The sequence below is a fragment of the Pezoporus flaviventris genome, unplaced genomic scaffold (assembly GCF_033815535.1).
Source record: "Pezoporus flaviventris isolate CSIRO_AGI_PZ_B2104156 unplaced genomic scaffold, CSIRO_AGI_Pfla_v1 ptg000079l, whole genome shotgun sequence".
Lineage (NCBI taxonomy): Eukaryota > Metazoa > Chordata > Aves > Psittaciformes > Psittacidae > Pezoporus > Pezoporus flaviventris.
This window is the reverse complement of record NW_026892627.1, coordinates 5,139,419-5,211,158: the sequence shown is the minus strand read 5'-3', so window position 1 is coordinate 5,211,158 and position 71,740 is coordinate 5,139,419. Positions and strand designations below refer to the sequence as shown.

The 71,740-nt window shown below is 46.1% G+C and overlaps 1 protein-coding gene across 2 annotated transcripts; it reads left to right on the top strand.

Moving 5' to 3' along the window:
• The first annotated feature begins 34,373 nt into the window (after positions 1 to 34,373).
• Positions 34,374 to 68,039, top strand: XIRP1 (xin actin binding repeat containing 1). 2 transcript variants are annotated; one of them, XM_061474571.1, is made up of 8 exons: positions 34,374 to 34,490; positions 35,846 to 35,985; positions 37,262 to 37,316; positions 38,718 to 39,128; positions 39,503 to 39,584; positions 56,284 to 56,444; positions 57,973 to 58,026; positions 59,647 to 68,039. In XM_061474571.1, exons 2-8 carry the CDS (start codon positions 35,858 to 35,860, stop codon positions 67,270 to 67,272), a joined length of 8,517 nt encoding a protein of 2,838 aa, XP_061330555.1. In that variant the 5' UTR covers positions 34,374 to 34,490; positions 35,846 to 35,857; the 3' UTR covers positions 67,273 to 68,039. The 2 variants fall into 2 exon arrangements, with proteins under 2 accessions (XP_061330555.1, XP_061330556.1); XM_061474572.1 differs by lacking the exons at positions 34,374 to 34,490; positions 35,846 to 35,985; positions 37,262 to 37,316; ... (1 more) ...; positions 39,503 to 39,584; positions 56,284 to 56,444 and having other exon boundaries at positions 57,973 to 59,507.
• The last annotated feature ends 3,701 nt before the right edge of the window (positions 68,040 to 71,740 follow it).

The following is a 71,740-nucleotide window of genomic DNA, read 5'->3' as shown; positions in this document are numbered from 1 at the left end:
ATGACATGAATAGTTCCCCCGAAACCAGGCTGACCTCCCACCGCAGGCTGGGGATCCCCCGGTGTTCGTTGTTACACATCGAAGCCCGACGGGGAAGCGCAGCCCTGTGGTTGACAGGTTTTAATGAAGACCTTTGATGTTCAAAGGAAGCGATGGCTGTTTGGTAAGGTTGGTTGAGTTAGAAGAAAGAGGCATGCTGAAGCCAGCCAAGCTAAGCCCGTTATGCTAGCGGGGCCCCATCTGGAGCATTTAACTGCTGTCTGGTTTAAGACAGGCAGGTCGAAGGTAGGCACATACAAGGGGGGGTTAGTTTCACACTGAATGCCTCCTGCCTCTCCAAGTTACCATTCCCCATCATTCACCTGGTTATCAGCACCATTGTCTGCAGTCCAAAGCCTGAAGTCCACCCTCATTCCTTGTACACGGGTGCTGAACTCACACTTGTTTTACAGCAGAAATGGAAATGTCAATATTTAAACAGGGAGGCCCTTATGAAATAAGATCTATCTTTAAGAAGTACCTGGGAACTGTCATTAATGACCCCAAAGCTTCAACCTCTCAGCTGGGCTTATTGGCATGATGAGAGAAACCCTTACCCTTCTGCAGTCCTAAAATATGAATCTGGCCAGCAAAATGGATAAACACCACCCATCCCAGTGGCTGAGCATCCCTCATAAGGGTGTTTGGGTCAGTGTCCATGCTCCCACAGATATTTAAGTCTCTCATGCAAACTGGAGCAGCTTCAGTGGGAAAATAACTTTGTTTTGCCCAGCTGTCCAGGAGTTTTCCTGGAGATAGGAAGAGGAATATATTCTTTAAACAACAGGGAATTTTGCCTTTGTGAAAGGAGATGGAGAGCGAGCCCATTCAGAAGTCTGAATTAGTCAATGCAGAAACAGCCAGTTGGATATTTCAGAAATTTGGCATTTTGTCTGCCATAGATATTTTTTTAACAACAGCAATCAAAGAAAGATAACAAAAGACACAACAGCATGTTTTGTCCAGCTCTGGTGGTGACATACTTCATACTTCTCACCTTTGCTACCAATCACATCCCAATGTTCTTCCTGAATGTTTAGGGTTTGGAGTTTTTACCTGTGATATAAAGGCAGCTGACTGGGGCTGTGAGGAGAGCCCTGATAGAAGACCAGCTTGGTTTTAACACAAGGGCCCAAGATGCAGGCACTGCACACCACCAGAACAGGTTCTTCTCAGAAACAGTAACATTTGTAAATAGACATTTTTTCAGCCATGGAGGAGCTGAGACAAGTTTGAGCAGGACACCAAGCGTGACCTGGTTAAGCCAGTGATTGTAGATTTTAATTTCCATAGCAGGAAGGAGAGAGGGCAGATGAAGGTTTCTGAGGTGCTGACCTTTGTTGTTTCCTAAAAGGCGATGCTGAGATTTTCTGCCCAAGTCCACCACATGAGCAGAGTTACTCCCCACCCAACTACCCTTACCAGATCCCTCATTTGAAATAGTACAAGAGAGGCTCAGCCCCAGAAGACAGCAAAGGACCTTGACTTTCCCTTTAAAACTGTGTCATCCTCCAGTGAGCAATTAGTTTTCTCATGCGGAATGAGATTAAAATATCCCCATTACACCTGGCATGATTCATGCAGGATTAGCGAACCCGTTTCCATGTGGACCTGTTCTGCCTGTTGCTGGTTATGGAGGATGGTGGTCATTGCTCACCCCAGCCTTGCAGGGGAAGCAGGCTGGGTTCTCTGAGTCAAAACATATGGTCCAGAGATTGCATGTTGGGGAATGACTTGGACATCACAGCCACTACTGCTGTACTGGTCACACACCCACAGCTCCAGAGATAGGGCCAAATGCTCCTCTTCTGCCACCAGCCTTATGGGATGGAGGCATTGATGACAATTTGGCCTGTAATTTGTTTTGGGAAGTCACATGAAGGTAACCCTACATTAAAACTATCTCCAAGACCTTTCGGGAGGTTTCATTACAGCTTTGGGAGATGGTTTGTTCTAGTTCCCTAGGAGAATGGGGCTTGTGTGACCATAGTGTCTGTCTGTGCACATCTTCATCCTGACTTTTCCAAAAACTTACAAACCTATAAAACAATTTTAGCCATTTGCCTACAAGTTGTCAAAGACATGAAATTGATAACAGCTTGTGAATGAAGGTGGGCAGGGAGAGGAGTGAGGCACCATCTCTGTACCTGCAGAACAAGCAAACAGCAGAGAAGCCTCCTGGGTGAGAGACACAAATGCTCTGGAGACGTTTCAATCAGAGCTGATACCTCGTAAGATACACAATACTCCCTCCACAAGGCAATGTGGCTTGCTTGCTAAAAAAGAGAGAACCTGTCTTGATGCTCATGGTACTTTCGGTCTGAGTCCTGCATACCAGTCCCACAAGCTAGTGGAGGATCTCTGCCCTCCTTGCTGCACATGCTGGTGGCCAAATGATTCATGTCACAAGAGGGGAAATGCAAGAGCAAAGCATAAATTAATCACCCTCCGTTGCAGGTCATTTAATTCATTCTCCCTTCAGGAGGCAAGCATTTTTGCACACTCTAATTAGATAGTTCATCCTAATGGCAGATATATGATTCTTTTTTTCTTCCTTCATTACAACTTTCAGCAAAATAGCATGAAAACTGATGGATAATTTAAAAAAATAAAGGAAAAGAACTGATGCTATCCTGGAACAAGCCCCATGTACCATATGGCTGAGAGAGGACAGTTGCAAAAGCCCGCAAAGCACTCGTTACATGCGTTGTCTACACCGAAGTGCTTGCTCTGCTCTCTGCTTCCTCTGTCCTACTTCACAGACTTTGGGGTATAATTATAGAATAACTGAAGCTGGTTTAAAAAAGATGGTCTTTTTCCATGGAAAAACAAAAAAATGAATTAAAAAAACAAACAGCAACAACAAAATAGCACTTTTCTTGGCAACATGTTCATTTTTTTCTTTTCATTTTTTTATAAAATGAGAAGAGGAAAATTGTTCCATCTTCTTCCCCATCCTGCCCACCTGTTTTTGGAAGAAAGCAGGGAGGAAAGAGAAGGGGAAAACCCTGTCTTTTTAAGCTTGTTGTTTTCAAAAGTACTAAAACGTTTCTACCAAAGTTGACATTTTCTAAGGACATTCTCATTTTACCTGTAAAGCCCTTTTGACTTCAGGAAAGTACAACTGCTTCTCAGAACAAAAAGATGAAGAATAATAAAACAAGTCTCTTCATTAACTTTCCTCCCCAAAGCTATTGCAAGGTGGCACTGAAAACTCAGCCACTTTTGGGTGAGGAGACACGGAGCCTTCACATGTAGGTTGTGCAGTCCAGGAAGTGAGGAGTATTTTCCCTATGGATAAGATTTGCTCGTACAAAAACACCATGGTGAGACTTTGTGTTGGGGCTGGCAAGGCTCACTCTCTACAGTTTCAGCCACAAGAATTATGCTGGATAAAGCACATGGGGATTTTGAGCAGAGTCAGGGTCCCTTTGGTTTCTTGCATCTCAGTGCATGAAACACATGGGCTGCAGAGGCTGCAGGACCTCTCCTGCCCTTCAGCTGGGAAACAGCAGTGTCCATGCCTCAACTCACCACCACCAAACCCTATGCTGAGAACCCCCATTACCTCCGTCCAAGTGTGGGTTGGAATCTCAAGAGCCTTGCATTGAAAAAGAGGGGTTTTGCAAGTGTTTCACTCAGAAGCTCCCACACTTTGAAGCACAATCTCACTGGCAGCACCCTCCGTCCATCTGCCCTGAGTCCTCCCTTGCCCATGATAGATTATTTTCATTAATATTTCCCTGCTGTGGCTACCACTGTGGCTGCTGTGCCAGTGTCACAGCATGAGCTGCTCTCACAGGGGTAGAGGGCAGGTGATAAAACATTGGTGGTCAGGCCATATAAAAGCGTTGGGGCTGCCCAGTGCTGTTGTGTGCATGCTTGTGCTGGACCAAAGTCAGCCTTTCTGCAGAGGAGTCTCAGATGGGAGAGGGATGTGTTATTCTGCTTCAGCTCCAACTCCATCCTGCCTCCCTCCTTCCCTGGCTGACCCCATGCCTCTTCTTCACCACGGGGATGGGTTTGCAAATCCTCTGTGCAAGGTTAACACCCTGCTGTCTATACATGCCTTGCATTTTTAATGTCATTCTGCCCTACGCAGAGGATGCACTGCTGACTGTGTCCCCCTTGGAGGGATCGTTCTTCTCTGAGGCACAAAGCATTTTCCAGCATTTGTGTGGGCTTATTCTCAAGCATTTACATCACCAATTCATCCCAGTCCAAATTATCCTCTTAGAAGAACCAAGTAAGTCAAAACATTGTATCAAACCTACTTTATTTTTTTTCTTTTTTCCCAGGGACTGCCAAGTAAAACCTACATTTATTCAGGAAAAGATTTTGGCTGAAACATTTGGAAGTCAAAACAACCTTATCAAGAAAGTCCAGAGAATGTAGCTGAGTGTTTAGGAAATAAGGCAGAGCCTGTGAGGCCACAAAAGCCCCCTGAGCCAAACCGATGCATCACAGAAATGCAGCAGTGAAAAACCCAGCCTCTTTTACACCACCTTCTTAAATTGCTTAGCACCCATGTCTGACATTTCACACCTGAGCTTCAGCCCTCCAGTTTAACCAGAGGTAAAAGCCTCTCAGTGGTATTATGGCTCCTAAACAGCTAATTATCTTGAGCAGGTATCAAAGGGCTCTGCTGAGACAGGAGCTGGCACCAGGCCCAAAGGGATGACAAACCACTGTGCTTTGATTGAGACCACTGTGCTTTGACTGAGACCTCTGCAAGAGCCCCAACCTCCCAGGGGACAGGCTCCCACAAAGCCATCTCTTCACAGATGGGCGTCTTGCAGCTGACATGTCTTGTGTCACTGATACTGCTGCAAACAGGCTGCCTGCAGCAAAACCAGGAGCTCCAGAAATGCCAACACAATGGCAGGAATCCCATAGCTTGAAGCAAAGCCATAGGGGAAGGCACAATGTCCATCTGAAGGTGTCTGCATGCAACTGTGCTCACTGAAGGAGTGATCCATGCTCAGTAAATATGCTCATTGGCATTGCATTGTCCTTGCAGCTTTCTGACAGAGAGCCATCCCAAAACTTAAAAGGCTTAAGCTCTTCCTTGGGAAACTTTGGGTCCTGAACTGCAAAAAGCAGCATCGGTTCATGTGAACACTCAGATTTTTCCATTTCTCTGCTACATCACTGTCTTGGCAGCATAGCAAAGAGCCCCTGAATCCCCCTGGAAAAGCAAAAAGGGAGACAGGGGAGTAGAGAAAAGGATGGTGGTAGGGCAGGAGGGTCTGAGGTTTTTCCACGATCCAGTAAATTCTTATTCCCTATGACCTCGTTAGGAAGCTGGAAGCTGCTGTTTAGTCAGAGCTGTCACAGTGGTGCTGGCAAGAGATGGATGAGCTGCGGTGCAGCTCTGCATAAGGCATCAGGGAGACAGGCCATTTTAAGGAGCAGCAGTGGTGGGAAAGGGCAGCAGCAGAGGGCTGAGCACCAGGCTGTGGGGAAGGCATAGCTGTATACAAGAGATACATGCAAGGGGCTCCTCAAATAGCTCAGGAGTATATTCAGGCTGCGCGGACAAAGAACGGTTGTGAGGGACATGGACCTACCCTTGATGCCCTAGGAGCTTGATCCTGTCTCCTGCAAGGTGTTGATGGGCCCTTGGCTCTACTTCTAGTCACTTGATGCAAAGCACACATCTGGAGATTGCCTTCCTGCTGCCCCGTGATTACCTCTGAAGGCACCTGACCCTGCCATTCCCAGCTCTGCAACGATGCTCTTGTCACACTACTAGTCTTTGCAAGACATCTGCAGCCTCTGCATGTCCTGATGCAAATCTGAAAGAGTCAGTGTTCAGGGACAGTGTTACTGTACTGCATTTGTTGTCACTGAAGTGCCTGGGCTGTTTTGTGTGGCTGGTTTTTAAATGGAAGCTTGGCTTTGTTTATATCAGCTGCTTACAGTTTGGGTACAAGCTGAATGATGCTTTGCCCTGTAAGTATCTCCAGTCCCTGGAATCTAGGGGAGCTGGGTTTGTTCTCTGCTGTGCCAAAGATTTCCTGTCACTTAACCCCTCGACTCCTGCTGTATCAGCGTGCCTTTCCTTCTCTCCCAGGATGCTCAGGCAGCAGCTCCATGGGAGACACCGCAAGCAGTTTGGCACAAAGAGACAGCACATGTCCAAGACCTTGGCTCTGCAATGGGCTTGTAGGGTAAAATTCAGCCCCAAACAGCTCGGAGGTGATCTAGACTTGGCTTGAGAACATTTGATCCCTGCAGCATAGTTTGTTTGTATTTTCTGTTTGGCCTTTTGCTAACCCAAAAGCAGGGCTCCTCCTAGATGTCTTTTCAGCTGGGAAGCTGTATTTCTGAGCGGGTGGGATATGTGACTCCCTTGGTTTTACAGTCAGGAGGGGAATAGGCAGAATTTTGCTCAACAAGGAGGCTATGTTTATACCAGTAAATAAAAGAGGCCAAGAGCCAGATGTGCGGCCAGATGGCACAACACAGGCCTATAAACCAAACTCTCTTCCTCCTCTCCAAGCCCTGAAGAGGGTGGCCTCAGCCATGCTGACAGCTGGGACTGGCCTCTGCCCCGCATCAGCCCTTGAAGCACCCCCAGGCACTATCTGAGAGAGGGTGAAGGCATATCGAGGTTCGTGATGACAATTTAACAGTACAGACCATTGTGAATTAGTGCACAGCTGGTGCCCGGGTTAGTGCAGCATTATGAATGTCGTCTTAGAGATTTTGAGGTCCCCACTAGCGTCTGTCTTCTCATAACATAGAGGCCTTGAAGTGGACATGTCCAAGCATGAACCAAGCATTGGAGACCCACCTTGATGCCCAGGATTTTGCAGGTCTGCATGCAGTCCCCATGCCATGGAGCAGCAGGATGCAAACCTTTTAGCCTGACATACTGCAATGCAAAGGGATGGTGTATCCCCACTGGCTTTGCATCCCACGCCCAGCAGGCATCTCCCACCACACCAAGTCTATGGTACCAGGGGCCACTACACTCAGTGAGGAGCTTGGCCAAAGCTGACAACCTCTTCCATAAACTACTCAGCAGCTTTCCTGCCTCCTGGCCCAGGGTGCAGAGCTCTGTGCCATGGCTTTGCGTCTCTGCTGCTTTATACCTTGACTGCTTTTCTTTCTACATAACAAGGGCTCCTATTCTCTGCTCAAGACATCCAGCAGAGGCTTGGGAGGGGTTATCCAGAATACCCTGGATGCTCAGTCCATGTATAAATTATATTGCCTGAATGCATGGAAATGTATACAAAAACACCTTATCACTCACGGTCATTGCACTTTGCCATTGATCTCCACTTATTCAGCAGCTGCTTTATTCAGGAGAATCCTGGGTGGACATGGCCAGAAAAACCTGTATGGAGGGAAATCCAGAGACAGACCTTGGAGTGCTTTGCAACCCATTTGCACTGCTCAGAGGGGCACACATAGCAGCATAAGCAAAGAACCAGAGACCTTGAAGTCTCTTTTCGATCGGATACAGACAGTAGCCTGTCTGGTTACAGAGAGCACTTTCTTTGATTAAAAGCTAATAAATATTCATCCCTTTCCTCCCCTGCTGTCCCTCAAAAATCCCCAGGGACAAAACTTAGACAAGCAAAACTGGTTCATTTGTGATTTATTCCAGTGCATTGCTCCAAAACACTTGGAAATGTTCCAGGTAACAATGCGCGGCTGCAAGGGCTATGGATCATCGAGGAAAGGGCCAATACTTTGCCTTCTCTTAAAACAAGACTTAGGTTATAAAGGCCATGCTCATTATTAATGGTGGGTGTTGGAAAGTAAAGCATAAAGTGTACACAGATCCTTATCCCTAGCTAATTCTTCAGTAAATTGGCAAAGATACATCACTGCCTGCAGAGCAGAAGACAGAGAGAAATTAGATGTTAAGGACGGCCTAGTTTCCTAGGAATACAGATGTATCATCAGTTGATGAAAACTACAGCGAGGAGCAAGGGAAGAAGATATATCAGTAGTGAAGGTTGTCTTCTTTTAAGGCAAGGAAAACTAAACTCTCACCAGGAAATAACAGATTTTAACAGATGGAGAGATCACAGCCAGTATTACAGCACAGGAATCGCTGAGCCAATCCTGGTGAAACACAGACCAACAAACAAAGCCACTGTCACCCAAGACAAGCTCAGAGGAGACAAGAACCTATTCAGCAAAGAAATGCTGCTGGAGAAAACTAGCCCTGGTGTTTGGGAGTTTGGAGAAATATGGAATAGATGCAAATACGTGCTGTCGTAACACAGATTTAAACCACAGCCCTGCAGGCAAAGTCCCTCTGAGGGCACTAGACTGTGGATGGTGAAGACCCTCGCATCTGTGAATGGAAGCTTATCCCACAACTATCTCTGCAACTACTGTAGCCTTGTGCTTTCCTGCCTCTTGGCTTACAGTCTGAGTATAGAGCAATTTTTTCTTGTGGAAGGGCTGCTTTTAGCCTGTATTGGTACAGGGTTCAGAGATGATCTCACAATCCCAACAGTAATAATAGTAGTAGTAGTAGTCATCATAGTAGCAGTAGTAATTAATAGTAAAATAGTAAAACTAAGATAAGTAATAATAATAATAATTATTATTATTATTATTGTTATTATTGCTGGAGCCACATCCAAGCACCTGCATCCTTCTGCATCCTAGGAACATGGTGCTGGGACACCAGGCTTGGTCTCTGTTCTGGGTGAACAGTAGCATGTCATCCATGTACTTCTGCAACCCACCAGCCCCACTGCCCTGCACGACAGTGAGCTGGCTGCATCACCACCAACAGGAGCCAGAGTCCTCAGCAGTCTGGAGATGAAATCTCCATCTCTTGGTCTCCATGCTGTTTAAACACAAAGAAGCTTGTGTCTGTTGCCCAGCGCCATAGAAACCAAGCACTTGTACCTTCCCCTGGATACTAAGGCTTCAAGCTGGAGGCTGACAGCAGAAGTGGGTAGAAGATGAAGCATTGCAATTTTTCAGCTTTTCCAGTGGCATCCTCCAGCTTTGTGGGGGCTGTTGGGCAAACAAGAAGCAAGCAGCTTAATGGCTGTATTTCAGCTGGCATGAGCTGCGAAGCCTGTGTTGCGGGCCAGTTTCTGTGCTGAGCTGAGATTTGCTTGGCACAGTGGCGCAGTGGGTCCCGAGGGAGCCCACAGCTTCCCTCTGATCCTCCAGCTGGGTCCCAGCCAGACACTGCAGAGCCGATGGCCGTCCCTGCCACAGGGGGAGCACAGCCAAGAGGGGCACCCCAGCCAAGCTTCATCTTAACACCAGCTCAGCTGATCAAGGCAATGGAGCAGGAAGAAAAGCAGCCAGAAACTGAGGATCCCCTTTACCAAAGGGAAAATCCCTTCCCAGGCACTGTATCTAAACAGCTGGGTGGTAGCAGAGAGCACAAAAGCATCGTGCACATCACAGGGTGGCTCTGAACCTTCTTGGTTTGCAGAGGGAAGAGCAGGAAATTTTTCTTTAAAAAAATGTAAAAGGCAAACCCTGCCCTTATTTTTGCAGGGAAATTTGCCTTCCATTTCCACTGTGTACCCCAGCCTAACAGGTTTGAAAACTCCCTTACTCCTTTGCAGGACTCTTCATGCTGAGGCAGAAGAAAACCTTGTAACAGCTTCAAGAAAATACTAAAGGCCCCTATAGGGCTGCCAAAATGGGTACAGTTAAACTTCATGCTTGACTTCATCTTCAAGGTCCTCTTGCCAAAACAGTTTGACAGCAGATAACTAAAAAGACTTTCATCAAATCTGACTGGACAAAAGTAGAGTTGGAAGAAAGAACCAGCTGTATTATCTCCCAAATAACATCTTTTTGTGGAGTTCTATGTGTACATATATAGGTGTGCATGTATATGTGTGTGTATATATATATATCATGTTTCAGTGTGTTAGGCAAGTCAGATTTCTTCACGTGAGTAATTTGCAGTTTTTCTTAACAGAAAACATTGTGCTCAAGCACAAGTTAAAAATGTAGCTTTTCACAGGGAAAAATTAATCTTGGATGTGGAGAATTTGCTGAAATATTATTTAATGCTTTGTTTATTGTTTTGTAAGACCCTAGTAATTGTGCTTTTGTGTTCTGTGTTCAGAAGGGTTGGTCTTCACAAATAGCAGGTTTAAGGCACAATCTCTTTAATGAACTTGTTCAGGATTTACACCAGCACCAGAAACTGATCCACAGCAGCCCTAGTCAAATATACTATATTAAATATACTAGGACTATGGGAGTCCTAGGCTCTGTCTTAGTACATCCTCAAAATGCTTCCACAAAGACATATCATGGTTTATCTGGTTTTCACTGCTCCAGAAGCAGGTATGTTCCAGTCAGCCACAAGTCCTGCAACTCCAGCAGCATCAAATTCAAAATCTGAGAACCGTAAACCACTGTCCCTTTGCACCTGAGCCAAGACTCTTCTTGAAGGTGGGCATTGCAGGTCAGGGTGTCCTGCTCACAATCTGTATGTGCCTTATACCAAGCCATATCTAGAAGGGTAGTGGTTTGATAAAGATCATTCCCCAAGCCCAGATTGCTTGGAAGATGATGACAAGTTTATGCTTCGCAAAGGAAAAAGCTGGAGCACTGTTGTGTTAATGTTTCCCTTCAATGGCAGAGATGGGTCTCCTACAATTGATGAGTTGAAAACTAGGATGGGATAGGTTTCACCTAGTTAAAGACATCTGTGATGTCTTTCTGAACGCCTGACATGGGACTCCCACCAGAGACAATGGGGGGAATGAATGCCTGCAAAAACTATCTTGCTTTCTTTTGCTTTGGAGTCTATTTCAGGTAAGAGTCACCCTTAGCAAGACCTCCACTTCTTAAAGAGAGGCAAGGAGACCAACTCCAGTGCAGAGCTTGTACTTACCTTATAGGTGACTATGTCTGGACATCCCACCCCAAGCCCAGGGTATGCAGGCTCAGGCTCTGAATGTTGGAGGACCTTGTCCTACTTTGGAGACCTGTCAGGATTCACAACCAAAACCATGAACCAATTGATTCCTCTCCTGTGATTCACCACAGCTAGGGCCCAGAAAACTTGCTTTCATCCCATCATTTCTTCTTCATGAGCCTGCATACTTCACAGTGCCAGCAAGCAACCAGTGCAGCACATAGGGCTGATCTGCCACTAGACACTCCAGATGCCCAGATGCTAAAACCAGCCATTGTCTCATGTCCTACACAGGACTGTTCCACCCACCCAAAGAGGAAGACACATAAAAACTCTTTTAAGAGGGAAGGTTAAAATCCAGCTGTAATAATTCTGGAGTGCCTGAAAAAAAACTTGAAACTAATGCAACCAGATTATTTGAGGCACTCTTAACCAGTTATTTGACTTCTGCTTCCCTTCCATTGCAGCTGGAAGTGCTGGATCCCATCACATTTGACAGCATGCAGAGAAGCTCTGCACTGTCCAAGGAAATCTCTTCATTGCCAAAACACTGCAGACCCCCTAGGAGATTCCTGGGGTGCTTATCTCAGCTGAAGAGTGATATATTTAACAGTTCTGCATTTTCCAAATTGCAGGGCAGCAGAAAAAAAAATTGCCCATAGCCACCAAGGCTTTCAGTTACTCAGCAATGGAAAGCTTTCCCCCTTTGCACAATCTCCCAAGTATGGCATGTGGCCTAATTATATCATTACACAATAGATAGGAATTGCTTCAAAGGAGCTGTTATGTTCCAGCAGGTACATAATAAGTTTATAGTATCAACTAATTACACTGTTATGTAAAGGTCCAGAATGACTTTTAAAACCAACAGACAGATCTTCGAGGCAATCAAACACATATTGTTTTGTTTGGGGATTTTTTAAAATATTTCATTATGAAGGTAACGTGTGCTTTCTCCAGCCTTTCTAGAGGGGATATAAATGTTAATACTACACAGAAAGTGATGGGCTTAATACTGAGTTGGTGTACATCATTGCTGCTGACCTCAGTGGACCATTTTAGGTGCAAGAAAATCCACGTAATGCACATAAGTCAATGGTTCAGAGTCCACATTAACTAAGACTGGGGGGACAATCAAGTGGGAATTGCCACAGTTTAAGCAGCTACTGTCGACTATTGTTCATCTTGCGTCATGCCAGTTTGAACTCACATGTTCAGCCTCACTGGTGGGAGCAGTATAGGAGCATATAACCATGGGTTCCACTGAAGGGGACATCTGGTCTGTCACAGCAGCCCAGTCACATCCAGTTGTGTCTTTACTCCCTTTATCCACAAAAGACATGGAATTGAAGGTAGGTTTTACCACAATGAGCCTCATTGAATGAGCTAGAACTGACCCTTGCTGTTAGCTTCTCTCAGGGGTGAGTCTCTTGAGGGTTCTAGGTCTCACAGTCAAGAAAAAAAACAGTTTCCATTCACAAACCAGCATCAGAGCCAAGCTCTCTCAGCCACTTCATCATGTCACTTCAAGGATGGACCTCCAGGTGGAACAGAGTCACAAAGAAGGCACTGGAAAGAGGTGTATTACCAGAGGGGATGAAGGACAGCCTCCTTAATAAATTCCCACCCGGCTATCAGTGTCTAGAAAGCTTCCTGATCAGCAGGTGTGTGGGCATTATACTCAAAGGAGCCCACTAGAAGTCCTTCCCAAGCATATGCTACTTTCCTCTCCTGTGATCTGGCCTGCTCAATGCACATCCATCATACAACCTCAGACAACCTCCCATCAGCATTACCCCTCCACACCCCATGGCGGACTTGCCCTCTACCGCAGGAGAAAGTTGAGCTGTCAGTCTTGGCAGCAAAGGAAGGCAAAATCAAGAATCACCCCACCAACCTCCTCAAAGTTGCTGCGATGTGAAGGCAGCATGATGGGGAGGACCCTTCTAACCAACAGCATTCAATATGTGCGCATTTTGTTATCATCTGTTCACCCTTCAGAGAGCAGCTGGGATTTCCCAGCTGTGACAGGATATCCATGGATTTATAACTTTGTAAATTCAACTCAGCCTTTGAGGAAGAGATTTCTAATTTTATCCAGGCCATTCATCCACCCTTAATTTACACTGAAAAAAAAGAAGCTGTTGCAGGGTTATTATTAACTATTGGCCAAGACAGAATGAGCTCCAGGCTTGGCTGACTCCCTCTTTGGTAGAGAGCAAGTGCACAGACAGCAAACACATTGCTGTTTTGCTTCCCAAGCATTTCTGCTGCCGACCGAGGATGTTTGATAGCCAAAGTAAAGGGAGAATTTTTATTTCACAGGTATAGCTGCATTGTCCAGGTTCCACTTCAGCCAGGTGGTCTTGGAGACCTTTGGCCAGCCTGCAGTGCTTAGGCTTTGCTGTGCTAAAAATGGGTGGGAGAAGTCCCCATCAGCCTCACTGAGGTTCTGAGATCAGATCTTAGACACAGGGAGGTGGTTTTCATCATCAGCTTGTGAAGTTTTCGCGTCTCCACTCTCTTCAGAAGAGTGATACGTCTGAGCACTTGCTGAGGATCCAGTTTCTTGGAATACAGAAGGCCACTTCTTCAAACCACTCAGTCAAGCATATGAGATGATCCTGAGCCTTGGTGCAAGGCCAAGGAAGCAATGTGTTAGTCTGCTCCAGCACTGGTTGCCAGGGCAGAGATGTAAAATGCCCTAAGCTGGAGACCTAGAGCCAGCCAGGAGAAGAGGACCTCCAGCTATACCTTGCATCCGGCTCTGCCATGCCTGTGAATAAAGTCTGCCTATGATGCTTTTGCAAGAGGTGAATAATGACAAGTTTTCAGCTATGAGAGGCCTTTTCAGTACAACAAGCAAAGTAACAAACAATAGCAGAAAGAAACTGCAAGAAATTTGCATCCTTATTGGTTGGGCTGAGGATTCAAAAAGCCACTCCTAACCAGAAATATTTCAAAGGTTGTTACCTTTTCCCTAAAATCTCCTAAAACCAGTTACCCTTATGCCTGTTGTTGCAGGGTTTTCCACTTGCTTCATGCTACTTTTCCCCTGGGAAAACTGTTGTTGCTAACCCAGCAGGTATCTCATTGCCCACCTGCATTTGCTTGCATCAAGAGAGGATCCACGCAGCATCAAACAGCCCTTCACTCTACACATAAATCAGTTTGCACGCACATCTACAGAAGAACCTCATCTCAGAATTTCCTACCATTCCCCCACTAAACAAGAGGGGAGAGGGGAGACAAACCAGGTCCCAGAAAATACACCCTGGACATGTGAGTGTGTAAAGCTGTAAGTCATGGGGAAATCCATGGTAACTCTGTGTATAAACAGGACCAAACAGCTTGAAGTAGCTGCTTTCCTTGCAAGACCGATGAACAAAGTATCTCTGTAGCTTGGCCAACGCAGCAAGCTCCAGCCAAATGTAAATAGCCTGCAGGGCTTTTTGGCACATTGCACTCTATTTTGCATACAGCTGGTAATGTTTTAAAGGCCAGGCCCAGCCAAGGGTAATGCTTCCAAGAACAGATCAGGAAACACTTTGTGTACAGAAAAGGGTCTCAGGAGAAATCAGTGAAATCTTAAGACCTTTTGTGTTTCTTTCTCCCTCTCCAAATCAGTGGGCTTCATTTTTACACTAAAAGTTTCCAGAGCTCCAGGTAGGCTGCCTAGATGTGACCGCTGTGTTTTGTGCTCTGACCACTTGGTAAGAAAGGTGTTAGCTTGGATCCTACAAACACATAAACACTTGCTGTGTGTAGGCAAGTCCTGCTGAGCATATCCATGACATCTTTCAGAGGAGAATTTGATGAAGCCAGCTGACGTGAGATGGCATCATGGGAGGAACAAGATTGTACCAAAGCATCTAGTGATACCCTGTGAATCCTCCACAGTACCAACAAAAAGGAAGTACCAAAATATTTCCAGTTGTCTGGATATCAGTCAACCTTTTGGAAGACATTAGCAGGACTTAGGATGGGTTGTCGTGATGGAAGGAGGCAATCTCTACATCAAATGCTACTAAAACCCTGCTCTCCTTGGGGTTGTCCTTGCTGGTGGGATTGGATTTCCCTCTTGATAGGAGGCTGAGGAACTGTCTCCGCTGTTTTGCTCAGCTTATTACCTTAGCACCACCATGTAGGGTATGAAAAGGAGAAATCTGGCTCTCCTGCAGTATCTCCTGCTCCTGTCTGCTGGAGTAGAGGGCTGGAAAGGGGAGGCAGATGGACTGGGCAGAGCAGACCCACATAGCATGCAAGACTGAAACAGGCAGTTACATAGGAATAATATTGCAGTAGAAATTTTGTTATCCTTTGCTATCATATGTTTAAAATCACAGTGTACCAGGACTGGCATTTTGCCAGCCTGGCTGTCTCCTTTAAACCTCATTGTCTTTAAACATGTTTGTATGTCACAATAATCATGTCCTAAAGGAAAACTGTCCTTCTGTTAGCTGTCCCCTTCACTTGATTATTCAGGGCTGAAAGACGGGTGCTGGCTGAGTTAGCAGCAGCCATTGAAGCTGCCAGCAAAAAGGACTGTATGTCAATAACTCAGAAACGGGAAGCAGAGATGACTTGGAGAGGAGTTAGAGCTACACCCTCATGAAGTGAAACAGAATGCTGTTTGTCATAATTTAGTGTCCTGTCCTTTATATCTTACAGACGTCTGTACTCCACAGGTAATTCATACGTGCAAAGCCAAATCACTGCCCTTCAGACAGGGCTGGAGCACAATGGAAGGATCATGCTGCAGAGTAACCCCTGGGGATGGATGGGGGACTGTGTGTTGTCACATGTTACAAAGGGCTATGCTTTCGTGTCTTTGTATTGTGGCTGCACACCATGGACCGGCCAGGGAACAGAGAAATAGGGAAAAAACAGAGTAGGGACCTATAATGAAAACCATGCATTTGACCTCTCTGGCTGGGGACATGGTCTAAATCTTATTGTTGGCTTTAAACATGACAGAACCAGGTCCTCTCCACTCAGGGCTTCCTTCTGACAGCTTTAACATGTGTGTGTTGGACCTTCCATGGGATGCAGAAACTCTGGTGTTGTCAGATACCAAAGATACCTTGGCCACAGGGACATGATGATATGCAAACATGCAGTTGTCCAGTCTGCAAGTTGCAACACAACTGACTTTATACACACTTCTTTTCAAACTGGCAAGGCTTCTGAGCTTCTGCTCCTCCTCACCTTAACCTTCTCCCTTCTATTCCAGGCCAGACAAGGAATAAATTCCCACTCCTTTCCTTGCTTTCTTCAGGGGTTACACAGTCTAAATGGACATTAGCACTTATGGGAAGAGCCCTAGCTCTCAAATGCCCCTACCTCTTTCCTTGAGAGAGAGGGAGTGAGAGAGACAGCAGCGCAGACCTCAAAAGGAGATCTGGAAAGAAGGGAAAGAAAACACCTTCTTACCCCGGGTTTCAAAATGCCATTCCCCAGTCCCAACAAATGCATGGCACACATGCAAATGTGTCTACATATGTTCTTGTATCAAGTAACTTTTGAGCCTGTTAGCCAGATGCAGGGGAGGATACCTCATAGACAGATACAGGACGTGAACAAAGGCAGAGAAGAAATTAATTTCCTGGAATCAATTTGTCCTTGATAGTTTTGCAAGCCAAAGGGGCTGATTCCTATAATCAAGCATGGTTGCTGGCAAGACTGAGGAGTCTAAGAAAAGGCAATAGGTTTGTTCAAGGCAAATGAGAGCTCTTAATACAGGCAATTAAAAAGAAAATCAATCAAGAGATCCTCATCCACAGGGAAACTGGAGACAGTGGTGCTCATAAAACTGCCACCTGTTAACACTTACCTTCTTGCCATACTTGAAAAGTCACACTGTGGCACTGCAACTGCAATGGGGGAAAAGTGGAACCTCTCAAATGTGGGAGCTTGAATCAATGAGTAGGTCGCTTGCTTACCACAGCAGGTACCTGTGGGCTGTACCAGTTACTGTTCAAGATGTCAGAAGTGTGCTGTGGGGGTCATATCACAGACTGCACAGAGAGGTTGGGCTAAACACCACTGAGGTCCTGCAGAGCCGCTTGGCTTGAACCTGGAGGAAGCCAACATATAGGTCAGGTTGGCCTTCACTGATGCCAGAGAGGATTTTTGCCTGGATGTCTCCAGGGAGCTTCAGCGGAGGCACTGCTGCCCAGCTTGAACTGTGATATCAGGATCCAGCCCTTTACTAGTCTGGGGGAATGCAGGCTGGATGGCCTTACAAGACAAGCAAGCACAAATGGCTAACAAAGCAAGATAAATACGGGACATAAATATGTGACAGTGCAGAAGGCGGTACCATAAACTTATTTTATTGCCACTTGTCTGCAGAGGCCAACATAACTCACTCCCTTCGCCTCGCTCTGTCATTCATGAATAATGAGATTGCCCAGACACATGCCAATAAAAACCTCCTCATGCCCTGCACCTGGGTAAGGAAAGAAAAGAACGGAGATTTTTAATAATGATTTATCAACTGCTCTCCATACCCTGAATATCTGATGTAGTGTTTACTGATAGCAATACAATCTGATCTTTCATGTTAGCTCCTACACAGCTGCTCTCTGACTTAGCCCCTATCGTAAAAGGTCTTCAGGAGCTCCTTCAGGAGGGATATGAGTACCGCTGAAGCCAGTTCTTGCAGGCAGAGGTCCACAGTATTTCCTAGGCAGCTCGCAAGCGCAAGCCATGCTCGGGGGTGAGCAGGTCTGTGCGAGTGCAGTCAGCTCAACGCTGTTACCCAAGTGAGCATCCTGGCAGCTGAATTAGTCTATCCTGCCCCTCTGCAGGTTTAATGCGGCTTTTGACTTGTTTTGGCTTGCAGCAAGATGTACAAGCATATTTGCAGAGCCAGGCTGGGCTCAGAGGCACGAACAAGCATTTGACCTAAGCCTCCAGTGGGAGCAGGGAATCTGCCTTGTGGTTTTAGAGATGTATATTGAATAGATAGCATCTAGTACTTCCGGTACTGGCTCAGGTACTGAAGAGAGGTTAATATTCACTACCCTTTTGCTGAACATCAGCTTCTTTTCACCTGCCCCAGAGGACCTCGGTTTCAGGTGATGTCCCCTTCCCTCCCTGCTGTGGCCAGCCACAGCCTGACAGCCTGCTCCAGCCCTTGTGTAAGCTGACATCCACCAGGAAACGTGACAGGGAAGGCATGTGTGGGACTGAGTGTGCCAGAGCCAGAGGGCAGGGAGATGGATCAGGCTTGTGGATATGCAAAGCCGCGGAGAGAGGTTTCTGCCGCCTGCGGTGGGGCTGCGCTGCCTGGGCCATTGCTCCAGCACATGGATGTGTGGGCATGCCAAGAGCCCACATCAACGCAGCCTCTGCCTCCCGAGGGGAAAGACACTTCAGAGATGGGATGTCTATTCCCCTGCACTCACAGCCGAAGCCTTGCCAAGCAGCCCTCACAGGAGGCAGTGCCGGGATCACGCAATCCCTACCTCCCCCTCCCTGCTGAAGGGCAGAGCAAGAAAAAGACAGTGAAATGGGTAACATGGGTCAGCAAAGAGAGACAGATCCTTTCCCAGAGCCCATGAGGGGAAATTGCTGTAAGGTGGTACACAGGACATGAACAGGCAGCAGGGTGCATGCTGGGTGATGCGCAGACAGAGAACTGTTCCCCAAAGCTAATACTCTTCTGCTACAGACCAGCACTTCTGTGGCACCATGGTCACAGGGGAAAAGGAAAGCAGACCGTTCTTGTTGCCTTCCTATTACTGGGTGGCAGCAGCATTTCCCCAGCTTGCACGAGCTGCACCACCAGATACCATCTCTGTGCTGCTCCATCTGGGCTGAGAGCTGGAAGCTGTAAATCAAAGTGTCCAGTGGAAGTCATAAGAGGATAAAGCATCTTCGGTAAAATTTCTCTGACAAGTAGTCACAGCTGAGATATCACTTGATGAATGGCAGCAAAATCCCCCATGCAATGCAATGGATTCTCTGTGGCTATGGGAAGACTGAATTCTGCTGTGGCTGTCAGGGCTTTAGGACATCTGCCACTTCAGCAGGTACATGTGAGGATGTACCCAGCACAAACCCTAGACCACTCACAGCAGGAGCAGCACAGGTAGCTTTGTCTCCCAGTTGCCTCCAGCTAAGGACAGTTGACTTTGCCATTGAGCCAGCAAGCATAGTTTTAGTCCCACTTTGAACACTTTACTCTTCTCCACCTGCTGGTCCACACAGGTAAAAAGGAAATGGGTAATTGCCTCACCTCTCCAGTGTGATTTCTCTAGAGCAGAATCTACAAGCAGTGCCAACCTCAGTGGGGCCTCAAAATGGTTTAATCTCTCTAAGTAGGTGTATAGCAAATTAGAGTAAGTGTTAAAAAACTGGAGATATACAGGGACCATGACATGCACACCAGATGACAGGACTTGGGTCATTCACCTTATCAGTTTATTTGCCTAGAACTAGAGTCAACACCAGCACTGAGCTTTGTTGCTTCCCTATCCCTCAGGATGTGCTGGTTCCCAGAGGTGAGTTCAAGAGATAGCAAAGAAAGCTCATGTGCTGATTAAAGCCAAGCATCCTAAGGGTTATTTTCAGGATGGTGGGAATGTCCTTCACTTCCTGGGACAATGTCCAGCCAAATCAGGATGTACAGCCACCCTGCAATAAATACACATTCTCATTTATGACATGATCATAAATACTGCAGTAGGACCTGTAACAGAAAAAATAGTACCAGATATGGCTTGGGAAAAAATTAATCAAGGCAGGGTTTCCCATTTCTCTTTAGTTTCCTGGAGATACTAGGAATGTCAACAGTTGAAGTACGTCTCTAGCATATCCTGGTACTCTGCATGCTGAGCATCAGTCCTAAGAATTATTTGGGATGTAAGAACTGAGGTTGTCATGGGCAGCTTCCCAGAACTAGAGAATTGCAGTCCGAAACCACTTACAGCATCTCAAAAATAAAATACAGATGTCTAAATCCACTCAGCTGGAGTAGAAGTCTCAAATGGAGTAGATACAATTTGTTTTCTACCTTGAAATTTTTCAAATGCAACATAAATTATGGGTTTAGTCAAAGGTTTCTAAGGGAAATGTTGTGATTTTGTCAAAGGTTCCTGCTTTGGGGATTTTCTCTGTACTGAGCAGCACTCACTGGTGGTTCGTGCTGGCAAAAGGAATCAATATTTATCAGAGTCCATTGCTCGTGGCACATAGTCCGGTTGGGTATCCAAGTCTACAGAGTGGGGGGAAAGAGTAAAACACAACCTTCCAGAAGCTACCACAGCTCCAGACCTGTGCATCAAATGTGAATCTTGTCACAGGTAGACCTGTGTTTGCAATGCTGCATTTTGGTCCGTTTTTTTATCCCTCCGGCTTCATGTGCCACACAGAACTCAGTACCCTGACCCTTAATCCTCCATCGGAGGAACACCAGTGCCTGGCACTGCCTGGACAGAGGTTCCACTAGCAGCCTGATCTCACCTAGGTGGAGCACCATGTCACCAAAATGCCCATGTTGTTCTTATCAGCCCCAAAGCCGAATTGCCTCATACATTGGGAAAGAAGATTCTAGAGAGGCGAGTCCCATTTTTCAGCTCATGGCTTCAGTGCTCAGCAGATGTGTTTGACGAAAGACAAGGACTTATACAAAAACAATTGCTTCTCACTAAAAAAGACCTAATGTCATTTTGTGACTGGCTGTGGATGATGCATAATTCAAGCATTCTGGAAAACCAGTATGGTCTGCACTAAGGGAGAAAAACGTACATTACAATTGAAGACTTTTCACTAATATCTCCCTTTTTGCAAGGCCCAGCCACAGAACAGGAGAAGATCACTGTGTTATACAATACAGCCATACACCACTCAGAGTTTACATGCTATCGTGATACTCTAGAGACAGCCTGCGCATAGCAAAAGGCTATAATAAACACTACTGCAAGACAACCTCGTTCATCTCGGGGAGACTCTTCTCAAAGAAAGCAGAAAAAAAAATACAGAGATGCAGAAAGAAATATCCAGACTAAGGTAACTTTTGGATCAGGTCCTATTTTAGGTTGTGTTTGCAGGAGCTCTTGGCTGCATTTAGATTCACCTATAGATGCACCACCCAACATGGCACACGTCCGTCTGACTGTGGAATGGTGATGTGTTGAAGGAAGTCTCAGCTACCCACATAGAGCGTTTCATTGTCAGAGCAGCCAAAGGACACAGGAATGAAGGGAACAGTGTGTGCATTTGGTGCACAGTGTGTCTGTGTCCCTACAAGTGACCTGGCCAATTCACCCCAAGGGATTCCTTTTGACAGCATTGGGATGAGGTCTTATTTTAGGATGTGTTTGCTGGAGCAGAGATCTAGGCTGCACTGTGTGTGATGCCCACATGCCCAGATGAGGGACCTTTTGAAGAGCAAGGAAATCACTACTTGAGTACCATGAGCTCAAAATGGTACCTAGAAGCTACAATGAGTTCCCAAGCCTCCTCATCTCTCTTCTTTCCCTCTTTTCCCAGATCAAACTACTTTGTGGAGGACTGAATTGACCTTGTACTTCCACCCTTTAGCCTTTCACTCTCACTATACCTTTCCCTGCTTCAGGTACTGATCAGTATGGCAGCACATAATTTAAGCTAGGGCAACAGTGACATTTCCTAAGCATTCAGACTTTCCAAGATCTGATACAGATGACAAACCTCATCAGGAAGAAGATCTAGGCTTTCTTGTGCATGACCCTAAAACTGTGCAGGTGGTTTTGAGAACTACGTCACTAATGTTCCTTATTTTCTAAGCTCATCTGAGGGCTGATACTTCTATACGTACCTCAGCATATGGACTAACACCCTCTGGAGCCAAAAATAGCTCCTGCTGCAGAGCAGTAAGTTCTGTGCAGCTGGGAGCGTAACAGACTCTGATCCTTGGCAGAGGGACGCAGGGGTGAAATTGTTAGCAGGCACCAAGCAGGGGTTACAACACCTCGAGTCCTCGAATAGTTCCCACTGGTGTGACAGCCACCTCCTTGGTGAACAGCAGGGTCTGCTCAGGGAGCCAAGATGAGTGAACATCTAAAACGGGGATCAGCCTATGCACTCAGGAGGATCTTAGCTGTGCTTCGTAGTGGGTGACACTGGGGAATTATATCCTTTTGACAGACATGGAGTTGGACCTGTAATCCAAAAGCTGTCAATGCTACAGAAACTGCTACACAGGGAAGAAACTCACGCAGCTGTTACCCTTTAGCACTTCGGCTTTATCTTCACAGTAACTTGCCTTCCTTCTAATACAGATTTGATCAACATTGACAAGGAGCAGGATGGAGTCTAACAATGTCAGACAGTTGGAGAGATGCTCTGATGGTGTTTAAAACCCTCAGTCCAGCTTTTTTGGGGGGGTTGATTTTGGTTTAATGCAGAGGACAGAGCCAAACCAAAGCAAATGGGAATTAAGAGACACCTGGCAATTTCCAAGCATCTTTACCTAGATCTGTATTTTTTCCGATTAAATCATATGCATTTAAAGTCTCCAGCCGAAGTGGGAAATGCCTCTTACCCTTTAACACTTCACAAATGCAATCCCTATCTCCATGTTTTTTTTGCCTGCCTAGAATCACATCAGCAACTGGAGTACATAGAGCTACATTTAGATATCCCACTGCAGATGCAGCCCCAAGCCTTTCCAATGGCAGACAGATTGGTCTTAAGTCACAGACTGGGTACCAAGGAGAGAGGGTGTTTTATTTCCTTTTGGGTATGAAAAGTGTCCTGGGTTCTTTGATGGGAACTGTCTATCCTACATTAGGTCAAAACCAATAATAATGAAGTCAAAAGGTTGCTGTATTCAGAAGTGGTGACTGCAGTAATCAGCCTTGAAGACACAGCCACCACTTCCCAGCTGGTGGAAGAGGTTATCAGAAATGGTCATCTCCAAAGTGCCCATTCAGCAGGATTTTGTCTGAGCTGGGCATCTGAAAATGCTTCAGTGCTTTCCTTGGACTGCAGCCACTACAGAGAAGATCCAGGTTTGCACTACTGTACTGCATTTAGTATTATTTTGATGTCTGGCTACAGTCTGTTTCCAGTAACTGCCCATGAAAGATGTGGCCCTGATCATATGCTGGAGTTTTTTTGGTGTTGGCCAGTCCAAGGAGAGTTAGGACTGGCATTGGAAGCTCTGCTTTTTTTATCCCTCTTTACTGTTTTTGTGCCAGATAGACTTGGTAAACTCACAAACACTTCTTCTGCCCCATCTCATTCACAAGATGAAGATTGTAGTACCCTGTCTTTCTAAGATACGTCCTCATTCAGTGCTGGGCTTTATTACTGTTGATATCTTTCCTGTGTTGTCAGGTAAAACGCTAAAGGCTACATCTTGGGTAAAGAAAGGACAAAGTGTGAGGACCCTGTTCTGCTTGGGTTTATAACCTCTTGCATACTCAACAATTGGTGTAATTTAAATGAAAGAAGGGGTTGGAGGAGAATTCCAGCCTAATTACACATTACAATGGTGCTGTGCTGCTTCTGGGAGACCAGCCAGGCATCTGGAAAGAGGTTCAACTCCCAGCAGGGGGGAGCTGACAGGACAAAGGAGAGGAGGCTGGGGAGTAAGCGGTACAGAAAATACAACCACAGGAGGGTGGCCCAGCTTCAACCAGGAAACAGCAATATTGCCAGCACCGGGCAGCACGGACAGGGCAGCCACGTGGCCAATCGCAGAGGTAAATCTGGGTCATAACATTTGAACTCGGGTGCCTCGGGCTGCCCCTTAACCTTTATTAAAGCCATGGACGAGGAGCACACGCAGTTCATAGCTCAGTCACTTGTCATGGGCCACCTTGGAGGCCAATTCAAACTGTCATCCCAGCAGAACTCTGAGGAGCTCTGCTCTGCTTCCTTTCCCATCAATGGATGTTCTGTGGGAACAGGCCTTGTCTGCATCTTACTCACTTCCAGGATGTTGTTAAAATTATCTCCCAGTTTCTCTACATTGGACAGATCACCATTCCTTGCACAATTTCCCAGAGCAGAGGTGGGACTACGGGACCATCTTCTCCACATTTCCCCGTACCCACAAGGCTTCCCTGGCTGAAAGCAGCAGCTGGGAATGGTTAGTGGGCATTGAATTCACGTCCCTTGTAGACAAGGGGTGGCCTTCTATTTCTTGGTCTACAAAGCAGCAGAAAAGGGTGCCCTGGAAGCTGCTGTTTGAAAACACTGCTTAAGTGACTGTGAAGAGTCAGATGGACTTCAGCCCTGCAGACTCAAGTGCCCTATTTAGCCACAGAGTGAGGACTCAGTGAATGACTGCTGATTTTGTGTGCAGGCTGTCTCATTATCCTTCAGGCCTGGTTTGGAGGACTCCATCCAGGCTGGATCTCCAGACCCATTCAGACCTGCCAACAAACTGCTGGAATAAGGTTGGGGAGCTGAACAGTGAGGAGCCAACCCATTTCACCAGCCTTCAGATGGCAACTATCCTTCCCAGCCCATGGGCCTGCAAACAGCAGAGGGAAAAGGCTCCAGATTTCATTCTTACCACTCCAAGTTATTCATATTACCCCCTGTTCCCCAGCATGAGGAAGGGCAACGTTCCCTTATAAGGTCAAGAAAAAGTGGAGAATATCTGCAATACATTCTCACATCTGTGCTCATCCAAGCCTGGCCAGCACGTCCCTGTGAATGCAGAGGTCGTAACTGCCAAGAGCTGTGGAGCAAAATGCCTCCACCCTGCTGTGAAAAGGCAGGCAAGGGGGATAAACAGATACGGGTGGAAACATTGCAGAATGGATCGCATTAAGCAACGCCGCTCGTGGGTTTATGGTATCTGAGCTGGGATGTTTTCCTGTGCTAGCCTGGAGCCCAGTGGGAAAAGGCAACTTGCAAATGTGAAAACAACAGTAAGAAAGTGCTGCAAGGCCAAGCCCTGCCTAAGATACTAAAATGGGACATGTAGATCCCCAAGGGACCCAGAAGAAAATTGGTTCTGGTTGCTAAGACAAATAGGCACAGGTTTCCCTGATGAAATTCTCAAATACCTTCTTGCCTGATACAAACATAAAGGTTTTAAATTGTGGAGGCTTAGAAGAAAGGAGGGTTCGGACAGGCTTTTCAGGGAAAAAGGAACAAGACCATTGAGACAATCCTTCCAACAGATAGAATGGCTATAAAGAGGGATATGTTACCACATTTCTCTGATGATGGAGAAATAAATGCCATTTCTATGTCACCTCATGCACAAGAGCATGATCCATCTGTAAGGTTGCCAAGGCAGTGTTTATGTAATGACAAAGTTCTTAACCACATTGATTTTTCCATCTAGGTATCATATAATCATATCCGACTTTCAGAAAGGGTCCTGGGATAACAAAAATTCAGTGTGTAGTCCTGAAGACATGGCATGTATTGCATCCACACAGTGAAACCCAGAACAGTGTGGCCACATCCAAACCAGGCTTAAGCACCAAACCTGTGGTCTCGCTATCCCAGGCCAAACCAGTGCCAGGGTGAGTGTTGCTGATGAAAATGTGCTTGGCTGTGACCTGCTGGACTCAAAAAAGAGTCTTACCAAGACACAAGATATCCTGATCTGCTCTCCTAATACCTTGGCTCTGAGGCCAAAAGCCCACAAGGCAGTGGTGTAGGGAGGAAGCTATTAGGCACCAGGGCAGCAAGGTTCCATCAAAGACATCTTCTCTTTCTTTCCTTCCTCCCACCTCCAGCCCTATCAGACGATACTCCAGGCCCAAAGAGCAGGCCGGGATCAAAGGTTGCCAAGGTTGTGCTGGGGCTGAGGAAAGGGGCTGAGACATGGAGGAGGCAGACACAGCCTCATCCTGACTACACCGAATTTCTTTCTTCTGATGCACACTTGAATTCCATCTGGGATGAGAGAATGAAGAAGAATGATCTGTTGAAAGTCACTTGTAGCTGGCTGAAAAGGAAGCACATAGTTATAGAACTTGACAATGCTGCTCACAAGCTCCCTCGCCAACTCCATCCCCAAGAAGCTATGGATGATCTGGAAACCAGAGACTTTCTGTGTCAAGCTCCATATTTGAGGACCTAAACAGAAGTGCTCTTATTTTCAAATGTGCCAAAAAACTTTAGGATTTTTTCCCCCAATACCTTTTCTTGCTTCTTTAAACCTAGAACAGTTAAAAATCCTTTAACACATAACTAGTGTTTGGGGAGCATCCTGCTCCAAAACACAGCTTTACACACCGGAAAACCGTCTAATTTTTGGGAGAGATCTTTTCTCCCACACAGCAGTTTCAGCAAGACAGGCATCTTAAAAGCATCTTGATTTAACAGTCTTTAAAAAAAAAAACAAAATACCAGGCAGTAACCCATCCAATGTTACACAACACTCACAAAAAAGCCCACTATCTCTATGCTCTAGAGACTGTGTGGCCCTTTGAAAACGTAAAGCCCTACTATTGTGATGTGCTTTGATTTTCCCCTGAAGATTGTATGAAGAGACATTGCTGGCAGCATGCTTTGTGCCCTTCTTTAAGTCATCCCTGCTCTTGCTATAAACATGTTGCCCGTTTCTGCCAGCTGTCTAGCAAAAACATCCTTGTCCAAACACATGGAGGAAAAACTGCTTTCCCCACATTGAAACAGAAGTGATGGGATAAAGGTGCTCAACAAAAGTTGGGCACCAGCTAACTGGGTGCTATTTATGAGTAGGTAATTAGGTGCAGCTGCAGTACTCACTGCTTTCATACGTGCCATGAGAGACATGCTCACATTGCACACATGTCCCTTAACTCCGTGCTCCTCTGTGGACAGCCTGTCTGGAGACAGCCTTACAGTATCCCTTGAAGGGGCATGGAAGAAGGAAAGGAGACACTAATACAGGAGACTACATCCAGGTCCCAAGAGTGAACTGACATGGGAAGAGAGCATCTAGACTGCCTGTATACCATCACTGCTGTGCAACTTGGATATCCAAGCCATTGTTCAGACATCATGTATGGAGCATTTGGATATAACAGTGAATAAAAAGTAGCTTTTACTCCCAGCGTTATGATGTTCCTGTGCAGTGCAGGTCAGCCTGGAGGTCAGGAATCCTGTGGTCTCCACCTCTAGATGATGTCTGGGATACAGCCAACAGCACTTACCAATATTCTTACAAGTGGAACACTAGGGATGGAATTACCTTTATTAAATGAGCACAGACAAGGTGGTTTCCCAGCCTCCGGCAGCTTTCTTACCTGCCTCCTACTTAGTGGTGGGCTGACCAGATGTTTCATGTACTCACTGCACCCTCTCTGCTGCTGCACCCATTGGGGTAGTGAGGACAAAACCTGTCACCTCCCCCTTCACAGGCTCCCACCTCACACTTTTAAACTAAACTTCCCCAGATTCCATCAATTTTATTACAGTTAGAGAGGATCCTAGCAATGCCATTTGACATGTCTGTGTTACAGTGAACGAGCAAAACCAATGACGCATCTCAGCACTAAGGTCCTTTGAGTTATCCTCTGAAAATCTATCAGATCCTGAAGTGGAAACACCCCCTGTTCTGTACACTTAAGCATGATTTAATTACCCTGTGGGAGGCTCTGGAACTCCTGCAGGGATGAAGCTCCCTTCAGCTGAGTGCATTGCAAACACAGAGAGAGACAATTTCCCCTCTTAAAAGACCTTCCCCAACCTTCTGTAGCTGATGGGGTGAAGAGGAGGAAACGCCTGCAAAAGTAGGATGGAAGCGCCCTCTTGTGTCCCCGGAGGAGGGCAAGTGGGTTTGTTATCCAAAAATAGCTGGGTACATGCTCTTCCAGACCGTTTTGTACAAGTAGGAAACACCATCACTGCTTAAAGGGCAGAAGATGGGGAAGAAGGAGTTCTTCCAGTGTGACACCATGGTCCTGGGAGAAGCTCCATCTCTTGATGTAAACGCAGAGGGAAAGTTCATACAGAGGTAGCATGGAAACCAGTGCTACAGCACTGTTGGGAAACCCAGCACAGAGCCTGCCACACTTCACCGTGTCCTCAGGCAGAGAGCCATGGGGAGGAAAGTGCCAGATGGAGAAGAGCTGTGAAGGTGTTTGTGAAAATAAGCTGCAAAGAAAGTTAAAATGAACTGGAATTTTTTTTAAAGGCATATTTTTGCTTTATAAGTGCTTTTCAGAATAGGACGTGGTTGAGAGACTGGCTTAGGGCATCTTCCAAGAAAGCTTTTACCCCCTCAACAAGCAAAAGTGCTTCAGTGCTTCCCACTCCCCAGATGTTTTCCTTCAGCTTGGCATAGTGCTCCTCTGAGGATGAGAACAGCAGTGTATGGCACTGATGGCAGCCAGCCATGGAAAAGGGCTCTGACTTGAGGTGCCTTGTTACCAGACACACATGCCTTTGCAAGCAGGACCCATGAGCCTAAATAGAGGGGCCATCTCTCTGGCTTTGTCCCCTTGGCTCACTCAGCTGTGGTTGGGATGCACCAGGGAAAGCAGGTGGTAGATGCAGGTCCCCATGTACAGGCAGCAGCAAGCTCTGAGCAGGTGGTTCAGGACAATCCCCACAGGAAAACAAACTATTTGTAATAGGGCTGTTTGGAAACAATAATCCAACAGCCCCCAAACCCATCACCTTCAATGGACTGCCTTCTTTGTGTGTACAAACTCCCCCAACACACTTTCGGGGTACCCTTGGCCATTTCATAGTAAATCCTCTGAAGTCAGCAAAGCAGTGAACCTCAGACCTTCAGGGTAATGGGACTACAGCAGCCCATATGGAGGAAAAATACTCGTAGAATCACAGAGTCATAGAATAGTTAGGGTTGGAAAGGACCTTAAGATTATCTAGCTCCAAACCCCTGCCATCATGTAAAACACATGCAAATTGCATGACAAACACCATATTCAGAGTATTTACATTGGAAGATGTGAGGATGAGACAGGGAACAGGGTTATAAAGAGAGAAATTAAGCTCAGAAACATAAAGAGGTCACAAGCGAGGAGAGGGAGGAGCAGAGCAAGGATTTGAGCGTCTGCAGCTGAGGGTTTATTCACACAGCATCTGTCCAGAGGTAATCCTGGGGTTGCCTTACAGACAGCAAAAGTATGTGGTTGAGCGGACAGCAGCATCACCAAACCTACCACCCTGTGTGATCTGTGCTTGCTGACTCCTCTCCATCGACAGCCTGCAGTTCCCACAGGGCTTTGTCTTGTCAGAGGCATGTTAAGCTCCTGAGGGCACATACTGTACTGTGCCTGATGACACTCTTCCATATGTCCCAATGTTGCTGTAGACAGATGACTGCTGTCCTGGTGGAGATGTCCCCAGGGATCCGTTCATTTGACAGCTGGAGGATGCACAGGCAGTCTCTGAATCCTTTACTACATCATTTCTCATGGCTGCAGATCACTTCATGGATTTTGAGTAAATGGTGGCATCATGGGCTGTGAAGCTTTTCCTCTGTATAAGCCAGATCTACTTCTTAACAGTCACATCAAGCTGACAATGTGAAGAACTTCAAGATAAATGCATAGGGCTTGGGAATACAGTTCCTCACTGAGGACTTGCAGGCACTGAAATATAATAAAACCGATACCCAGACCATTTACCTATAACCTGCAAGCCTGGGCAGCCCGTTGCAAAGAAATTGCACATATCTGTACCTTTCATATACTGGTATCTGATCTGGAACCTCTAACTAGGCCTGATGGGAAAAAAGAAAAGCTGGTTTTAGACTAACAATGGCAGTTTGGAGTCCTGACACATGTGAGACTGATGCAAGTCTGCCCCATTCCCAATCCTCTATCCCAAAACCCTTTCCCTGCTCCTAACTATGCACCAGGAGGGAAAAGCCCAGGGACCAAGAGGAGGCGATGACAGCTGCCAAGCACTGCAGCCAGCTGGAGAGAGGCTGAAGATGGAGCAGGGCTGTCTGGGCTGGGCCCTGGGGAGGTGCTCCACCGCCCCCCCAGCACCCTTGGGTCCTTATGCAGCCATCATGCTCCAGATACACTCAGAGTCAGACCCCCCACTGAAGCTGATGAAGCAAACACATTTTCCTTTGCTGAGAATCAGGAGATGAGCAAAGCCAGGCTTGCCACTTGTATACACAGCATGGGTTTCAGCAGCAGTGCGGTGATGCAGGACTTGAGCTGCTTCTTGGCTCACTGCTGAGCCTGACGCAGGGAGTATATCTGCTTCGAGGCTCGTAGTCGGGGCTGGGAGGCAGCAGTGTCTGTCAGCCAGCTCACCCAGTTCTGCTATGCAGTGGCCCCTTTCCTCTGAGTCAACACTTTCAGGTACAAGTGTTCACAGTGCCATTTGCTTCTAGCGCAGGTACCAAGAAAAAGGGCACTTTAGTGACCACCAAACCTTTGCATATCTTTTAAACAGCACAAAAATACACTGCAAACTGTGTGCAAAGGAGCATATGTCAGGAAGGAGAGGGCAGAGAAGCTATGAGACTGCTGTTGCCTTCCCTCTTCCTTTAGCATCGATCAGGGCAGTGTGATGTCTCCAGATCATTAAAAAAAAGGGGGGGAAGCAGAAGCTTTTGCCCCATGTTATGGCTGCACCCAGCTCTGATGTATAGATGTCTTCAAACTATGCAGTTTGCAGACACACACACAGAGCCCCACGGTGTCTTACGCGCAGCCAGAATATATTTCCTCTTCATAAGAAATGCATTTTTGCTGGTTTTAATTTTCAGGGCTTCTGGGGAGGAGATGCTTCTCAATGAGAAACCAAAGCCTGAACAATCTGGATTTTTGCTGGGTGGTAAAAGGATGGAAGAAACATTGGTCTTGGAACACTTACCTAAAACCATCTCAGGCCACCACCCCCTTTCACAGGAAAATGAAAAACATGACCAGCCCAAAGGGACATGGCAACTCTGAATGGTCAGAATAAGATGGTTTATACAGTAAAGATTGCAAAGAAAAGGTCTTTCCTTGAGAGAAAGCAGTGCATGGGACAAGGAGAGGGTTCAGGATGAGGAGAGTCCCACAGCTTTTAAATGCATGGGCTTATTCATATTCAAACATTGAATGTACCTCTAGTTGTCTTCCTTCCTTCCTTCCTTCCTTCCTTCCTTCCTTCCTTCCTTCCTTCCTTCCTTCCTTCCTTCCTTCCTTCTTTCCTTCCTTCCTTCCTTCCTTCCTTCCTTCCTTCCTTCCTTCCTTCCTTCCTTCCTTCTTTCCTACCTGCCTGCCTGCTCCCTCTCTCCCTCCCTCCCAGAGCCCCATAGGCAAGAGGAATACGGGCAGCCCGGCGTAAGCATGCACATGACCTCCCCACTCCCAGCACATGCCAGTGCCATGGAAGCTCATTAAAATGGACCAAGCGATGCACCAGCTGTAAATGCAAAGACAGGTCTTTTTAAATAAGCCCCATTAGTTCCACATGTGCTTTTGATAGATAATTTTTTGGTTATGTAACATGAAACTAATAATTATGGAAATGACTGTGAGGATCCAGATACTCTCCACAAGAAAAAGGTGGAGAACACAGAAAAAGCAATTCCAGAGACTTTGCAGGGATTTTGTCCTCCCCTGATGCACCCATCCCTAGTAAAGTGCTAGTTCAGAGTCCTACCCTGAATGAAACCAGCTCTGCCAGCATCAGCTCCCTGAAGCTGTACGATGCCTTCAGCTATAGTATCAAACACTTACTATGCAGCCACATACACAACCCTGAGGCCGCAGAGGCAAACAGCTCTCCTTATTCCCCCAAAAGTGGGGAGAACATGCTGGAGAGAGTGCAAAATCTGGCTCTTTCCTGCAGTGCTTGTAGCTGTAAATTCACTGACAGGAGATCAAATCTGGAGTAGATGCACATCACAAACAGTGTTTTTCAGAAGACTTATGCATCAATCTGTTTATAACAAATAGCAGATCTCTATTTGCACCCAAACTGATTTACTCCCTATTGTAATCGCTCACACCATGCACCATCCCACCATCCCCGCAACACAGTCATCTGACAAGCAGGGCACAAATAAGTGTGCAGCAAAGGGACACAGGCTGGGCACATGAGGGGAAAGAAAGAGGAATGTGCACAATTTTAATAGGAATACAGCTATCAAAACAGCATTATACAACTGCCAAAAAGAGAAGGAAAAAAAATAGAGGTGGTTATGTAAAACGCCGTCCCTGTTTGCTCAGCACAAATCTCATATGGGTTTAGGTCAGTCCACTTGACACAGCTAGAAATAATTGCCTAACTATTAGTAGCTCTGAGTTCGAAGTTCCCCAGTAGCTGCTTCTGTCCCCTGCCTGTACTCCCTCTGCCTGGCACACATGCTGCATACTGCCCAGGCAATATGCAGGCAGCATTGCCCACCTCTGCCCATGTCCATGCTGGAGAGCTCAGCAGCTCAGCAGCTCAGCAGACACCAAGCCGGAGCTTCTAGCCTAGATTCCCCTGGATGCTCTGCCCTGGCCAAACATTGGTGTCATCACAGGGTGTCTGACCATAGCAAACAAAAGCAAGAAGCAGACCTTATTCCTAGTGTGGTGGTCAGATGTCCTGAGCAGGCAATAAAACCTCATAGTGCCTGGAATAAAACTCCATCCCTTTACCCGGGGGAAGGCCTGCATTGCAGTCGCAGGACAGGATGGTGGATGGCTCTGACAAGTGAAGTTGTGTGTAGCTCTAACCATTTCTCTCTCTGTGTACTGGGATTCACCTCTTCTTCTCAACTGACAAACTCCTCAGCATGAGCAATTCATTCCCATCTTCCCACAGATGCTTGCCAACAGAGCAAACCCAGTGCACTGCTAATAGTGAAGACTAAAATCACTGTGAGCTGAGCAAGGCCCTCAGCAGAGACAGTAGCTGAAGAACCAGCTTAAGACAGTGCAAACCTGGCAAGAACAGTTTCAAAACACACTGTGTCTAGTCAGTGTGCCTTAAAGCTACGCAGAGAATTGTTTCATGCAGCCTTGTTATGGAGAGAGGAGCTGGATAACAGTAGTTCCAGACATAATTCGCTGGTCTTTCAGCAGCCTCTATTACTCACTATTGGATGGACTGCAATGTTAATTGTTTCATTCTGTCAGCCAAATCCTTGTTTTATAAATTAAATAACTAAGCAAGGATGCACCCCAGTTTCAGAGCCCTGTTTAGCCCATGCAACTGAAATCCTTCTAGCCTCCATCAGATTTGTCTCTTGATCATCCAGCAGCTATTAAAGTCACTGATATTTTCCCATTACCATGCAGGGCATCCTGCACAACCCTCCAAGAACTGACTTTTGTTCAGTGAGGAATATCCAGCAGGTCAGGGAGACTCTCCAAGCACAGAAGAAGGGTGAAGGATTCAAGTCAGGCACAAATCTGAGTATGTACAAAGCCAGGGCTGTACGAAGCTGCACTGCTGTAATGAATACAACCAACAGTATAAGAAGAGTTTACAATATGAAATCAGACACGCTGTACTCACAGGACAGAGAATTAAAATCGTTAATGCTTCTTGGTTGCTTTAGATGCTGGTGTAAAAGCTTGATAAAGAGGTTTTATTTCAGTAAGAGCTGAATCAGAGCACATAGAGAAGCACATGGAGAAGTGCAAGCTATTATTCCATAAAGTAATGACAGGGACACTCAGTTTGTTTATCCAGATCTGTTCTTTGCCCTAACTCACTCGCTCCTTGTCCCAAAGGTTTCTTGCTTAGTTTAGGAATTTCTGGGTAAATCATTTTCCAACTTTTGATGTCAAACACAACCCTTCTTGTTCATTATAAACCAGCATACTGACATCTGCTCTTACTTGTGCAAGGCTTTGTTGTTTGGTCAACTTTCATAGAATAAATCCCCAGAAAGAACTTCATAGAAACCCAGTTCTTAGGGATGGTGTAAAAGAAGGTCTGCTTATGGCCATGATGCTTTTTGAGAGGGCTAAGAGGTTACCTTTACCAAACTCTGACTTTAATCAGACTTAGATGTTGCCTAAATTGGATCCTCTCAGGCAGTCCTGCCCTCTGTTGCCATAGCAGTGAAGTATTTCAATTCATCTTATCTGGACCTTGCCTCCCTTAAGTCCTTTCATTTTTGGCAGGAGGAGCAGGGAAGTCCCTTGAGCTGTAAACATCCCAGAGGGATGCTCTCTTCTGCAGGTCATGCATCCCCAGCAAAGCCACAAGCACAGGGGACCGCTGGCTGAGCTAGAAAAACTCACTGGCTTGAAGGATGAAGATATGACTTGTGCCAGAAACATCCATTTTAAAATCCCCATGCAGAGGAGACAATTTCCACTCCACCTGAGACAAGATGGAGTTGGATTCCAGCAAATTTCCACCTTAATCAGGATCTAGCTGTGGGTCTAGATGGCTGTCGGTGCCCCAGCTGGGATCTGAACCTACCCAGTGTCTTTATAGGGGAGAATGAGACCTCAATAATGGCTGACAGGAGCAGGGAGGAGGCTTTATCTCCTCCGCTCTTCAGTGCCAGCTCTCTCTCTCACACACCATCCCCATTTGCACATCAGCTTTTAATATTTAATTGCAGCTTTGCCAAGGGACTTTGCCTCCTGTGCTGTAAAGAAGGGGAAGAGGAAGGCGTCAGAAGCGTGGTACTGAAGAGCCCCAAGGAGACTATCAAATGGCAGATCTCGGGTGGAGGAAAGCACTCTAGCATGTAAGTGATTTTACATAAAAACCCTCCCAGATCACAGAAGATGGAATGAATTAATACCAGAAAAATCCTTAGCAACTGGGGGATGCTGTGCTGATTGTGGGAACTTTTCAGGGTGGGCTGACAAGAGCATTTCCATCAACTGCCTGTACTGTATTTAAGGAAAAAGGGGGATATAAATGGAAAATCAAGGAACGGTTCCCTTGTAACAGGCTCGTTCTGCCACAAACTATATCCCTCGAGGACTTTTCACCTGGAATTGTTTAATGTTAGACACCACAGCAAAAAATGGGAAGCAACCCCTGGACTGTGGGAGGTGGGAGCTTGTGATCTAACAAATCTTTTTCTTCTCAAACATCATGGGAAGTGACCTGGAAAACAAAATAAAGGGAATTTCTAAAGCAACTAGTGACAAATATGTCCCCTTCCCTCTTGTCTTAATTTCAGCTCTCTTAAAGGCATGGGAGTGGAGGCAGCGATTCACAAATTTCTGTATGACACCCATATCTCCCAGAAAATCTGCCCCTCCTGACTCCATCTGGAAGTGGATGGGTGGACAGGTGGAGGCCAAATAGTCAGGCCAGTGCAATAGAAGTTGCTTATGAAACATATTTTGAAAGCAACATGGCTCTTAAAAGAAGTACTTTTAAAACCTTAAGTACGAGTATCTAACAATCCTGTAGTTCAAATGTCTGTGTCAGTAATTAAAGAGCAATTACATATAACTTATAGGTCCCTAGAGCTCTGTCTTAGTTCAGAAAATGAACCCCAGATGACCTAATGTACTTCCAAGTGTCAGATCAGTCATTGCAAATCCAATGCCTGAGACTTATGCTACGCATTTCTGAAGGCTGGAAAGCAGGAACATTTTTGGCAGAAGAGCCCAAGAGGTGCTTAATTCTCCAGTTACTGCCTGAATTCAGATCTGGTTTGGGTCTGTGCAACATTGGAAACAGAAGAAAATTTTAACCAATGACACACATACAAAATTTTCATCAAATCATTTTTAAGCTATTTAAAGCTCAAGTTCATCTGGTTTTTATTCCCTCCCTGTTACAGAGATGAACTGAGCAATCTAAAAGAACAAAAAAAGTGGTAGGCAAAGGTGGAAAAGACCCGTTCCCTCCATTAGGGGTAGTTTAATTTAAATTGTGTCTTCTTTAACCCTCTTTTATTTTTTCAAAAGTGATTTTACATGATGAGGTTTGCAGATGTATCAGTGAAGACACCATTTGTTCCACAGCCTTTTACTGATGCACCAATCCCATGGGTGGAGATGAATGCAATAACTGTTGGCCCCTTTTCCCTGGATCTTCACATCCAGCACCATAACCTTTGCTCTCTCGCTTCGATGCCAGCAGACAGAGAATATGGAAAAAGCTGAGAAGCTGAGGCCAGCTCAGTCCTTGCCTTTTCTGTGCCATTCTCCAAGGAGCAATCCAGAGCACAGAGCAGTTGTGCTGAGAAAATCTGTGTCTGTTTCTGAACTGGTTGCCAGGTAGGCGGTTTGTCTATGGTTGCAGCTCACCTTAGATCTGGGGGGTTCCAGGATAGATTTTCTTTTTCCCACCTCCATGAAAAACAAATCACACTCAGATAAGGTCTTTCCCAAGCACAGTGTCCCAGCACATCAGGTCTGAAGATGGAGGCAAGTACTTTCCTGCCATAACTGCTCTTAGCTATTATATATTACCAATGCATTACTAAGTCTTGGAAGACAAACCCTGGTTTAAAAGCCAGACGCACTCAACAAACTTCCCCAAATACAATGACATGGAAGAATTTGCCCTTGACCCTAATGACAGGAGCATTCCCAGATAGATAACTAAAACTTTTAATCTTGATAGTCTGTAAGGTGCCGCGAGGGAAACAAGCAAATGCTGGAGAGATAAGCTAATAGGGAAACAAGAGGGCTATGGGCATTTCATCCCCTCCTGGTTTCTCTCAACTGTCTCTAACCAAAATGCTCCAGGGAGAGACACATTTCAACCCAAGCCCTTTAAGGGCTAATTTCTCTTTTGGTTACAGCCCATAACTGAGATCAGACCACAGCATTGCCTAGAGTGAGACAAATAAGATTAGGAACAGAACCTGAAGTACATCTTCCTCAACATAAGAGTGACAGAGCAGCTGTCAAGACAGTCTCTTGAGCTTCCCTTTGGGACAGTTTAGTTCTGAATATCCCAAACTTGGCCAGTTTTCACTGTAAATAGTCATCTATCTGGCAGGGTCTTTACAGAAAGCTGAAAGGACACTTCCCACAGCAAGGAAGAGGAGGAAGGTGGCTTCTACAAAGGTCTCACTCATCATTGGTGTTATATTAGGTCAGATACTGACTTGATAAATCCCTTAACATTAGGTTAAAGCTGAATAAACAATGCATTGACCTTCTAGAAAGCCTGACTCCAGCTGCAAGCCATGTATCAGAAAACTGCAATGATACACCACGTTCAGCCAATACACCCTCCCCCCCAGCACATCCTCTACCAGTGGGGAGATGGGTGCTCTGGGAACACGTCTCCATGGAGCTTGGCAGGAGAGGGGTCATGCTGGATCTAGCAGCACTGAAATGAACTAATCCATTAGACCTCAACCCAATCTGCTTGGGGGGTCGAAAGGTTCACATAGTCTCACTCTTCAAGGTTGCATTTGAAGTCTGTTGGATTTAGTATTTTCTAGAGAGTAGGGGAAGGTAGAAAGAGCCTGTCTGCTATATGGAAAAATACATTCAGGCTAAGAAGGGAATAAGGTGACATCTCCTGTCTTCTCTGCAGGTACCAGAGCATCCTGGACTGTGAAAGCAACATGTTGAAGCAGGACCATCCCAAGGTGAGAGCCAGAGGCTCAAAGCAGGTGGGACAGAGCATGTCCTAACAACATAATGCTCCAGTTCTTGTCAAAAACCTATGTTTTTTTTCAATATCTGATGCTGTTCTGGGGACATCTCAGGGTAGGTCATATTCAACCCCCTTTTAGAATGTACAGATGGACTGACATAGATAAGATGCTGCAGGATGGGAAGTAAGCTTCATATATAACATTCAGATTGCTCTGGAGTGATTAAATTGAAGGGAGTGACACTATTGGAAGATCGTCAAGAGGTGTAAGACCTGGCAAAGGATTTAGTACTGGTTAGAAAGCAAGGGAAGGATCCAGACTGAGGCGAAGACACACAAAGTCATCAAGGCACCCAGACAAACACACTGGGCTGACAGACATAACACTGAGGCATCTCTGCCCTCCTCCATCAGCAGCTGGAGGTTTTCGAGGTTACTCCATGTATCTCAAATGACACTAACCATCTATCAAAGAACATAGACACTTAGTGTAATTTCTGTTATCTTACCCTAGAGTGCAGAAATCACTTTTTTTGTGCTTTTGACTGCAATGGGACTTAGACATCAAGTTCATGAGTAGATTTTTCTCACAACTGCATTTAAATGTCTACATTTCAACATCTTAAACTGAGTTCCCCCTTAACTAGAAGCTGTGAGTACTGTTCTCACATTATGACAAAGGTGCATCTCCCCCCTACCAGTGTCCTTTATAGCATATTTTGATTGCAGCCTCATTGGTAGAAGATGCAGATCTTGGCTCTGTGTTTGCACTATGGGTCCTGCTTTGTGATAAGGGCCTTTAACAACCTGGAATAACGAAGATAAAATCACACACTGGAAGCCAGATGCTTGGACTTCATCCAGTTTCTCTGCTGAAGACAGGGTTGATTCCCACTGGTCAGAGAAAGCTGAATTGCACCTCATTACAAAAAGACAGAATCTGAAAAAGAATGTTTTCAGTCCAGTTTTTTAAGAAACTGGAGGTTTCCTATGAAATTACAGAGAGGGGAATTTCCTGACTGTTTGGAAACATAATTTTCTAGAGGAAAAGGATGGAGATGGGGATAAAAACAATGATCTAGGAGGGAAGATAACCATTGGTCATATTTTTACTACTCCAAGGTTTCCCTGCATGACCATGGACAGATCAGGAGGCTGCACTGGAAATAGGCATAACAGAAACTTCTTCCACACTTCAAAAAGGGCTGGAATTTAGATGTGTCCCTGACATTTACTCCAGAGAACATAGAGCAGAAAGAGATGGGGCACTCTTTGGTCCCCAAAAGTCAACAGATGTAATGCTTGGATAGAAAAGCGGGAAATAAAGATTTCAGAAGCTATATTATTGAAGTTAGCAATGAGTCTATTTTGATGTTTGTTTTGGGTTTTTTAGCTCATGGAGAGAAGATATCTATCACAAATTAATGTCAGTCCAATGGGGAAGAATTATGCCTTTTCTCAAAGCCATCCCAGTGGTGTGTGCTCAAGCAAGTCCATGGAAGATCTTCCCTTCCCTAACATTAGTGCCCCAACAAGAAATCTCAAAGGACTCCTGACTATCTTTGACACTCCTAAAGCCACTCCACAGTGTAAGACTTTACCTTCGGCTTCAATGAACACACCATCTCCCAATGGCATTTTGAGGAAGAGGGAGGCTGATGCCAGAATGTTGACAACAATCCAATCCCCGAGCATGGACACCAAAGCCCATAAAGACCCATCCTTCCCTTCCTCTCTTCAGAGCATCCAGAGGAAGGCACAGAGGAGTCCTGTCACCATCAAATGGAAAGAGTCTACCACAAAGGTTAGTAGGTGTTCTTCTTAGGAAGCTCCTGGACATTTATTTAATTTGGGTGCCCAGAGTCATCCTTATAAATACTTGTGCTTCATGGCGGTACTTCATCATTCACTGACACAAATCCTTGGGCATGCAGGCTGCTCTGTGGAAGCCTGACTTTCTATGGAGGCAAGGAGGATCAGATGAAGCACTGTCCTTGGGGAGAACAGAGCAAACCCAAGGCTGGGTCAGGTCTACAGGAAGAGAAGTCCAAACCACACACAATATGTGGAGGCAACTTCAGGGCCTCTGGTGAAGATGCCTTCCCTGCACTGGGGCTTTGTGCAGTTCTTCTCTATTTATGGGCATTTACCTGCTTCCCCATTGTCATTCCCACACAGGAAGGGAAGCTGTCCCGCCACAAGCAGGCAATCATCTCCTCGGTGCTGGATACAGCTGATGACTCGACCACAGGCAAAAGCTGTGAGTTGGATTTATTTTGGTTACCATTCATCATTGCTATTCTACTGCCGGCTCTGTAGTTGCAACTGGGAAGAGTTTACTTGGTCCTTGCGCAAAGTTGTATTTCCCATGTAGTCCCATAGCAGAGACTGACAATTCTGGCTGGGGTTGGTGTGAGTACTGCAAGGTCTGGCCATGCAGGAGTGTGGCCAAGGATAGGAAGCACAGAAAGCAGATGACCCCACGACTGCAGCCTTCCAGCCCTGATCAGTCCCATTGTATGGAGCTGGCAAATCCCAGCACAGCTGGGATCTGGGCCAGTGATGAGTCCACAGAGCCATGCTGACTCTCCCTATGCTATTATCCCAGCATTTTAAAATAGCTGGTATTAAATACCGAGGCAAAAGCACATCCCTGTTTAGTTTGGGATGAGTAACATCTCCCTGCACCTCAGCCCTGAGAAAAGGAAAAAGGAGAGGTTCCTTTGTACCAAGCTAAGGAGTCTTGGCTGGGCTCCTTTTGAATTTGGCAGCAGTGGTGTGTTAGACACAGTAATCCTTGGCTTAAGAAACAGCATGTTAGTGATCCCTAATGATATGATATCATCGGGACTAAAGCAGGTAAAGGATATTTCAGGGCAACAGGTATCTGTGAAGAGCAAGGGATCCAAGCTGAAGCTTTGCATGGGAAAGGGTTGAATTTTACCAAACTTTGCTGTTTGATTTGGAGCAGGAAGAAACAGCTCTCGAAAAAATCCTATGACTGTATTTGAGACCAGTGGGCCCTCCTGCCTTCTTTGGGCCTGGATCAGGAATCCAGGGACCCCATATTCCATCTATCTATGATTTGTTCTCTTCCTTGTCTCTTACATAAGAAGGGAAATAATTTTAAAAAGATAAATCACATGCTGCCTGGATTTGGGACACTGTATTTAGTTACCTAACTGCATGGGAAAGAAGTGTCTTACATGAGCACACAGATAAAGGAAGAAGCTGAAGTTTCCACAGCACTGCTGTGATTATTTTAACGTCAAAGCACGTGAAGTTACCATGCTATCTTGCTAGACACTATCACAGTATTAGCTGCAGTGTGCCTTTTACAGCGCGAGGAACATCTTTTCCTCTGGCTGGCAAATGATGAATCATGACCTATTTTAGAGCCTTACACCACTCTCCAGCCCCTGACTCAAAGGCCTTGTAATAGGAAACACTTCGTGTTGGCTCTTCTTTTGGCAGGGCTAGGTTTTGTGTGATGTGGTGTCCTCTGGGGAGGCAATTGCAGCCAGGGAGCTGGGAGTATGACAGCTACCTCTGATGTAGGTGCTGGATTTGCTCAGCGACAGGAGTTGTAATGTTTCCTAAAAAAGTCCAGGAACCAGCTGTCCCATATCTCTTCTGGGACAAGACATGTCTTGGGTTATACCTTCACTTTTCTTGGTCTACTCATCATCACCCACAGCTCTTCCTCAAGGCTGATGAGGGGACACCTGCCCAATATAGTGACCTGAGATGGGGAAGGCAGTCTTGAACAGTTTGAAGCCACACAATGTTATAAGGTTAAGCACAGAGCATGTTCTCAGGTGTTGGATTCTGTGATACGGAGGATAACAGCTTGGCAGTGTTCAAAGCAGCTCTACTGACTGATATTTGGCTTACCAGCGAACACATGCCCATGCAACAGTTCAGACCCGAATAACTACACATGAATTCAAAGCACTGGTTGTTGTACCTCTTCCCAGACATGGCATCATCACCTCTGAGTCACTGCTGGAGTCCTGAGCATTGCTGAAATAGGAAGGCTGCTAGATCCCTTAGATAAGCCCATTCCCAGGCAGCTAAACCAGCGGGGCTACATCCCCCGCCATGCTGACAATATCAAATGATCCAGAGAAAGCTGCCAACAAAGACATTATCAAGTCACAAATTAAAGAGGTCCAAGCGGCTCTAGTTCACAATAATGAGATTAAACTGAGCACTGACTTACTTACACTGTAGAGCAAAATATTTCAAAGGAAGGAAGATGGCAAATCAAGGAACCTTTTTCCCGAAGGGAAATAGTTGAAAACTTGAGTGCTTTAATATTAAAAAGGAGAAGACACCAGTTAATTTGCTGCAGGTAGAGTCTCCTGAGTACTCTGGGTTTAAAAATTAACAACTTCTAGATAAATTTTGGCAATCAAAGAGAGGAAAATCACAGCCAAGAAAAAGAGCAGCATGCATGCAGGCATGCCATCCCCCCACCTACACACACACATATGCTTGTGCATGTATGTATTAATATAGCTCGTTTATTCAGTGTTTTCAGGTGAAGGGCACACAAGGATGTTACCTCAGTGCAGTGCAAAGATGAAACAGGAGCCTGACATGACTGCAAATTGCAGAGCACCCAGGCAGCCTCCAAAAGGCATTTAATTCCCTCCTCCCCCTTTCTATTTTGTATTCCTTTCGACCTCTACCCGCTGGGAATTTTCACAGCAAGGAGAGGAGGCGAAGGAGAGGGCTCCCCCATCCTGCGTGCAGGGAGACCCAAGCTCAGTTAAACGTCTGCTTGGTAGGGGATGGTTTCCTCTGCTCGCTGCAGCGCCCGTTCTTTCTCCTGCAAGGGGGTGCGGTGCCATCTAGCGACAACGAAACAGTCCCACTTCGGTCCCCTAATCGGTCTCTGAAAGGATGAAGCTGCACAGCACCCACCGGACACCAGGTCTCAGCCCCATCAGTGGAGCGAGGCTGTCACCTCTCAGTCATCTCTCCTTGGCCTTTCAGCCAGCATCCCCCCTTCTTCAGCGCCTTGCTCAACAGACGGGTTTGGAGAACATCACCAATGAACTGGAAAGATCTGAAAGGCAGCGGGAAAATGCTGATCTAAGATAAAAGGCTGTGCTTATGCTACAGACAGCTCTGAGCTCAAGGCAGCTCTGGCACTTGCAGTGATAGAGGCTTCTGCAGCCAAAATAATCCTTAAAAGCTCATTTCCCTTTCAGCAGTTGCCTTTCATGAGCACAAGTGGGAATTGAATGTCAGGGCTTCTGTAAGTGTCCAACCTGTCCAGCTCTAAGTGCTTTGTGCCTCTGCAACTCAGCCTAGAGGGAAACTTAGAGTGTTTAACCATGAGATCCATCTGCCCCTCTGGCTACAGCACCTCACATCACAAACAGAAGGGGGAGAAGCAGGTGCTCCCCTTTCACCTCTCCCAACCCCTGTGACCGCCAGTCAGGGATGCTGGGATCACAGGCACCTTTTGGAGGGCTGACATGGGAGTGTGCAGCTGTTCTCAAGCAGTCATGGAGAGCAGGGGAGCAATTAGCCTCGGCTCATGCCTGGCGAAGCTCTGCTGGGCAGCAGCAATCAAAACAGGATAGTCCCTTCTAGCTGGCTTTTCCTGTGAGCCCTAGTCTCTACTCTCCCTCAATTTAACCTAAAGAGCCTATCCCCTCCTGAGCAGCTGCTACCCTCTTCTCTCAGCTCCCAGCAAGAGCCACCCCATCTTAGTCAAAGGCTGCTGATCTCTCCCTGTCACACTCTCAGCGCTTCTCAGAAAATCACGGTACACCACTGACAGGTTTTTTATTTCTATTTCCTGCTTTTTAATTAGTCACTGTCTTTTAGACAAAAGGGCAAAACCCTTCTCTTGGGAGCTGTGCAGAGCTGTCAGGTAGCTCAGGTGTTACAGGCTTGCAGGAGCAGTTCACAGGGCACTGATGGGAGACCCAGATTGAAGTCACAACCCACAGCAGACCAGGTCCTCCACTTAAGGATGGAGACAGAGACAGTAGGAATGTGGACAGCCAGCCATGCATGTAGACAGACCACCACCCCTGTACACATACGTTGTATGTTGCAGCTAGACAGACAGACAGACAGGCAAATATATGTTGCAGATGAAGAGAGTTACATACATAACATGCATTATATACATACATGCATAAATACATGTTCCTGCTGGGCACATGCATGCTGCAAGGACACACATGAATGCCCACCATGAGCTGCTGACTGAGCTGATATGCTCTGCCCTTCACCTCCTGCCTTTGTGTCCCTCCACCCATATGGAATAACTAAGATACCTCAGTCCCCAGCCTGCCACTGTGTTTGCTGACACCACCATCACCCAGTTCATGCTACCTGAATGGGCACACTTTTGTTGGCAGCCCCTGCCATGCCCAGCCCTCTGACTCTGGCTGGCAACCAAAGACCCGTCTATCACCCTCCTGTCAAAATCCCTCACTGGCGGCTTCACATCATGGGATATACTCAGCACAGACCACCTCAGTCTGCAGCTCCTCAGCTGCTTAGTGCTGCCTCACTCACAGCCATCACCTACAATGTACGGTCTTCTCCTCAGCACCCAGCAGTAACAAGGGTGGGCTGTGTTTCCCACCACCCCCAGATAGTTAAATTTCAGCCCATTCTAATTTAACTCTTTTCTTCAATCCTCATTCATTGAAAGAAGCAAAAAAGAACATGGAGATCACTCTGGGAGGGGTGATGACCTTCCTAGGCACTAGGCTTAATGCAGGCAGCAAGGGACTTGCAATTCATAGCCTTGCAGGATGCTTAACCAAACTGGGCTATAGAAAAGAGGAGTCAGGCCCTTCTAGGAACCTTGTGGAAGCAGATGGTCATCTAGAGCTGGACGTAATGTGATGTGGTGTGAAGCTGGTGAAGAAAACTTGTCACATGCGGAACTGCAGCTTGGTTGGTGTATAGCATCCTCTCCAGGGTACTGGTGCCATGGGAAAACAAGATGGGTAGCAGCTTCTCCAAATATCCCTGTAAAACTCCAGAAACTGTAAAACCAGCAGCACTGAGCCGCTTGGCCCATTGGAGCAAAGATCACGGACCTTTGGGGACCGGGGTTATGCTTCATCTACTCAGCACAATGCTGCTGAGATCTTTATGTGACCAATGAGCTTGGCTGTAACGGAGATGTCCCTGTGCTGCACACTGTACAGACACATTGCAGAGAGGCTGAAAGACCTTAGGGAACTACCAGTACTTTGTATCTCTGACTGTCAGTTGGGACACAGCAAAGCTAAGAAAGTTCCACACTGACAGATAAAATAGGATTTTTGCGAGACCCTCTGGTCCAGCACAGCTCACATCTGTGCATCTCTCCTTCATCACTGCAGTCCCACGGCCTGGGAAGGTACAAACAGGGTGTGACCAAGCATGGGTCTTTGTGGCCCTTGCCCTGGATTTGATCCTAAGCACCTCTGAGTGTTTTATCTCAGGTGATGGTTACCTGTGGTACGCACATAGCCAAACCTATATCTCCTTTCATTGCCATGTGGTGATTTACTCAAACATTCACTCTCTAAAGGTGTCAGAAAAGCAAACCAGCAAGAGAACATTTTGGGTACCTCAGCCATATAGCTCTCCCAGCCTGGTAAGTGTAGACTGTTAAAATAAGCCCCAGAGCCACTGGTGATGTCTGTATTTGTACACCAGCATGGCTAAGGCAGGGGCCCCAGCTTTGTACCAACCATTTATAGAAACAATAGCATGCACTGCTCAGCTGAGCTTTGAGAGCACTGAGAACCCTCTGGGGCTGAGTGTTTTATTGCTGTCCCTCTCCAAACACCACCCAGAACAGTTACCTGCAGCACCACATTGCTAACAGAGGGACTGCAGGGATGGGGGTGATTCCCGTCTGATCATAAAGCAGATAACTCAATCATCCATCTTGGTATACACGCTACCCATCACTTTCCTAACATATCTTTTTTCCATTCTTGGTTCTAAAATATTGGAACTGATGAGGAAATAGGGAACCAGAAAATGTAGCTAATACCTGACACCTGCCCAACTTTTCCCTTAGAACTTTAGCTTTAGAGGCAAAAGCAGCCTTGCTTGCAGGTCACACCCCGAGCACATGACAGTGAGTCAGGGAAATGCCTCTTCCCCATTGCACCACTGCCTGAAGCGTCCCCTGTCCTGTACTAGAGGTACGTTGAATGAATAAGTTCTGAAAATAAGCCAGGCACCCAGACTTCCCCAGCCTCTGTGTAGTATTGCTAAAGCTCATGATTGACTCAGCCTGGTGGAAGAGCAATTTCACTCTTCCCAAAAATAGACCACGTACTTCATCCTCTCAACATAGCCCAGCACTCCCTGATAAAACCAGCTGTCAGAGACTACTGGGAGGCAGTGAACAGAACCGAGGGTGTGGGAGTGGAGCAGGGCTCCTCATAGGATACACTAAGGGCTGTCCGGCTGTGAGTTTCACATATATTTTCCACTGGGGCTGTCTACGGCGTGACACAGCTTTTGGGACTACTGAGACTTCCCTGTAAGTAATTTTGGGGTAGTTTAGAGCAGGGTGAACTGTTGTGTGAATATGAACCTCAGACTGATGCTAAAATGCAGGGCAAATTAGGATGTTTAGCGCCTCATCTTATGAAAGCTGTGTTGCAGCTCATGGAAAGCCATGGATTTTATTTTGTTGGCCTAGATCATGGTAAATCACACCCTCTACTGCAGAAGGTGCTGTCTCTGTATTCCATGGATGGTGGCTTCAGTTTGGTTCAGCATCATCATGTAGAGCACTTGGGCATGTTCACAGCAGAAAAAGAGCATTGGGCATGTTCAAGGCAGAAACAGAGCACTGTACATGTGTGCTTTCCCCCTGTCAATATTCCTGTTAGGAATATTGAAATTCCTCGCTTTGGGGCTTAAACTCATAAGGCCAGACTTCAGTGTCTACTCTTTCCACCGGAAACAGGGTTATTTACCATGACTCTGGTCACCATGATCTGCAGTAGGGGAAATGATCTGTAAGGGATTTGGTTGAGCTGGAGGGTTGCTCAGGTGGAGGGGACATCTTCCAGATCCAAACCATGTTCAGGACTGATAGGCAGGAGGCATTAAAATGTGTACTGTTCAGAGGGAAATGAGCTTTGCTTCATTTTACAAACCTAGGGAACAGGAGGCAATGTAAGATTAGCTACAGAGGGAATTTCTTCCCCTCCTCTTCTGGTCTTCAGGGGGGGCTGAGAAACGCATTTGTGACCCTGAGCCTGTTGGGTTAGCCTCATTCATATTACCATACCACTCCCTATTTGTGCTTATGTATGGAAAGTAACTCTATGCCATCCTGTAAGTCAGAGCAGAAAATGTCCTGTGTGTGCATTTATGTGTCTCTTATGCCTGATTTTCCACTTACTAAGGCCTTTTAGCTCTAAGGTCTGTGTCAGCAGAAAAGAGCCAGACTCCAGGTCCAGATCTTGGTGCTGCCCCTCAGTCACTGTGTGAAGAGCCTGACCCCAACAGCCTGAGTTGAAAGCAATATTTTTCTGGTCATGCATTCGGTGATGGTTAAGGTTTCCTTCTAAAGTACACATCCTGCTGATTGGCTGCTGTGAGAATAACAGAAATCTTTTAACTTCCCCCATTTCCCTCTATTTTCCAGTTTTCACCCACTAGATTCAGATTTTTATTAGAAAACAGGAATTTAGGGAAAAAGATGTGGAGTTGGTGTCTCAGGTACAGATATCACTTGACAAGAAGTGAAACATGAAAACCTATGTTCTTGTTCAGACAAAGTGAAGATAATCCACTCATGGCAATTAAGGGATCCAGCATGGGTGGAAATTCATAGGAACATCCTACAAAGGCTGATATCAGCCCTTGAATAGGTGCAGTATTTTGCAGAATACAAAAGCCTCTTTTAAGGTGGTAAACAGGCAAAGATGCCCTAGCTTGTTGCTAGGAGAATGAAAATCCTGTTTTGGTACTGGCAAAACACCCAGTTACGGGTCTGAACATGGTAGCAGGAATCTCTGCATTAAGTACTATACAACCTGGCATTTTACTTCTTTAAAGCCAACTGTTTCTCTCCTACCCAGTATTCTCACTGGCAATTTGCTCTATTCAGAAACAAATGGAAATGCAGGAGAAACTCAATAGCTACAAGTGGGTTGGGGTTTTCTCTTTAAAGGATACTGATAGATTTTTTTGGGCTGTGACTCTTTCTTCCAAAACAGTATTTTCTTGGCTGTCAGTGATAAAGAGCTGACAGCAGCATGGAAACACCGTGATAAGAATAGAAAGCAAAGGCACGGTCTCAACCGCTCCTCAGAACTGCATGGTATCCATGTAATGTCCCTGCGTAAACTCTATGGCATGGCAAAGAAATGCTTAAAGATGCATGCCACAGCCCTGATCCCAGCTGTGTTCTGCATCCCAGGCGGGATGCGTGGCTGGAGATGCTCACAAGGCTCATGCCTGCGCAGACATTCCCAAGGTGTCTCTTCACAGTGGTTAGAGAGGGCTTCCCTTAAAAGGTCTGGTATTTACGGCATGCCAAGAAACCCTCTCCCCAGATAGAGGTTATTCCACTGGGTAGTTGGGTGTTCCCTTGGGAAGGGGATTTTAGAGGGAGGGAAGCTGCTATCATGAATGGTCATCCTGCATTGTGGTGTGCAAAGGCTGAGATGCTGCTCTATGGGAGAAGGTAGAGCATGCAGAGGAGTTAGGGATGAAAATAGTTCTGCTGCCAGTCAGCATTCAGGGACAGGTGAAATAGAGAAACAGGGAAATAGAAACAGCTCTCATTAGACATCGGATGGGAGTGTTTATCACCATTCCACTGAAAAACCCCTGTGTAAATAACAGAGTTACTGGAGGGTATGAGAACAGTGCTGGCATGACCAGGGTGTGATACATGATCCCCAGCATGTCAGAGGGCAGTGCTGGATACTGAGATCACAGGGATACACAGCCCGGGAGAGTGATTTATTAAGCAACCTCTCAACCTTTATTAACCTTTTGCAAATAGCAGAGGAACACGGACAATGAGGCAATGCGGAGTGAATAGTCAGGATTACATCTGCCTTGTGTAGGCACTTGGTATCCCAAAAGCAGGGGAGCTGACCCAGGTGATGTCAAAGACCCTCTCTAAGGAAACACAGCCTCACATCAGTTGGCCCACTCGGGAAGTCCACGTCCCCAGCCAGCAATGCCACTCGCAGCTGTCTCTCAGCAGAGCTTCCTGGCATTTTTTGGTACCAGGAATAGAGTCCTCCACATTCCTAGATTTCTGCAAAGCCCAGAAATAGCCCCGAGCTGCCTTGGGGCAGATACTCAGCTCTGCCTGAGGCTATATTTTCCCAGCTCTTCTCAGGAGCTGTTTAAATTACCTGGGGGCTGTGATGTTGCTCCTGCAAAGGAAAGTCCAGTTGACAGTGAGGAGCCCAAAACATTTGCAGAAGTGACTAAAGATCATGAATCTCCAGTTTACAGGTGCTGGAAATTGTAGAGAGATCTGAACCTGAAACTCAAGTGCAGGAAGCAAGACACTCTTCAGTAGCCGCTTTTTCCTTCACCCCCTCCCATTTCAGATTTGAAAATTCAACTCTATACACGTGCAAAATTAAAATTGTTTGACTATAATTTAGCAGACAATTCCTAAAGCATGAAATGGCTTTTGAAACCTTATTTGCTTTTCAACACAAGTGGTGTTTAGTTACATTATGTTATTTTACTTACTTGTTTGGCACCTTCCTCTGATTCTGGCACTTTTCAGCCCATTTCCCACCCCAGAATTCATGTATTAGCTTTACGTGCCAGAGCTGCTCAAGTGATTGCAACATATGGCTTGCAGACAGTGCAAAATCTTTCTTAAACCCTTTCAAGAAATAATGGTTTATAAAAAAATATAAATTACATAAATTTGTTTATAAATTTATAAATTTAATATAAATTTATAAATTACATAAATGTAAACATAACAAATATAAAAAAAACCACAAAAAATATGTGCATTGATCATTGTATGATCTATACCAGAGATACCCAGTCTCCAAATTAAGGAACTATTGTACATGATGCTGTACAAACCTATCTGAAAGGACTGGGTCTACTCATGAAAGCTGGGAATCAGGAAAAAAGTGTCGTTAAGTTGTATGATTTTGTTAGTTAGCTGTAATCATGGGCGTTTTTACAAGAGAGTTGGTTTGGAGAGCATATGAAAATCTCAGTTCTCACTTTTAAAGGTGAATTCCTAGCCCTTGCAGTTATAACAAAAAGTTAGCTTGGACCAAACCAGTCAAAAAACAGATGACTTCTTTGAAAAAAACAACAACCAACCAACCAAACATGTTTACAGTTGCCACTCTCTCACATAATTGGCCAATATATGACAAAAAGAAAAAGCTTGAATTTCAAATCCTTGCTGTGCTTTGTAGAACTGAAAGTGAGAGAAAACACTGCAGTTTGCAAACAGAGCAAAGTGTGATCTGGGGGCCAGGAGGGAGTACCCATGAGGATAAGCAGGATTGTTTAGAGCATCACTGATCCTCAGTCTTTACTAGAAGTTGCCTGAAACTCCACTGATGTTCCCTCTTGCAGCCTTGTCCCATCTTTTTTCCCCTTCCTTTGGAAAAAATAGCACTTCACATTCTAACATGTGCTAAAGCCTCAAGAGTGTGTTATGAGGCCAATGAGAAAGAGCTAGACATGCTCCCCTCTCCCCAAACCCTCACCCTCCCAGGACTACCCTTCCCCTCATACCCTTCACTGCAGCATCTCTGGACCATTCACCCTTCCAGCAGCCTCCAAACCAGGGCAACAGGGAGCCTTTCCCACTTCCCACACCACCTTCAGCATTCACCTCCTCCAACAGAGCTTCCCCATGGAGCAGAGCTGCCGGCACAGGGGTTGGGGCAGAGATTTAAACCTCTCCCTGCTGACTGAGCACCCCCAATGGGCTGCCAGGCTCCCAGATTAAGCAGCAGTACTGGTTTCCCAGCCAGCTTTTATGGGTGCTTACCCACCCATGCAAATTCCCTCAGCCCAGCTGTGGAGAGATGCTGGCATTTAGGAGCCCCTTTTGTCAGGGGACTGATACTCTGGGAGACAAAGCTGGGAAGAGAATGGGGTAGGTGTGATTTAGCACATGTAGCTCTCACATGCAGCAACAGAGGCTCTTAGAAGTGGGGTTCCCATCGATAGGGACCCAGCTTCAAGAAGGAGCAGAGAGTTACTGAGGTTTCATCAACATGCATGCCAGGGACACGCAGGTGGGATTGGGCACCCATGTCCAGCCACACAGCCTTAAGTCAGTGGACTAATTGGGTAGTAGTGACCACGCAATTAGAAGTAACCCATGACCATTCCAGGCAGGGAGGAATAGCAGAAATGGCTCCAAATTCCCAAGAAACAACAGCCCAGGGCATGACAAACACGGGAGAATTTCCATTTCCGTCACCCTGGTAGTCAGAGTCTCTTTCACAATGTGAAGAAATTGCTGCTTTTCTGCCCTGATTTTCCCAGTGCTAAAAGCTCCAGGGTATGGGTCTCTTTGTTCCCATTGGCCTTTGAGTATCGGCCTTTGGGTCCTGCACTATGGGATGTGCCATAGTGGCTCTCTGTACCCAAGCCACGGCACAGACAAGGAGTGAGACCATAACACACATGTGCTCCATGGCACAGAACATGCGAGGTCCAGCAGCCACCACGGCAAGCCCAGAGCTGACCTTCAGAGGAGCAGTGACAGACAGGCACTGAGCAGATGAAGGAGGATGCTGGATTTGGCTGTCTGTAATGGGATGCTCACTGGAGCATTGGTCCGTTTGATGAGCAATGGATAGAGAAGGGTCCCTGGCACAACTTATACCACTGGGTTATCCCTTTCCCTCTGGCTTGTGCTAGCCTTGTGTGAGCCCCAGCAGCTCTCAGGCCCCATTACACAAGCTGCAGTGGGGTGCACAGGGTGACACAAAGGGCTTTGCTTAGCAGCTGTGTTTGCTCAGGGCGGCTGATTTTGGGAGCAAAGCCGATGACATGTGGTTGGCCAGGCGACCCAGGAGACTGGTGCTGAGCTTGCAGCTTCCTTTTTTAATAGGTGACTCAGGCGCTCAGTAGCTCACTGGGGTTTGTGGTGGGAGCCAGGCTGCGAAGGAGTAGCGGCAGAGGTGGTGGAAACCAACAGGTGGGTAGCATTGTTTCTCTCTAGGATAAAGCTGTTTAAGTAGAAAGCAGAGCAAGCTGGAGCTGATGTGTTAGTGGTGAGATAGGGTTTTCTCAGGGGAAGAGGTTTTGTCGGTGATTTGTTTTCCGCTTGTTGGGAGTTGGCTGTCAGATGTAACATGATCACAGTGCAGGAGACCTATAATACTATCTTTAGCACAAGATAGAGCAGATGAGTGATTTATGGGCAATAATGACAAGGAAATGAGTGAATTTTTAGTTGAATATTTAAGAGTCTCTTTCCCCGTTGCCTTGCCTCTTCCCCCTGTGTCTAGAAAGATCAGTGGGTACAAATGAATATGTGAAATGATTTTCCCCCATTAGGCATTTCCAGGTCCCGCAGCCCTCCCTGTCTGCCTGGGGTGCAGCCTGTGGGACAGAGAGGCTGTAAACTGAGCCCAAGCTGCACATACATGGGGTGGGGCAAGGGAAGAGCTAAAGAAACCCCAACAGCTGCTCCCTACGGACAGTCCTAACATTTCAGCCCCCCATATGAAATGTGCAGATTCATCTGGCGCCAGACGCTGGTGTGAAATACATTTTCCAGGCAAACCCCAGCAGGGAGGAGCATTGCCCATGTCCTTCCCTTAGGGAGCAGCACCATCGGCCACGGTGCCAGCCGCTGGGTGGGACGGGACGAGGCGGTCCTCAGGAGCTCTTTTCTTCTATTTTAGCTCACTGCGGATGCTTTAATGCTTGGAGTATCAGGTTTAAAATCCCTGGGGCCACAGTCAGTGCTAGTCAATCAGCGCTGAGCGGGATGCATCACTCAGCACTGGAATGGATGCTAAATGTGCCAGTGGCGCCCTTTTGCTCTTCAAGGGAGAAACATGGAGCCCGGCACAGGTCTCGAACTGGACTTTCATGCCACCCATCTCATATACAACAAATAGCACCCTAAGCCCGGTCTGCATAACATACTTTGACTTTGCTTTAGCATCCCTAGCTGGGAAGTTCCCCTGCTCCCTTCCTCCTGAGGATGCTATGCAGTGGCACCAGGTTCACAACCCTTGAGATGTCCTAGGTGCCGCTTGGACGCCATCAGCTGAACACATGTGACAGCTCAGCTTTCTCGTTAGTAGAATGAACTGCTGTTCTTTGAGCTTATCTATAATTAGCAATTTAGAGGGTGGCAGCAGCCTGTTTTCTCAGGGAGAGCTGCATGGAGCCACCAGACATTCCACAAGTGTAGAGTCAGCCCGGTGGGTTTGAGCAGCCCCTATCTAAGGCAGGCAGTTTTGTGGGAAGTGATAAGCAAGCAGAGGGCTGTGCATAGCCTGTGAACTGCAAAAATGTCATAAAGGAGAAGCAGAGAGGGGGGAAAAGAAAACAAAGGCAGTGATAAGGGGAAAGCTTCAACAAAAGCCTTGTATCTAATTATAGCCATCATTAAAACAGAAGCCCTGTGGCCTTTCATCCATGGAAGGTGATGGGTGAAGGATTAGGCAGCACTGAGGCTATGCTATTTTCCACTGCATGGGCTGGAAATCTTTCTTCTGCTGTATTATTCTTTCTTAGCTGGAGGGGCACATTGCTCTTCTCTGTGCAGCATCCCAACCCAAGGGCCCATGGGCCAATACAAATTATATCAGCTCAGTGGTAATACCCATAGCCTGGGGTAGGTGTAGACCATTAAATGTCACCAGCCCAGCTCTAGGACATGAGGATGCTTTTGTTAAGCACTTAGCACCAAAAGACTTAAGCACAGCAATGCTCTGTCAGCCTAGGCAAGGTCCCTGCCTTGCAGTGAAGGGTGAAGGGCTCCCATCACCTAGTTGTATTTTTTAAGAGTTTTTTAGCTTGGCCATTCCCTTGCAAAGGGCTTGTGTTCATTTTACCAGCCAGAAAGGCTGCAAGTCTGTGCTTGGTTTTCTTTCTGCTTTAAAGCTAGCATGGCTGAGTCTCCCCAGCTCTCCCCATTGCTCTTATTGGGGGGCTTAGCCAAACCTCATAACTTTGTAAAGAAGAAAGCTTCTGCTTTCCAGATTGTTGGACCCCTTTTGCCTCCCCAGCAATGTAGATAAAAAGAGATAACCAGACAATATTTTTCAAAGCTCTCTTCAAAGCTTTCTGTAGCAAATTCAGCACAGGCTTTAATGCCCTCCTCACAGTGCACAGCCACAATAAGGAAAGACCATGCAGGTCAAAGGACGTGAGCCTGCCCCTCTGCTCTCAGGAGACCTCACTTGGAGTATTGTGTACAGTTCTGGTGTTCTCAGCATAAAAAGGACATGGAACTGTTGGAACAAGTCCAGAGGAGGGCCACGAGGATGATCAGGGGACTGGAGCACCTCCCGTATGAAGACAGGCTGAGAAAGTTGGGGCTGTTCAGCCTGGAGAAGAGAAGGCTGCGTGGAGACCTCATAGCAGCCTTCCAGTATCTGAAGGGGGCCTACAAGGATGCTGGAGAGGGGCTCTTCACTAGGGACTGTAGTGATAGGACAAGGGGTAACAGGTTAAAACTTAAACAGGGGAAGTTTAGATTGGATATAAGGAGGAAATTCTTTACTGTGAGGGTGGTGAGGCACTGGAATGGGTTGCCCAGGGGAGTTGTGAATGCTCCATCCCTGGAGGTGTTCAAGGCCAGGTTGGACAGAGCTTTGGGTGACATGGTTTAGTGTGAGGTGTCCCTGCCCATGACAGGGGGGTTGGAACTAGATGATCTTAAGGTCCTTTCCAACCCTAACTATTCTATGATTCTAAACCCAAGGTACCTTCACTGGCAGTTTCCATTTTTACAGAGTAGACCCCTTCAGATGAGTGCCTCGAGCCCTCAGATGAAGGGAGAAGCCCACTGCAGCAGATAGAAGGGATTGTGTTAGCAGATATTGGCACCAGCTGCTGTAAAAGCAGTACCTCAGTGATGCCTTAACTGTCTCCTCCTCAATTCCAGGGTTCATCTCAAAAAAAATCATGGATCTCATAAAATATTTGGGTCTCTTGAACACAGTGGGGAAAAACTGATGCACAGGGTGGTTGTAACCTCAGTCTATCTTAAGATGCACCATATCTACCTTAGCAGTGCCATTGTCTCCACTGGCTGTAGATGGATAGTCTCTTTTGACTCAGTGTTTGAGCTGTGGACAGCAGAAGTCAGGAAGAGAGGTCCCATATCTGCATCGTGACTTAGCAAGAAAAGGCACTAAGGAAATATCTTCTCCTGTTTCTTCCCCTGGTGCCCTAGTGACCTCTGGCAGAACTGGGCAGCTAAATCTGTATTGCATCCCACTGCTTCCTCTTGTATCCAGCCCCAGTTCTGCATCAAAATGCCCATGCATCTGCAGGAGCAGCTGGAACCAAGGACAAAAGAAATTTGGAGTTTGGCACCTTCCAGCAGCATGTTGGCCTGGGTCTGACAAGCTCACTGGCCCTCTGCTCTTGTCTTCATGGCTTTTGGTGCATGTTTGTCCCTGTAGGAAATGGTATTTCATTTGAAGCACCAGTTTCTGGAATCCTGTTAGGGTATAACAGTAGCTGTTGTCACATTAAGATAAATCTCCCTCAGTATTTTAGAGGAAAACCTGGAAATCTGAACTCAAAATGCAGAAATCAAAAGAAAAACAGTCATTAAGTTTGATATTTACAACCTTCATTATTTGGACACTGAGATTTGAGAGCAAAGAACACTAGAATTGCTGCACTGTTTCTAATGTGCACATATTAAAAAGTACATCAGCCCTTTCCTGGCTGTGGAATAGCTGGATTTGTGGAGAGAGAGTCCATTGTTCAAACAGAAAGCATTGCAAATACCAAACTAAATCCAAATGCGGCAGTGCAAGCCAGCAGATAAAAGGAGAAACTTCTCATGTTTTTATAGAGGTAAAAGAGGAATTACAGCCCTGACTAGTCTGGAGAACTAAGATGCATCACACAGGTGTAGAGCTCTATACACATCTGTGATGGGAGGATCATCCAAAAATGTGTGACTGCTCAAACCATCCAGTCGCTCTGTGTACCCCTCAGGAGGTCTGCCTGATCACCTCCTCCCAGAGTAGCCATTTCTCCATTAACCAGATAAGGCACATCTTCAGCTGTAGTTATCTCCATGGGTTGCATCTGAACAAAAGTAGGAGGAACACTGTATGTCTTAGAATACCTCAGCAATGTCATGCTGGGTCCTAGTGGGGGCCCCACAGCAGCTGGTACAGCTTAAAATATTAGATCTCTAAACTAAAAGGAGGTTTCAGTCTGTTGGCACTGCCAAAGACCCCCTGCTAGATCCTTGAGCAGGTCTCATTGCCTCTTCATATCTCTGTTCCCTGAAATGAGCTCCCAGGGAAGGGGTAAAAATAGATGGATATAGCTGCTTGTGAGGCACACTGATAAGACAGTGGGGCAGCCAGTGGACAAAAAAAAAGTAGGAATTGATTCACACAGACCATGTGTAGCTCCTTCATATACTCCAAGTTGCTCATTTTGGTGATGGCCTTGTCCATGCACGACATGGGATGCAGGAATGCGTGCAGGCCGCGTGCCCCACTGGCAGGATGGAGAGATCAGGTCATTGCCCAATGTGTTACTCTCACCCAGGATCAAAGTCCAATTCAGCTATGAAAAACGTGGAAATGTCCACATTTTCTTCCTGATCCAGGAGGGTACGATGTTAAATTTTGGAGGACCAGGGTGGGGGCTGCTGGGGGAATTGGTGTGGAGATGTTGGAGGCACCTGGCAGAGCCCTTGGTAAGTGATGCTCATGGTCCAGGCTTCGCGTCTTTGGCACAGAGCTCACCATGTGCGTCTGTCCCTGTTTCAGACGAGAGGACGTGGTCATTTTTAGGCACACCAGACAACACCAGCCGCGTACTTCACCAAGGACGAGGGAGGTCCTCTGCACCCTCCGTGAAGGAGCTGTCGGCTCTCTATCTCTCCCAGACAGCTGCTGCTGCTGCTCACACCGACAGCCCCAGAGAGCCGGTAAGCACCACGCGCCACTGCCGCCATCCTCCCCTCTCACAAATCACCAGTGGCATCCGAACAATGTCCTGTCCCAGCAAGTGGTTGTAAGAGGGTGAGAGAGAACATGTCTGGTGTCTTAAATCTGGAGAAACACAGCATCTGGGTTGCCAAAAATGACCAGCTTTCCCTCGTCATTTGCAAACATTGTATACGTGTTATCAGAGGTGCTGATAGAAATGTATAGGATGTATACATCCAGGTCTTCACATATAAATACCTGAACTGACCACCTACATTCATTTTAAAATAATAGGTGACTCCTTGTCCCCCCTCAAATAAAGAGCAACAAAAATACTTGCACTGTATTTATGATTTAAGTGACATGGTTAGTGGTGGACTTAGCAATAACAGTTGGACACCATGATCTTAAAGGTCTTTTCCAACCTAGCTGATTTTATGATGTTATGATTTATGATAAGCTGCATATATATAGACACACACATATGTAGGCACACATGTACATGTAGCAAACACACACAAATGTCTACGTCCACTAGCCCATCCAAACAGTTTATTAATACATAAGATTTCCACATTATTTGCATGTATATATTTACACAGTCACATCCATGGAAGAAATATTCAACACAGGGCAGCATATACATCTCCATGCTATACCCATTCCAGCACACACACATACTTATGTCCATATATGTCCCACTCAGGCATAACTTCACAGTGCAACTTCCTTTTGTTTCTGTTTATAGCTCTTGTTCTGGGATCCAGGGATTTAATCACCCCCTCCAGGCTGATCATTGGATCATAATAATTCACATTATAAGGGTTATGAGACACTGAGCTACATTTTTCCCATTTTGCCAGCTCCACTAACGATACAGGAGTAACATGGGATGTGATTTCACGTCAGGACCTTTCCTGCAGGCACATCCATGCTCCCTCCCACTCAATCTCTTGCAGCGTTCCTGACCAGAGATGCAGTCTCTCGAGCACATATCATGGCTCTGGACTGGAGGAGTCCAGACTAAAGCAGTCCCAGTTGAAAACAAATGAGTGGAGACTGTAATGGGAAAATTACAACTGGTTAGAAGCCTAAGGAAAAAAAAAAGCTGTGTCAAAACAAAGAATTACACAATCCATAAAGCAATTACAAATGTAGATTGGTTTTATTTTTATAGTATTGGAGTATAAACAAAAATATGGGCTAAATCAAACTTTGGAGAAATCAGTGCTTGCATTGTTCAACACCCCCCCCCCAGTCTGAACAAATGTGTTTGGGGTTTTGTTTGTTGGCTGAGACTTTTGGAAAGAAATATTTCCCATCAATTTGGAATAAGATTGGTTTTCCCAACAGCACAGGACTGCCAGAGAACCAGAAAGAAAACACTCACCTGTAATGGTTTTCAGGTCTCTGTAGCTGACATATAGACATATATATAATAAATATATATATACACACACATATATATATACAGATAACTTGTCTCCCTATGCAGTTTGATGGCATTTCTCCTCATGTCTTTTCCAGAGTACTGTGAAGGACAACTCCAATCACCCTCCCCACACACAGAAAAAAAGCAAGGTAAGAAATGTTAAAGATAAGCACCGTTATCTAACCAAATATTTGTGGACTGCAGTGAGGTGTGATTTAAATCCCCATACAAGGCAGTGAGGAGAGCTTTCATACTGAATATAGCTACCAGCTGCTCTGTCGCTCTTTCCCACGTTCAGAAGCAATGCAAAAGCAATCCCAAAAAAGCGCATTCAAAGTTATGTTGTCTCACGTGAAATATTTGCATTTTACATTTGCTGCAAAACATGCTGATTTTGGTATTCTGGGAGGTGTTTTTTACTAATGTTCAATACTTATTTTTAGCTGGAACAATCCGCATGTAACAGAGTGAAATAACACCGTGCGCTATTGCTTTGAGCAACAACTAATAATATTCCAGGCATAACTCTACAGACGTAATTCCACAGGCATGACAAGGGTCAGCAGATTTGTTTACTGAAAGGAAAGCCACCAGGATTACAGTCTCTTTTAGATAATGATTATAGGCCTGGGCTACCTTCCCTTTGCACAAATGCCAAGCCAGGCAGGTTGTAGGTATTCAGTTCAGCTCCCAGGCTTCCCAAGCTAAGGAGGTGGTAAAAAAAAAATGCAGAAAGTGAGGCTCAAAGGTAGGCTGAACAACCACAATTCACCCCATCGTGACTGCACGCTCTGTTCACTTCTGCACCAGCACTGCTATGGATTTCAGCTGAGCTCAGGAGGACTAAGTCTAAACAGGTGTAACTTTTGCTGGCCCCCAGCTACAGGTGTTACTCTAACTTCTGGTTCCTCAGCCTTGCTTTTTCCTCCTATCAGCACAGAATTTGGCCTCCTAATTCCAACAGATGTAAACCTTAGTTAGCTCCATGCCTGTACAAATCTGAAGGTCTAAAGAGCTTTATTTAAGTCTCTGATTGTGTAACTGTGCATCTATTCTTCTGCAAATGATGACGTGGAGTAGTCCAACAGAAGAAATCATTAATCAGACAAACATCCTTCCCCAAGACCTCACTTCTGTGCAGTGGGCAGGCCATGGTGCTACCAAAAGTGCATCATGCTGGCTCACTACCCAAAAATAGGTTGTCCTCAGCAGCTCAGCTCAACATTTTTTTTTTGGTTCCCTCCTCATTTCCTTCTTAAGACCTCTTCACAAATAGCTCCTTGGCTTTCTCGCGCACAAATGTCCTATGTTCCCAGACTCTCTACAGGTCCTCACATTGCCCTGGATATTATGGAGCAGGAGGGAGAAGTTAACTTTTAGCTAGCTACTCTAAGACAGCCTTCTTCATGTAACTCTTGTGGTCACTCTCTGTTGTTGATGCAGTCCAAACTAGGCACCTCTGTTATCCTGTAGCTGGACAGAATCCTGGGGACTGTAGACTAACCACTGCACATGCCTGGATTAGAGACCTTGCTTTAGAGAGTGTTGCTGTGGAACCGGAGCTAACACCGTGCCTGGAGCTTGTGCTGTGGTGTGATGATTTGGAGTGCTATGTGCTACTGAACCAAAGGTATGGAGCTTAGTAGGTGCATGGATTTCCCATGTTGGCTGGCTTTTTCCTTTGTTGTTCTCACTATTAACAACCTTGGAGTTGGGGGGGAGAAGGAGGGTAAGAGATGATGCTGACGTTTAAAACTGTTTCCCTAAAGATGTCAGAAGCTCAGAAATCGTCTAAAGTAGCCATCAAGAAAATGGAAGATGATTTACCTCCCCCTCCCACCCTTGGCTCAGTCCAGGTCATCGCTCCAGGGAGTCAGGATCTCAACTCACTCCCCGTGCCTCCTCCAAAGCAAGCTTTCTCCAAGTTCTACCAGCAGCGTCAAGTCAATGAGCTAAAGAGGCTTTACAGACACATGCATCCTGAGCTCAGGAAGAATTTGGAAGAAGCTGTGACTGAGGACCTGGCAGAAATGCTTAATACTGAAGATCCTAACACCCAGGCATCTGTGAACCTAGACAAAGTCCTTCCAGGAGAGGTTCAGTCCATGCGCTGGATTTTTGAGAACTGGGCACTTGATTCCATTGGGGACCATCAAGCCACAAAGAAGCTGACAGAAGAAGAGGTCATTCTCAGTGGGGATGTGAAAAATACTTCCCTGAAGTTTGAAAGCCAGGCAATCAATGGAGACAGCCTGTCAACATCAGCCAAGGAATCAGAAACAGACCTTGCCAGAGGGGATGTGCACACTGCCCGGTGGCTGTTTGAAACCCAGCCACTAGATTCATTAAACAAACTGTATTCAGATGAAACCGAAGTGCAGGAGGCAGTTCTCAAGGAGCCTGTCCAGGGAGGTGATGTGAAAGGTGCCAGACAGCTCTTTGAAGCACAGTCCTTAGATGCTATAGGACGCTGCTGCTCAGTGGAGGAGAAGAGCATCCTACAACTGAAGTCAGAAATCCAGGAGCTAAAAGGTGATGTTAAGAAGACTGTCAGGCTCTTCCAAACAGAACCTCTCTGTGCCATCAGAGACCAAACTGGAAACATCCATGAAATCAAGTCTGTCTGCCGAGAGGAAATTCAAAGCAATGCAGTCAGAACTGCTCGCTGGCTGTTTGAGACTCAGCCTTTGGATACCATCAACAAGGACACTTCCAAAGTGCAAATAATCCGTGGGATTTCGTTGGAAGAAATTGGAAGGCCAGATGTCAGTGGAGCAAGGTGGATATTTGAAACTCAGCCTCTGGATGCCATCAGAGAAATCACTGTTGAAGAACAGGATTTCAAGGCTTCAACAGATTTTGTCACAGGGGCAGATGTCAGCAAGCAGCGACTGCTCTTTGAGACCCAGACTCTTGATTCTCTGAAAGGAGAAGCGTCTGAAAGCATTGTAGCCAAAGAACAAGTCATTGGAGGTGATGTAAAATCTACACTCTGGCTATTTGAAACCCAGCCAATGGAAACCCTGAAAGACAATTTTGAAGTGGGACGTTTAAAGAAAGTAGAGCTTTCAGCAGAGGAGAAGGGAGATGTGAAGCAAAGAAAACATGTCTTTGAGACCTGTCCCCTTGGCAGCATCTCCAAGTCATTTGAAGAAGAAATTCCAGCCACCAGCATGGAAGAGGTAGTGAAAGGGGATGTGAAGTCTTTCAAGACTCTATTTGAGACTTTTCCCTTAGACAGCATTAAACAGGCCGATGCTGAACCTGTCACAAAAGAAGAGGAGAAGATTCCAGCTGGCAACGTCAAAGCCAACCAAATTCTATTTGAGACAACACCTCTGTATGCCATCAAGGATAGCTTTGGCAATTTCCATGAAGTCACCTCTGTAAGCAGAGAGCAAATTATCAGTGGTGATGTCAAGAACTACAAATGGATGTTTGAAACCAAGCCCCTGGACCAATTTGATGAAAGCATCAAGAAAGTGGATATAATAAGGGGGATCACAAAACAGGAGGTGATGTCTGGTGACGTCAGAACAGCCAAGTGGCTCTTTGAAACTCAGCCTATGGATGTCATTCATGACCAAGCCACGAAAGGTGAGGGGCATCCCCCGGTGAAGCGGGAGATCTCCCAGAGGGGGGATGTGAAGACCTGCAGGTGGCTTTTTGAGACCCAGCCCATCCACACTCTGTATGAGAAGGATGAAAAGAAAAAGGAGGAGGATGGCAGTGTGCCCCAAGCTGATGTGAAGTCATACACATGGATGTTTGAGACTCAGCCCCTGGACTCCCTGAAAGGCCAAGAGGAGCAGTATTTACAAGTCAGTAAGGCATACAGTCAGGAGGAATTACAAGGAGTTGATGTCAAAACTGTCCGGCACCTATTTGAGACTGAACCCTTGGGCAGCATTGTTGCTGGTGAAGCTGATCAGAAAAAAAACATGCGGTACTCCAGTCGTGTGGAGATACAGTCTGGAGAAGTGTCCAGAGTGAAGGAGTTCTTTGAAGCTAAGCCCTTGGATGCAGCCAAGAAACCAACATCCCCAAAGAATGATGGGACAATTGAAGCTGGATCTGTGCATAAGTTCACTTGGCTCTTTGAGAACTACCCCATGGACTCCCTGAAGGACAGCACTGAGGGTATCCAGGAAATCCCTCCAGAGAAGGATATCAAGGCTGGAGGTAAAAGGTTCGTATTTGAGACCTATTCCCTTGACCAAATCCATGATAAAGTGGATGAGACAGAGCTCCAGAAGATCCAGAAAGACACTATGAGCAAAGCTAATGTCAAGTCCTGTACGATGCTCTTTGAAAGCCAACCCTTATATGCTATCCAGGACAAAGAGGGAGGATACCATGAGGTCACCTCAGTGCAGAAAGAAGAAATCATGAAAGGTGATGTGAAAGGTGCCCGATGGTTGTTTGAAACTAAGCCCTTGGATCAGATCAAGAAGGGAGAAGAGGTGTTTGTGATTAGGGCTGTCACCCAAGAGGACATCAAGAAAGGAGATGTCCAGGCTGCCCGGTGGAGGTTTGAGACAGAGCCCCTTGACTCCTTCTCAGGGGGAAAGAAGTCTGTGCCCAGAACAGTAGATGATGTGCAGAAGGGAGATGTTCAGTCCAACAAACAGCTCTTTGAGTCCCAGCAAGTGGGCCAGAAGAAGTATGTGAGGATGGTTAGTGTCAGTGACGTTCAGCGGGGTGATGTGAGGACATCCACTTGGCTTTTTGAAAACCAGCCTGTGGACTCTCTATATGGGGACGCGGAGAGAAACTCATCTGTCAGCACAGTGCAGAGGGAAGACAACCAGAAAGGGGACGTAAAACGCTGCACCTGGTTGTTTGAAACCCAACCAATGGACACCCTTAAAGATCCAGAGTTGATGGTCAGTGCCGGGGCCCAAGAAGCTATCCCTCACGCAGATGTGAAAAGTACAACGTGGCTTTTCGAGAGCACACCTTTGGATCAATTTAGTGCTTCTGGAGGTAGCATAGAAACAGAACTGAAAGAAAAGACCATGAAGGAGACTTTAGAAATGCTCTGCACTTGCCAGGCTATTCAGCATAATGGGATCCTCATTGAAGCCAATGATATGCAGAGTGTGAAGATGGTGAAGTACCAGCTCAGCAGCCCAGGTGCTCCAGAGATCCTGAAAGAGGAGATTGTGGGAGGCCATTTGCAAAGGATCATGCTGCAGCTCCTGCACAGAACCAATGTGGAAGCACAGAGTGTACTGGTGGAGGAGGACAGAGGAGGCAAGATCAAAGTTAGCCCGTTGCAGCTACTGGACCAGAGTGAAGGTGAAGAGGACTTGAGTGGAAATGTAGCTAAGGCTTTACAGGGTCTCCTCAGTCAAGATGCTTCCATCAAAAAGGGGATGGTGTTACAAGAGACAAAATCAGGATCAGTGAAGATGACTCTCTACTCCCTCCAGTTCCATTTTATCCATCAGAAAGTTGTCAAGGGGGATGTGAAGTCAACAATAGGGAACCTGCTTGCTTCTTCTCAAGAGCAGAAAGCAACAGCAACCATTAAGCGGGAGGACAATGAGAAAGGAAATGTCCAGCTTTTTGCAAGCTGCATTGAGAAGGGAGATCTAGACTACCTGAGGAATCTCCAGCAGCAGTCAGAGATACAATCTCTCATCTCTTCCCAAGCAGAGGAGGGGGCAGATGAGAGTGTCCCATGGGTTGTGCAGGGGGCTAATATACATATCTTACCAAATAAAGAACAAATAGAGAAAGTAATTGCAAAAGGTGAGGCAGGGGCTATGGAGGGAGCAAAAAAGGTATTCACATGTGAAAGCATGGGTAAAGAGGGTGCATTAGAGAGAGATGTTGTGGATGCGGCAGGTGTGACAGGCACCACTGTGCAATGCCTTGGGAAGCCCCTGCCCACAGTGATGGGAAAAGAAGAAATTCTGTCGGGAGGGCTTAAAGTGACTACAAAGTCAATCCAAAGGCTTGCAGATGTCAGCAAGAAGGCAGAGAAAGAAGAAGCCACCACTGCCAATTTGAAGGAAACCAAAGCTACGACGCAAGGCAAATTTCCAACCCAAGTCACAGCTCAAGAAGGAGAAGTGCCCGGGAAACAGCAGAGTTTGGTGACTGGGGGAGCCAGCCAGATGCAGCCAGAAGAAAAGGCCCTTGGGTGTGATCTTCAGACTGCAATGCAGAGCCTGAGGATAGCAACAGCAGAAGCAAAAAACATTCAACACCATGTCCAGAGCAAGCTACAGAGGAACAAGGAGGAGGTCTACATGGCCTGCAGGCAGCAGGCAACCAGCACACAGGGTACAGTGACCCTTCAATCAGCCGTACATCAACAAGATTCTGCATCCACCACACAGGAGAGCACCAGCACTGCCACCAGGACCACCACCACTAGAGTCCAGGAGTCATCCAAGACTGACACAAGTGTGTCTCAGAAGAGCATAGCATCACACAAAAAGGTCAGTGCTTCAAAGGAAGTAAAGGGAGGACAACTATTGAGCCAGGAAATCCAAGTTGTGCCTAGCAGAGATTTTAGCATTAAGGATGGCCTTTATACTGCCACACCCGTGAAAACCTATATAAACCCTTTTGTTGAGTCTGATTACAAAGAGCAATCAGTGCAAGAAGAAAGAGATGTTATTATCAGAGGGGATGTACAGACAGCTATCAGAGCACTGCAAAGTGCCTCCACTGAACAGCGCCTGGTAGAAAAAGAGGATGTTGTCCGAGGTAATTTAAAAGCCACACTTCAGTCGCTGGAAAAGTCTAACGTTAATGTCTCCAAAGGGGATTTTAAAGCCGCTATGATATACAGAAATGCAGGGCAGTCCTATTCTGTGTGTAAAAAGAAAAATGAGACTCAAGTCATTAGTAACCAGACTGCTGTAGTGGCTTCAGGGTCACAGACTGATAATGACTTTCCTCCTCCTCCTCCCTCAGTTGCTGTGATGAAAGCAGAGCATTGCCCACCCTCAATCAAAGCAACAAGAGAAGGTGCCCTTCCACTACCAATCAGCAAAGATGAAGCCCCAGGATGTTCTGCACCACTTCAGACCCCTTCTCATGCTCTCCCTTCTCTGTCCTGCAAACCCACTGATCAGAGTCCTACAGAGAAGCCCAGGACTCCTCCAAAACCAGAAATTACTGCCCCACCCGGGAAAAAACCTGTCCCCCCTCCAAAACCTGAGCACCTCTTACAAGAGGCACATTCTGCCTCTGCAAGTAACTGCACAAGCAGATCAACCAAACTGAGCCCTCCACCCTTGCCTCCAAAGCCTGCAGGCCTGAGGGAGATCATCAAGCCAAAGCCTCCCCTCATGGAACTGGGATTAAGCTGCGTGGAAGTACATGAACAATCAAACCATGCAGAGATTCACGCTTTGGAGACATCTGTGAACAAGTCTGTCACAGATCAGGGTATGAGCCCTGAAAGAAAGCTGCCAAAAACCCCTCTTCAAATTGCAGAGGAAAGGTACAAGGCCAGCAAAGCAAAACAAGGAAAGGTGGAATCAGTCAGTGTTAAGACTTTAAAGCCAGTAAAAAATGGAGTACTTAGTTCTGAAGTCGAGCAGGGCATGATGAGTGGGAAAGCAGCGGCTCCAAGATGTCCAGGTGAGGTGGTTCAGAGGCATACAGAGCTGTGCCAAGACAAGAACGGGTGCTTTTCAGGATCACATCCAAGCTGTCCTGGTAGAGCACAGCCACCTAATGTGTCAGGACAGACTGAGCCAAGCACCTCCCCTGTGGGTCACACCACTTTTCCAAAGAGAGGGGTTGACATTGCACAGAATTCCTCGTCCAAGGTGGAAAGAGAAAGTGTGTCTAATTCTTATGGATCATGGGATAGTCAGAGAGTTGTGCAGCAGGTGAGTGAGAGGAGGCAAACGTGTCATTCAATGTCCTTCCATCAGCAGACAATGAACTCCTTTGAGAAACAACACCAGGGGAATAATGAGCAATTTAAATGTCCTGCTGGAGAGGCAGAGGCATCTGCCCAGGAGAAGCCAGTGGTTGTTATGAGAGAGAAAAACAAGAGAGAAACAGAAGATGAACGTCGGAAGAGACTGTCAGTACACAAAGAGGAGATCATGAAAGGCAATGTCAAGGAGGCTATGGAGATCTTTGAGAACCTCAGGAGACAGGAGCAGCTGCAAGAGATCTTGACTCGGGTGAAGGAGTTTGAGGAGGAGACAAGCAAAGTGGACGTGAAAGCTCTGAAGAGCTTCTTTGAGAAGGTCCCTGACTGGGTTGTTCGTCAGAAGGCCCATCAGGCCAAGCAACAGGACAGGGTTGATACACTGGCAAAGGAGGACACTGATGGTGTGTCCTCAGTGGATCTGGTTTTCGGGGACCTGGAACGAGCAAGTGCTGAGATTATCCACCTGAAGGAGCTGACACTTGCCCGGCTGCAGGACATTGAGGAGGCCATCAGAAAAGTTCTTTATTCTGTCTCTAGTCTCAAGTCTGAGTCAGACATCGCTGGGCTCTCAGGGCTGTTCAAGGAGTCTCTGGGGAACACCCAAAACTCTATGAGCAGCAGCAATATCCGTAAAATCAGTATTGTCTCAAGCAAAGCCAAGCAGGAGGGAGTCACACTGGGGACAGGGGAAGCAGCATCTATGGAAGATGCAAAGGTGGCAGAAAAGACTGAGGTAACCAAGTCAGAGCTAGAGGTCCCTCGGCTAGTTCAGTCTCGTGTCAGCTCTCCATCCTCACCTTCCTACATCACCATCGAGTCTGCTGCCAGGAAACCAGCAGAATCACCCAAGACAGCATGTTCCCCCCGGGATGTCCCTTCACCAGACTGTCCTGACACTCCAGGAAAAAGGGAAGCTTTTTCTCAGGACAGCTTTAACTCCTTCAGCCAACCATCAGCAGAAGAAAAGAGTCCAGAGCCTGTCCAAAAAAGTGCTGGGTTGACCTCAGTGAAAGAGCACACCCTTGGCAATGCTAACCACGCAATGAGTGACAAAGAGAGGTCCCCTCTGGATACCTCCAAAGGCAGCTGCCACTGTGGGATGAAAGGAGGCTTTTCAGACTACTCCTCCCTGAATGTCCCAAGCCCACAAAATCCACGGAGGCAGAAAAGCATCCTGGAGCTGCAGACAGGGCCTGATGGGTCCAAGCTCTATGGAGCCACTCGGACTGTCATGGAGCAGTATGAGGAAATGGACCAGTTTGGAAACAAAATCATCACTTCATCCACCACAGTCACCAAGCAATCTGAGACACAAACATCTTCCACGTGTGATGTAGTCTCTCATCCCCAGTATGAGGTATCTGCCTCACCCATGTTTCGGAGGTACTTGAAGAGCCCAGGCGAAGACTTCCACACCAATGGCAGTTTTCAGGAGCCAGGAGTGGTCTTTGTCACCTTTGGCAACTCCAAACCGAAGAAATAAGAGATTCTGGAGAGCAGAAGAGAACTGTTTAAGACAAGAAAGAAAGTCCACTATAAAAAACATCTCCTGGTTTATCCACATTGCACACAGGGATTAATCTAAGGACTTCTCAGGATCATCGTCTTGGCATTCGCATACAGACAGGACAAATGCAGTCTGCCTTGACACTGAAGGAAAACAGCCTTCACCTGGCCAAACCAACAGACTTGGTGCTGCACCATAACCCAGAGCCCTGACACTGTTAGAAGCACAAGGGAAAAATCCATCCATTAGCACCTTCGGGTAGCTTCTTTCCCCTAGAGTGTTGGGGCCAGGGGGTGGGGTGGGAGCAGTGTTGTATCAGGCTTCTCTGAACTAATGAAGAAGAAAGGATAGGTAGGATCAATCAAAGAACCAATCTGGTCATTAGCAAACGGACACCTTTATATTATCTTCCTAAGAAGGGCATCCTAAACACACATATATACACATGCTCATATTGATGGGTGGGTTGGATTGGTTTTATCTTAGTTAAAAGGAAAAAAAATAATCTCAAATAGCTGTAATTTATTGGGGTTGGGGAAGGTATTTATTAGGGGCTTTTTCAGTTCCTGGAAAGTACCAGATGCTACTGAAAAAGCCAAGACCTACAGCTGTTATCAGTACTGTTCCCCCAAAGAAAGATGCTATGAAAGGTTACTTATTTGAGTCAGAATGGTTACTGCTTTCCTCTGTTTTTAGAATTGTAATTTATTATTCAAAATATACAAATCTCTTATTTTAGATTTTCCATGCTTTCCTACATGTTTACTGTTTAAATTCCTTTTGAAACTTTGTAAAGCAATTTTCTTTTTATTATGACTTTGTTTTGTACATTTTAAACTGAAGAATTTAGATAATTTGTGGTTTGGTTGTTGGGTTTTTTTAACTTCTATTGCTGCATTCTGAAGGTAAACATTACCTCTAAAAATACCTTGGTCTAGTTGAGTTTCTTTTGTTGAATGCTTGTTTCCTTTCACAGTACCTAGAAATCATCCCTCAGTGAAGCAGTTGAATCACATATTGAGAGCACTCTAAATCACTGGAGGGATTTAGTCTACATTTTCTTTACAATGTGGGTGGATTATCAGCTCTACAGCAAGCAGTGTTCGTATCCTTGTCTTAAAACTGAGTTGATTTGAGGGTAATATACACCACCCAAACCAGGACCCTGTGTAAGTGGGTGGGGACTGTGTAGTACGTTCATGCCACCAAGAAAGTCATGAACACTTGCCTGCACCCACTTCTTCCATGTGGCATGCTGAGGTGTTGTGCCTCCATAAGCCTTACAAGGAGGGGCCCGAGTCCCTAGCTAGGTTTTTACATAGATATCAACTTGCATCACGCAACACATTGTTCAAGGTGTTGTAGGCCAGATAGGAGTTCTGTTTCCCCAAAACACAGGTACATACCCAGAGCTCATTGGTTTGTCTCTAGGACCCCATAATTTGAAAATAAGACATGCCAGAAGAAGAGTAATAACACTGTTTTCAGTTCAAAGGAAATGCACCATAGGTTGAGGTAGAAGAGCAGATCACCATAAACTGAGTGCATCTGGTTTCATTTAGACCTTCCCAATGGTTTTCCTAGGACCAATTGCAGAAACAAGGAACAGTTACCTAATCTGGAGCTCCTCTTCAATTTTTTTTTTCAATACTGCTTTCTTACCCTTGTTTGTTTCTCATCTTGGCTTGCTTCAGGGTGTCCATAACACATGCTTGTTTCATTTCTCTATATGGACAGCTGCAGGGCAGTTTTACTAAGCTGCAAATAGGCAGCTTGTGCAATAGAAATTATTCCACAAGAACTCAACCCAAATATCAGGCACAGCCAGTGCTTAAAAATACTGTTCTTATTGTTTGGGTTTCTGGTTTTACAGCATTTATAAATGTATCGATGAGCCATTTATGAGGCTAAGATCATTTGAGATATGTTTCATTTGTGGTTTTTCTGTCAGCCAGGAGCTGAAATATCATGGTGGGACAGATGCTGCACTATTTCAGCACCATACATGGCTCCCTGAAACACTGAAAGGTCTGGAGAAAGAAAAACAAATACAAAGATTTGAAACTCAAATACAAGCTAAGGGATCAGCTCATACTCTCTTGTGCTTCAGACCTTGCAATAATAAACCAGTAAAGCATACACAAACTTTCAAATCCCTAATGAGTTATCATAGTTTTCTCTGTGATATTTAGATACAAGATATAACATTGTTCACCATCCTTTGCCCTAGTGGGTCTCTGCATTCATACACAGTCCTAGGTAGATGTTTTCAAGTGCAAACTGGCTGGAAGAATTACCTGGACCAATAGAGAGTGGACAGATGGCCTTGTCTTACTGTACCTCCTTGAGTGGTCAAAGGACAAATTCAGTTACAGATCTGGTTCTCTTGCATCAGTAGACATGAAATATGCCACATTTGAAGGGCCTACATCAAATACTACCCTTGCCAGCTCCATTTCAGCCACTGGTCTCTCTGAGGATACTCAGTCTTAGGTCAGAAAGCTTTGTGTGATTTTGTGTGACCCCTCATACTATAAAGATTTTAATTCACCTAGAGAAAAAAAGGCAACAACTGATAAACTAAGGCAGCTGCAACTTTCAGCGTAGCAATAATAAGCAGTGTGCTAGAAGAGCCTTCCAGGAACACTTTGCAACTGCTTTTCAGAGAGGTCTTTAGGCAACTTCCTTGCCCACAGTGGCATTCAATTGCAGCTAATCATTTCCCTATCTTCCAAACCATTAGGAAGGCTTGTTCCTGGGGCTGATAAAAATACCTCTGAAGAGCAAGAGTATTTGCTATGCATCACACAGTATGCGCTTAAAATAAATCTGATGAAAGAGACCTGCATCCCCTGTAATAGATTATCTCACTTTGGAAACACATTCCAGGAGTACATACATTCATTCCTAGCTAAGTAGAAAGATCTTGCTTGTTTGTTAAACAGCTCTGCTTCCTTCCTTGGTCATGATTAAAGCAAAACATTTACTTTTTTATACAACAAAGACACGTTAACAGTTACTCTCTTCTCTGCCAACACAAACACTTTCATGCTGTAGAGCTCGTCACTGTCAGAAGTGCCTGCCAGAGTATCTAGACATAGCCATGATCTCTACTGCTAGATACAGCAAAGTTGATCCATTGGCCGAGATTTATTATCACCAAGGCTGGCACTGCTCCATCATCACAGATGATGCTGCATTCATGCAGCTGCCTATCACCACTCACTGCTCCTTGCCAGATAGCCTGCTCGTTTCCTCCAGTGAAATGACGTCCATGCCGAAGGTGCAGAGCTTCAGTTTCTCCTGGAGTAACCCACAAACATGGCATCACTTTCCATCTGGCTTCTGCTACCATTTTCCACTTGAAGAATCTATCTTATCTTTACATGAAAGCAAGTTTTTGCTTCACCTTCACCAGTACTTCCCTCTCATTGACATTAGCACAGTTGTGTAGTCACATTGAAGTTAATCTTGCCTGCCTGACTGATTTTGCCCAAATACAGGGGCTTGTTTTAGCATAAATGTATCACCTTCTAGATTCCCTTAACTGGACCACTGCTGAATGTATGGGAAATTTAGACACCCATTACATACATAGACACTTGCAGATTTATGGTCTCCCCTCTCTAGAGGACTGGGCTGGCGGATGTCTGCTAAGATCACTGCAGACTGAAGGAAAGATGGGGGGGTTATATGTATACTTCCCTCTAGAAAAGGGGAAGAAAACAGAAGACATCAAACTCTTCTTCCAAGTGTGGCCGTAGGAAAACAAAGATGACAACATTACTGATATGTTCAGCCAAAATGAAGGTAATTTTAAAAATATGGTCCTTCAGGTGCCTGTTGCAAATAAAAATAGAGGTTTTTGTTCCCTTGTCAACTCATCTCTTGAGATATATGAACACCTTTCACATTTCATATAGTCACAGAACCACAGGTTTAGGTTGGAAGGGACCTTAAAGATCATCTACTTCCAACTTGCCCTGCCATGGGCAGAGACACCTTCCACGAGACCAGGTTGCTCCAAGCCCCTTCCAGCCTGGCCTTGAACACTGCTAGGAATGGGACAGCCACAGCTTCTCTGGGCAGCCTGTTTCCTCTGGTCAAAGCTAAAATCTGGCCATCAGCCCAATCCACATAAGAGCAGAAGGTAACCTTGCCTTTCCTCTTTACTGACAACACTGCAAACCAGTGTGAACACGTATTGACCAAAAAGTCAGAGGGATCAGAGAGCACCAATGAGCATCAGTGAAATTCTGGCAAATTACCCAAACAAAGGGTCAGAGATGCCCTCAGTGAGGGCGTATCAGTACCCAGAGCACTGACCTGGCCAGTCAGAGTTAGGTTAGGCTCAGATGCACTCCTTTTGGGGGTTTGGACAGACTTGACTTGCAGAAGGTCTCATGAGCTGAGCCCCTGCTTCAGACCACAGTGAAAAGGAGTG

Excerpts from the sequence above, each read along its gene's own strand:
- XIRP1 (XM_061474571.1), top strand. The coding sequence starts at position 35,858 with ATGGAAAAAGCTGAGAAGCTGAGGCCAGCTCAGTCCTTGCCTTTTCTG. Across the intron at positions 39,129-39,502 it reads GGAAAGAGTCTACCACAAAG|GAAGGGAAGCTGTCCCGCCA; the intron begins GTTAGTAGGTGT and ends ATTCCCACACAG. Across the intron at positions 56,445-57,972 it reads CCGACAGCCCCAGAGAGCCG|AGTACTGTGAAGGACAACTC; the intron begins GTAAGCACCACG and ends TGTCTTTTCCAG.